Source organism: Nicotiana tabacum, chromosome 3 (assembly GCF_000715075.1).
Source record: "Nicotiana tabacum cultivar K326 chromosome 3, ASM71507v2, whole genome shotgun sequence".
NCBI lineage: Eukaryota > Viridiplantae > Streptophyta > Magnoliopsida > Solanales > Solanaceae > Nicotiana > Nicotiana tabacum.
This window is the reverse complement of record NC_134082.1, coordinates 167454152-167525661: the sequence shown is the minus strand read 5'-3', so window position 1 is coordinate 167525661 and position 71510 is coordinate 167454152. Positions and strand designations below refer to the sequence as shown.

Here is a 71510-nt window from a genome sequence, read left to right as displayed (position 1 = left end):
CATATAACAGAGGAATACATTTCAGTATTTACATGTCAAGTTTTGAAGTTGGGAGCCCGCCCATATAACAGAGGAATACATTTCAGTCTTTACATTTCAAGTTTTGAAGTTGAGAGCCCGCCCATATAATAGAAGAATACATTTCAGTTGTTATATTTCAAGTCTGGAAGTTGGGAGCCCGCCCATATAACAGAGGAATACATTTCAGTCTTTACATTTCAAGTTTTGAAGTTGGGAGCCCGCCCATATAACAGAGGAATACATTTCAGTTGTTATATTCCAAGTCTGGAAGTTGGGAGCCCGCCCATACAACAGAGGAATACATTTCAGTCTTTACATGTCAAGTATTGAAGTTGGGAGCCCGCCCATATAACAGAGGAATACATTTCAGTTGTTATATTTCAAGTCTGGAAGTTGGGAGCCCGCCCATATAACAGAGGAATACATTTCAGTCTTTACATTTCAAGTTTTGAAGTTGGGAGCCCGCTCATATAACAGAGGAATACATTTCAGTCTTTACATTTCAAGTTTTGAAGTTGGGAGCCCGCCCATATAACAGAGGAATACATTTCAGTTGTTATATTCCAAGTCTTAAAGTTGGGAGCCCGCCCATATAACAGAGGAATACATTTTAGTCTTTACATTTCAAGTTTTGAAGTTGGGAGCCCGCCCATATAACAGAGGAATACATTTCAGTTGTTATATTTCAAGTTTTGAAGTTGGGAGCCCGCCTATATAACAGAGGAATACATTTTAGTCTTTACATTTCAAGTTTTGAAGTTGGGAGCCCGCCCATATAACAAAGGAATACATTTCAGCTGTTATATTTCAAGTCTGGAAGTTGGGAGCCCGCCCATATAACAGAGGAATACATTTCAGTCTTTACATCTTAAGTTTTGAAGTTGGGAGCCCGCCCATATAACAGAGGAATACATTTCAGTCTTTACATTTCAAGTTTTGAAGTTGGGAGTCCGCCCATATAATAGAGGAATACATTTCAGTTGTTATATTTCAAGTCTGGAAGTTGGGAGCCCGCCCATATAACAGAGGAATACATTTCAGTCTTTACATTTCAAGTTTTGAAGTTGGGAGCCCGCCCATATAACAGAGGAATACATTTCAGTCTTTACATTTCAAGTTTTGAAGTTGGGAGCCCGCCCATATAACAGAGGAATACATTTCAGTCTTTACATTTCAAGTTTTGAAGTTGGGAGCCCGCCCATATAACAGAGGAATACATTTCAGTTGTTATATTTCAAGTCTGGAAGTTGGGAGCCCACCCATATAACAGAGGAATACATTTCAGTCTTTACATTTCAAGTCCAGAGGTCGGGAGCCCGCCCATATAATAGAGGAATACATTTGAGTCTTTACATTTCAAGTCTGGAAGTTGGGAGCCCGCCCATATAACAGAGGAATACATTTCAGTCTTTACATTTCAAGTCTGAAGATGGGAGCCCGCCCATATAACAGAGGAATACATTTCAGTCTTTACATTTCAAGTCCGGAAGTTGGGAGCCCGCCCATATAACAGAGGAATACATTTCAGTCTTTACATTTCAAGTTTTGAAGTTGGGAGCCCGCCCATATAACAGAGGAATACATTGAAGTTTGAAGTCAGTAAAGTAGAGGGTTACAACAAAAATCCCCAGCAGAAATCAGAAGGAAGACCACAAGTCGAGCCAGAAGTAAAGAAACATTCGATGAAACACAAGGCAACAAGACAGCGAGGCAACAACAGTCCCATGGCCAAGTTTGAGAATAAATCTTTGTAAAGCATATATTATAGCTTAGTCTAGCTTCTTCATTTTTTTCATGGTGTAATAAGGAGGTCAGTAGGCAGTATCAGCAGCAGCAGCAGTAACAGCAAAACCGCAGCTTCATGGTAGTCCCAGCTACCAAAACTTTCTGAACTACACGCGACCTGATTCCCTTATAACCAGGGATATGTAGGTTGTCCAAAACCAGGACTCGGTTGCGCCTTTCCTTTTTACTTTCTTCCTCTTTTGAATAATGATATGATCAAAAATTAGTCGCATTGTTCACTTTATCTTTGCCCGAAAGCTCTTCGTGTTTTCGAGCAAAGAGGGGCAGCTGTGAACACCTAATTTTTGACAACATTTATCTTTTTATCACTTCTTTTATGTAAATATTTTAGGGGGGTTTTAACCTACTATTATTTTAGCTTTATTACACTTTTAATTATAGGATAAAAATACAAAAAAAAATAAAGGTGAATTATCACTATTAATATTTTTTTTATTATTATTTTTTGTTTTTTTATATAAAAAAAATCCGAAAATATAATTTTATTTTTTTTAAAAAAAAAATCGGGAATGATTTAAAAAATAAGAAAAAGGGAAGTATTGAATAAAAAAAATATAAAAGTAAAAATAGGTGGAATTCTCTTTTAAAAAAAGTAAAAGAATGTAGAAAATTAAAAAAAAAGTTTTGTGGAAATTTTAAAAAAATAAAAAGTAAAAGAAGGTTGGAATTAAAAAATAAATATAAAGGTATCTGAAAATTTAAAAAATTTAAAGTAAATGAAAGTAGCATTTTTAAAAGAAAAAGGAAAAGAAAGTGGTTTGTTTTTTTGAAGAAAAGTTAAATAAAGTGAGATTCTCTTTTAAAAAAATAAAAAGTGGGATTTGAAATAAGATAAAAGTAATTAAAGTTGGAATTTTAAAAATAAAAGTAAATAAAGGTGAGATTTCTTTTTCTAAAAAATAAAAGCAATTTGTAAGTGGGATTTCTTTTAATTAAAAAATAAAATAAAAAAAATAAATCTGAAAATTTCGAAAATTTTGCTATAAATAGAAGAGAAAATTTAGGAAGAAGTAAGTTCAAAAAAGAGAAAAAAATAGATAGAGATAAGAAAAAAAAGAGGGGGCGGAAAGAGCGGTATACACTTGATATACACACTGGATATACTGGATATACAGGGACAAAATTCTTTTTGGAGAGAGTAAAAAAAAATAGAACCAAATTTTCTGAAATACTGAGAGCGGAAGAATACCGGAGAGAGTTCAAAGCTAGAAAAAGAAAACAAAGAGAGATTTCCGGACTATTTTTTCTTCTCCATTTTTACTAGTTTTCTCCGTGTTGCTGGGATTTCTGGATTGAGGTGTTGAAGCTACTGTGTTGGGCTTTCTGCTGCTATATTTTGCTGTGTTACTATTGTTGCTGACTGCTCCTTCATCTTCTTGTATTTCAATTATCCAGGTACATGTTCTACATCTCTCAAATTTAAAGGAAAGGAAGTAAAGATTTGTTGGAATGGATTTCTGAAAATAACTATTTCTTTGTGTTTAATTTGATTATAAGCAGTAGCTCACTTGATATTTCATAGTATGTATTGGAATGATTTTGAAATGCATAAACTGGACTGATTGAATCTATTTCTACAAACATGGAACATCAATTGTAATTAATCTGAGTTGGTGATTACTAGTTATGAAATATACCGTATTATATTCTTTTGTTCAGTAGTCGTGAAACAGTTTCAAAAAGTTTATGTCACAAAACAGGTTCAAATAGTTTATGGAAATCAGCATGTTGGTTAAATAGGTCTAATTCTGAAATCGAGAGTTCACTTGAGTAAATAACATCATTTTAAGTAGCAATGTAAATAATATTAGTAACTAATGTTAGTTCTCGAATGTTAGCGATTAATGTTAGCTTGATGTCAGTTTTAAGCATTGATGCATTTTTCAACAAAACCGTAAAAGAAAAAAAATGGTTTTGTATTCCACATAGATTAACTCCAATAATCCAATTCATATAATAAAGCTAAAGTTGAACTGGATCGAAATGGTAGCTGGTTTGTTAATATTTACAACGGTAGGCGGCGGATCTTAAGTTAGGTAGCGGGTTCAAACTAGAAAGTGTTTCCTTTTTGTTTGGACCCGGATTTGAATTTGAAGCCCGAACTATTAATGCTAATTGATTAGAATTTTTCTTTATTCTTAGAGACCAATAAATAGTAAATCATAGTCGCTTTAGGATATCCTTGAATAAAAAATGAGATGAGCCTCGCCGAATAAAAAATACAAAATTGCGGGGCCCTCAATAAATATTTGTTTTAAAATACTTAGACTTAGGGACGGGCCGTTTATCCAATTTCACGGCCTTCCCCAAAAGATAACAACGCGCAAATCACTTCCGGCGCGCTTTAAATAATTTACTCTCTTAAACTCGGGTGCATATTTATGTGACCCAAATCCAAATCTCAACGAAGTCGAAATGTGTCGCTAATCACGGGTACATTGATTGTGACGTGGTTCAAGATGCATTTCCACGACGTTGCAAATTCCTTTTAAAAAATAATGAATGAGACGAGCCTCGACAAACAAAAATACACAAGTTGCGGGGCCCTCTATACGTGTTGGTAAAATTACTTAGACTTCGGGATGGACCGTTTAGCAAAATTTCACGGCCCTACCCAAAATAATGATACGCTAGTCGCTTTAGGCACGTATTTAATAATGTTATCTTCTTAAACTCGGGTGCATATTTATGTGACCCAAATTCAAATCTCAACAGAGTTGAAATGTGTCAATAGCCACGGGTGCATTGATGTGACGTGATGCGAGATGTATTTTCACGATGTTGCAATTCTCGGTAAAAATAATAATAATAATAAAAGTGGTACACAGTTAAAATTTGCACATAGATTCAACATGTATTAAAAATCAGATAAATAAGCCAAATATGATAGTTGAGCGACCGTGCTAGAACCACGGAACTCGGGAATGCCTAACACCTTCTCCCGGGTTAACAGAATTCCTTATCCAGATTTCTGATGCGCAGACTGTTAAACAGAGTCATTCTTTTCCTCGATTCGGGATTCAACCGGTAACTTGGGACACCACAAATCTCCTAAGTGGCAACTCTGAATCTTTAAATAAAATCCCGTTTCGATTGTCCTTTAATTAGAAAAACTCCCTTTACGTCCCTTTCCTTTGCGGGCGCAGGCGAAAAAGGAGGTGTGACAGGTAGAATGACCAAGAGTCCCTCTCCACTCTAAACGACGCAAACCTGACAAGGCTAAGGTCACAATCTTGGCATGACAGTTCAAGATAGCGTGGTAAGGTGATAACTAGTCCATCCCTAATATGACATCGAAATCACCATGTCCAGAAGAAGCAAATCTACACGAGTCTCAAGACCCTCAATCACAACTATACACGGACGATGGATACGATCTACCACAACAGAATCACCCACCGATGTAGACACATATACAGGAGCACCCAAAGAACCACTAGACGTGACCAGATGCGGCGCAAAATAAAACTGAAGCTTCTCTACTACAAACCAGAACAGTACCTGCACCTCCACCTCTAATACATTTACCTCCACCTCTAGCATCTCTACCTCCACCTCTAGCATCTGAGTGGGCTAAACGAGTCCCTCAATGAACCTCCTCACTCTCTCTCACAATGGGAAGTATGATAAGAGCATGACGAGCCAAGTCGGTGAATCTGATCTCGTACTGAGTAACAGTTATAGAACCATGGTGGAGACGCTCGAACTGCCTCCGATAGGCCTCTCTCTGAGTGATGGGGAGAAACTCCTCCAGAAATAGCTGAGTAAATTGCTCCCAAGTCAAAGTTGGTGATCCGACTGGTCTAGCCAAATAGTAATCTCTCCACCAAGTCTTGGTGGATCTAGACAAGCGAAAAATAGCAAAATTGACCCCATTAGAATCAACTATCCCCATGTTCCTGAGAACCTCGTGACGGCTATCCAGAAAATCTTGGGGATCCTCAGAAGATGTACCGCTGAGAGTAGTAGTAAAGAGCTTGGTGGAACCTATCCAACCTCCACAAAGCCTCTGAAGACGTAGCTGATCTATCACCGGTCTGCTGTTGTTCGGCTGAAGAAGCGGTACATGACCTCTCTATTCGCGAAAGAACAAGAGTAGAGGTTTCAACTTAGCATTGAGAGATCAAAATCGCACGACATGAAAGAATAGATGTGAGGTTTTTTTCCTAACTCTGTATCCTCTAGGGATAAATACAGACGTCTCTGTACCGATCCCTCAGACTCTACTAAGCTTGTTTGTGAACTATGAGACCCATGTAACCTAGAGCTCTGATACCAACTTGTCACGACCCGGATTTCCCACCCTCGGGAGTCGTGATGACACCTACTAATATGAGTTAGGCAAGCCAATTATTGAACCATCTACCTTTTTACCAATTTTATTCTCTTTAACCATTACGAAGAAATAATATTTAAACAACGGAATTTAACATAAGCGGAAGAAAACAATAAACCATCTGAACATGAATATCTATTACAACTATTTGATGTCTCGACTACCCAAAACTAGTGTCACAGTTTCGCAGACGGTCTAAGAATACTACAAGTAAAGGTCTGAAAGAATTTAATATAACATTGTCTCTGGAAATACATGTAAGAAACAGGAAGGTAGATAGAAAGGAGACGCCAAGGCCTACGGACGCCTGCAGGGCTACCTCGGGTCGCCTGATGAACAAGAGTCAGCAATCTCACTGCGGTCCGAAGTCTACAACATTGGAGTCTGCACAAAAGAGTGCAAAATGTAGTATCAGCACAACCGACCCCATGTGCTGGTAAGTGCCTAGACTAACCTCGGCGAAGTGGTGACGAGGCTAGGACCAGACTACCAATTAAACCTGTGCAGTTATATAATATACAGTGGAAAGTAAAACAGGAATAAGCAAGTAAAGATAGGAGGGGAAAACATGTTGCGGGGGCATACCAGTATTAACAGTAAATCCAGAGTAACAGTCTAAGGGCATCTTAGAGCCCACAACAAAACAAAAGAAACTAATATCCAAACTAAGCACACTTATATCAATAATTGTTGCGGCGCGCAACCCGACCCCAATATATAACAACACTGTTGCGGCGTGCAACACGATCCATATCATTTGTCACTGTTGCGGCGAGCAACCCGATCATTGTTGCGGCGTGCAACCCGATCCACCCATAACATTGTTGCGGCGTGCAACCCGATCCAATATAACATTGTTGCGGCGTGCAACCCGATCCAATATAACATTGTTGCGGCGTGCGACCCGATCCAATATAACATTGTTGCGGCGTGCGATCCGATCCAATATAACATTATCGCGGCGTGCAACCCGATCCACATATAATATTGTTACGACATGCAACCTGATCCACATATAATATTGTTGCGGCGTGCAACCCGATCCACATATAATATTGTTGCGGCGTGCAACCCAATCCAATATAACATTGTTGCGGCGTGCAACCCGATCTACATATAAAATTAACAACAATCATAACAAGAGTCCCGACGAGGGATCAATAAGGTCTACACTATCCGGCAAGGGATTCGACAGCATAAGTAATTACATCCCGGCAAGGGAGAAACAACTATAACCAAACTTGTTACAACATCTAACTACCTTAGCTATAACCAAACTTGTTCCAACATCTAACTACCTCAGCGATAACCAAACTTGTTCCTCGAGAATAACCATAATCCTTACCCAACACAAAGAGTCATCAACCTAAGCATCTGTAATATCAATTAAGAACACAATGCAAGGGAACCACAACTCAACAATAGCCTGGCAAGGGGGCAACATAATGATCTCTTCTCTTTCTCACTTTTACTTCACAATTCACTTCACAACTCGAGCCAATGCTCTAGAGGTTCAATTATCACTTATACTTTCACAATTCGTTATACAACTGGAGTCAAGGCTCCTCAATGTTCATAGGTCACAATTCTTTCCACAACTTTACACAACAAATGGAAATCCTCACAAAGACATGAATAATACAACGAAGTCATGAAAATCACAATATAAGACTCACGATCATGTTCGACACCAACGTATAGATACTCGTCACCATGCCTATACGTCGTACTCAACAAGAAACTAATAGCAAATAGGACACAACTCCTAATCCCTCAAGCTAAGGTTAGACCAAGCACTTACCTCGAATTTCCACGACCAACTCAAGCCTCAAACACCGCCTTTCCTTTCGAATTCGGCTCCAAATTAATTGTATCTAGACATAATCGACTTAATAACATCAATAAACGCTAAATAGTCCAATTTCAATGCTTAATTATAGCTTTCTAATCATTCTTCCCAAAAAGTCAAAAATTGACCCCAGACCCGCTTGGTCAAAATACGAGGTTTGGACTAAAACCCGATCACACATTCACCCACGAGCCCGAATATATAATTTATTTTGAAATCTGACCCCAAAACGAGGTCAAATTCCCAAATAATCAAAAAGCCCTAACTCTACCCAAATCCCTAATTTTCTACCCTTAATCTCATGTTTTAGGCCTAGAAATCTAATGGGTGTTGATAAAAATGGAAGAAAACGAGCTTAGGATTACATACCTATGCAGCTATGGTGAAGTTTTTTTTTTTCAAAAATCGCCCAAGAGGTGTGGAGAAGAAGAAGTTTGTGAAAAATGGTGGAAATCCTCTAATGTATTCTGTTTTTGGAACTTAAAATAACTGGGCGAATTTAGTCTTCGCATTCGCGATGAGCTAGGCCTGAGAGACCTTCGCGTTCGCATAAACGGGCTCGTGTTTGCGGAGCACTAACTCCTCGAGCCATCGCGTTCGCGGCCAGGAGGTCGTGTTCGCATAGGGTATAGTACCCCTCCCCCTGCCCGGGCTATAAGCCTTCACGTTCACGATACCAGGCTCGGGTTCGCGAAGGGAAGACCCCCCAATGCTTCGCGTTCACAACCTGGGTTACGCGTTCGCGTAGAAGGAATTTTCCTTCAGCACAATTAACACATCGCGTTCGCGAGGGTCCTCCCGCAAACGCAAAGAAGAAAGTATCAGCACACCAGAAACTGGAAAAAAACCTGTAACTTTTGAGTTCCAAAAACCTTCTGAAACGCACCCGAGCCCTCAGGGCTCAAAACCAAACATACGTACTAACTCAATAACGTCATACGAACTTATCTGTGCGATCAAATCGCCAAAATAACCTCAATAACAACGAATTAAACCTCAAAATCAATGAAATATTTCAAAACTTCTTAAAGCATCAAACTTTGCATTTACGGTCCGAATCACGTCAAACGGATTCCGCTTCTTACCAAACTTCGTAGAGTTATCTTAAACCATATATAAAACCTGTACCGGGCGCCGGAACCAAAATACGGGCCCGATACCAACATGTTCTAATCAAAATTCATTTCAAAATCCTTTAAACAATTTTAGAAAATAATTTTCTTTAAAAAAATTTATTTCTCGGGCTTGGGACTTCGGAATTCGATTTCGGGCATACGCCCAAGTCCCATAATTTTTTATGGACCCTCCAGGACCGTCAAATCACGGGTACGGGTCTGTTTACCCAAAACGTTGACCGGAGTCAAATTAATTCATTTTACAGTCAAAACTTATCATTTTTCACAGATTTTCACATTTAGGCTTTCCGGCTATGCGCCCGGACTGCGCACACAAATCGAGGTGACACTAAATGAGGTTTTCAAGGCCTCGGAACACAGAATTAATTTAAAAGCAAGTGATGACCCACAATTTTCGTAAGGAAAATCTGAGGGAATAGTCTGCTATTTATAGCCAATATTGAAAAATAGCCATTGTTTTGCTGAAACATAGAAACTTCCAACATAAAATGCGAGATTATGGAGCTCCTACGTATAAACTTCCAGCATAGTATGTTTGAACTCTAGAACACGGAAAGTTCCAGCATAATATACGGGATTATTAAGCTCATGCACATAAACTTCCAAGATATTATGATGGAACTCCAATACATTATAAAATTTCACCATATTATGCTGGAAGGTCAATGTAAAAATTTCGAACTCCAGCATATTAAGCTGAAATATTTCCTGATTTTTAACAGTGTTTTAGTTCATATTTTATCTTTGCATGAAAAGTGGCTAAATTTTGATTACTTTTGAAATTGTGGCTATTTTTCAATTACTTGTTGTAAATCTGGTTATTTTTGAATTACACCCACTAAAAGGTTATCGGATATAAATTAGTTGGGCCTTCAGCAAGCTCTAAACTGGACCACTGGTTTAGGCCCAAATATTGAATGTGACATAAACAAACAGGAAAGGAAAGAAAATAACAAAGAGAGTAAATGACCTATTTGCCCTTGTAATTTTGGTAGGACTTTCTCCCTCTTGTAAGAGTAAAACTACTTTCCTCAATTTTTTGTTTTGTTTTGTTTTTAACCTTTTATGTTTCTTCCCAAAACGAAATGTAAAAGAAATTCAGAAAAGGTGATGGAAAGGATCAATCCAATGTATCTTATATTTCACACATTTAAATACTTTGCAACTGCCTAAATATATCCGAGAAATTTGAATTAAAAGAGTGACTGAAATCATAGGTCACTTTAATCTGATCATGCTATTTAAATTGGCGAAATACATAAACCGCCCATTCAAGTTATTCTCAACGATCATCCAAACACCTCAATTGGCCCTTTTATCATTTAAACACTTCAAGTGGTTATTAACTATATCAAGTAAACACCTCATAATGACATGACAAGTTACGTGCATTTTAGTTAAAGTTGAGCGCGTGAGGCTTTTATCCGACTTGTTTTCTCTTATTTTTAGAATTAAGTTAAATTTTATACCTGGGTCCCACATCACATTATCATTTTTGCCCACACCTTTGAACAATCAAACCAGTGTTTTTGCACCCAAATTTCATATGAACCTTCCTCACCCCAATATCATTATCTCCACCACCTTAAACCATCACCTTCCACCATAAATTCACCACCTATATTTCAACCTGGATGTAAAAAAAACTATAAAAAAATATCGGAAGCTCGCATCGAGTTCAGCCATGGATAATCTCTAAAGGTCCAGCCGCCGATTTCAGCCGTCGATTTCAGCCATGGACCATCAAGGTTCATCCATGGATGATAAGCTTCAAGACTATTTGATTTGGTGCCACTCTTTTAGCCTTTAGATTTTTAAGTTGCTGCTTATCCTTAAAAACAGAGGAGAAAAGAGAAGAAGTGAGGCAGAACAGAAATCAAGTTGGATTTGCCAACCCATTTTCTTTTCTTTGTGGCTATTACTCTATTATATAAATAAATCGTTAATTATTGGAATAATTTATGTCCTACAATGGCATTGGCTCTATTAAATCAAGGATGAGAGATAGGAGGAAGAAGAAGAAGAAGAAGAAGAAGAATAGGTTTGGGCGTGGGGAAAGGTGCTGGTGTGCTTAAAATTTTAAAATATGTTTTTCTTTCTTGTCTTTAATGTATTTATTTGTTAATAACAAATATCAATTTTTTTTAATTACAAATTGCATATGTCATTATTTAATGGTTCATTTGACACGTCATTGGCAAGTGTAATTCACGCATCTGGTATACTACACTCGGGTGTCTACTTGATACAGTTAATAGTCACTTAAAGTATTTAAATGATAAAAGGGCCAATTGAGGTGTCTGAATAATCGTTAAGGATAACTTGAAGCGGCGGTTTATCCATTTCGCCATTTAAATTTTACAAATATGATGAAATCCTCCTGTACCTTCATCCGTAAGGATTAGAATATCTCACATTAATGATATTTTGTCAAGAATAAAGAAAAGGAAAAGCAACTCAATAATTTGTCTTTCTTTTGTTATCTCAATAATCTCGCTATTTGATGAGTGGCTGCTATTTTCCATGTCGGATCTATCATGGGACCAAGAGCTCAACGCGTGACTGTTTTTCCCTTGCTAAAGTTACCGCGCACGTGCAACCATGCATTAATGCATTTTTTAGTTTGTTAAAAAATACTTAATATTGGAGCAATACCTTTATACTTGAAATTTTTTATAGTTTAAATTTCTTTCATAAATAACATACTTTTATAGTCATAAAAATATATTAAAATATAAAATCACAATCTTTAAATCGCTTTAATATATATAAACAGTTCTTTTGTTTAATTTTATATTAAGTCAAACACCATTTATATATAATAAAATGAGATACAAAAGCACATAGACAAGTGGCATAACCATAAATAGCCAAGTGACATTATTAAAATAAAATAAACTATATTTTTAATTAAAAAAAACCTTTTGAATTTTAAATTTTGAATGAATTGATTACTCTATTTAAATTAAGTAATATAGATATCTTATAATTAGCTATAATAAAAAAATTATTAAATAAAAAAAATCTATCCATTCAAATTGGAGAGTTGTTTCAAGTTGGAGTTTTAATTTATTTTAAAATAAAAATAAGAAAAAAGAAAATTGGTGTAGACAATTAAAATTTACTAAATTAAAATCCATAAGAAATTTGAATTTTATCATAAATTAAATATATATTAGTCCAAATAAATATCATGGGCTAATATAATTGGGTCAATTATTTAAATCTAATTAAATTATTTTAAATAAAGGTCCAATATACCATTGGGCTAGCCTATCATTTGGTCTTCTATCAAATGAACCGGCCTATAAGCCTCAAGCCCAATGATCCACTAGAGTTTTCTTGGAGATTACTCCACCCCACACCCATATAAAGGGGTCAAGGGAGAAGGCTAAGAGACAAGCAAGTAAGCAGAAGGAAAGGCTAAAGAAGCTCTAAAGAATAGCATCAAGGTCTCCATCCATATCCGCAATCATCGTCTGTGGTCAAATTCCAAAGGCGAACCCAAATCATAGGCGGGCGGCTTCAAATCTTCTGTTCATGATAACCCAACACCAAATCATGGTTCGTGACGACCTTCATATTTTTCGTGACGTACTACAAATCTGAAATCTGTCAAGTCCAAGATCAAGCTTTCAAGCTCTTAAACCATCATCTGTGAGGAGAAGAATCAGAGGAAAACATCTCTTTAGATTTATAGATATTTTAGAGATTGTAACCCCATCAACTGAAATCGATTATAATATTTATCGATATATTTCTTGTCTTGATTATTATTTTTCAGGAAAGAAATTTAGTTGTTACAAATTTTGGCACGCCCGATGGGACCATCTCTACCTCTCATCTTTTCTCTTCAAAGTTCAAAGAACACCAAGATGGCTACAAGAAAATCAAACCGAGATCTGACTCCAAAAGCGGATTGGAAGTTACAATGGAGATTGTTGGCCAAATCAAAAGAAGCAAAGCCGAAATACAAGGACAACAAGTGCTTGAAGTTCCGTCTACAAATCATGTTTTCGGTTCATCTTCTCCAAAAGAAGTGAGATCCTCATCGTACATGCTAGAAGAAGGGAACAACATCGTTGAGGTGGTCGAACGAACTTTGGCACGATTTAGCCTTTCAATAGAATTCCACTGCTATTCCCACAATCCCTTCATGCAGAAAGATGATGATGTCTTGAGCAGCGAATTTGCTCCAATATCTCCTCATGTCACTCCAAAATCTGCTTTCTATCCAAGTGATGATCTATATCATTCTTCATCCTTTGCGGCAGTCATGCAAACATTGATGATTGAAGCTTCTACCATAGAAGAACAACTTGCAAATTTGACAAAAGCTGTTGAAGGCGTGACAAAGTACATGAAAGATCAAGATGATAAACTTTCCAAGTTGATGAATAAGGTAGAGAGCATGACAGAGGAAGAATCAAGCCAAGCACCTATGAAGCTTCTAGAAATTCAAGAAAAAGGAGAGTCTTCCACAAAGCTAACAACAATGACCAAAGAGCTCCAAGTCTCTTCTGATGGGCAGATTCATGTTGACCAATTGAAGGACTTCATCATAGGGACCATCAAGGATAAAATTAAGCCTTTGCCTAAATCTTTCCTTACATACGCAAAGTTGTACACCCAAAGGATTGATAACTTGAAGATGCCAAGTGGATATTAACCCCCTAAGCTTCAACGATTTGACGGTAAAGGGAATCCCAAGCAACATGTTGTACACTTCGTCGAGACATGCAATGATGTTGGAACTTATGATGATCAACTTGTCAAGCAGTTTGTTCGATCTCTCAAAGAAAATGCTTTCGATTAGTACACAAATCTTGAAGCTAGTTCATTGATAGTTGGGAGCAACTTGAGCAGAAATTCCTCAATAATTTCTATACCACGATGTGCATTGTGAGTATGGTTGAACTTACAAATGCTCGCTAATGGAATGAGGAGCCAGTTATTGAATTCATCAATCACTGGAGGAGTTTAAGCCTCAACTGCAAAGACCGTCTTAGCGAAACTTCTGACATCGAAATATGCATTCAAGGTATGCATTGGAGCCTTCGCTACATCTTGCAAGGAATCAAGCCTAAAACTTTTGAAGAGTTGGCCACCAGTGCACATGATATGGAATTGAGTATGGCTACAAGTGGAGACCAAAGGTTTCCTAGCTTTGATCCTCATGATGAAATAGAAGCAGACCATGTTGAGAATGGAGGCAAATATTCATCCGAAGATAAAACTGAAGAGTCCATGCATGTTACAACGCTCCTTGACGTATGAGCCTAAACTGAAAGTCTCAATGCTCATTGACGTATGAGCCTAAACTGAATGTCTCAACGCTCTTTTAACTCATGAGCCTAAACTGCAAGTCACCAAGCTCCTTGACTCATGAGCCTAAACTGCAAGCCTCAACACTCCTTGACGTATGAGCCTAAACTGCAAGTCTCAATGCTCTTTGACGAGTCTAAACTGCAAGTTGCAAAATACTCCTCGACGCATGAGTCTAAATTGCATGTTGCACTGCTCCTTGATACACGGGCCTAAATTGTACGTCACAATGTTCCTCAAATTCGAACCAAATCTTCAAGATGTAAAGCTCTTCAAATTCGAGCAAAAGTATTCAAGTTGCAAAGCTCTTCAGATACGAGCTAAGACTTCAAGTCGCAAAGCTCCTCAAATTTGAGCAAGTCTTCAAGATGTAAAGATCTTCAAATTCGAGCAAAAGTCTTCGAGTTGCAAAGCTCTTCAAATCGAGCAAAGACTTCAAGTTGCAAACTCTTCAAATTTGAGAAAGTCTTCATGATGTAAAGCTCTTCAAATTTGAGCAATGTCTTCAAGTTCCTATACTCCTTGTCCGCACGAGTATAAACTGCATACAAAAAAAAACTTATACTTTATATGAACTACGTAATGACTTGATCCTCTTTGCTGGGGTACGTAGGCAACTTAGAGTTCGCTCTAAGTTCAGTCACTTAAGCAACAAAAAAAATCAATTCTTTTTCACGATATCCAAAGAGGAACTAGCTCCATGTATGCACCATGCGCTTCTTTGGGCAAGTGAAGAAGAAGTTACTCCACATCAAAGCTTAAAGGATGATGCGCCATGTTTGCTTTCATTCAGCCGCATGGAAAAAAATGCTTCATGTGCTTCTTTCGATAAGGGTTGGAGGACGAGATGCTTTGCTAGCTCCATAACTCCAAATATGGAGCACTACATGTATCTTTTCATCAAGTCATGAGAAGGACGTTCTAGGCACTTGTTCACCAAGTTGCAAGAAGACGTGTTTTTATGCTAAAGCTTGGAGGTTATGACACTCCATAAACTTCACCAAGTTGCAATAAGGAGTCGTTCTATGCCAAAGATTGAAAGTTAGGACACTTCGCAAACTTCCTCACCAAATTGCAAGAAGATATGGTTCCGCACAAAAGCTTGAAGGTTAAGATACTCCATGCATTTCTCGACAAATTGCAAGAAAATGTGGTTCCATGCCAAAGATTTGCAGGATGACTGCTTCCCATACTTGCTCGCAAAGGATGAAAGAGTAGTACTCCAAGTGTCGATCTTGCTAAGCCGCAAAGGATGGGATGCGTCACATGCTTTCTCACCAAAGATGAAAATGAGTTGCTTCAAATGTCCCCTTCTCTAAGCCGCAAAAGTAGGAACACGCCATGAAATTCTCTCGCCAAGGCGTAATAAAGAGATGAATGGTTCGTTCCCAATCATGTGTACCTCTAGTGAATCTTCTTATGGATATCAAGATTGCTAATATTCTCTCAAAAAAAACTGCAAAAGAGAAGGATTTTAGAGCTTCCCGGTGCCAATATGGCCGAATCTTTTGGTTCTGTTTCTTTGATCGGTGCCAACGACGCAGAGCTTAACAAGTACCGATATCAACGACATGATTCTTCAATACGGATGGTCATCATTGTGACGTGCACTTTTGTGCCGAATCTTGAAGGTAGGAATACTTCACAGATTGTTCCTTCAAAGCTTTTAAAAAAAGGAAGCTTCGTGAACTTCTTCACCAAGTTACAATTAAGAAGGGGTTATTCCATATAAAATCTTGAAGGATAGAACTCTCTGTGAACTTCTTCACCAAGTTGCAAGAAGGGGTTATTCCGCCAAAGCTTGAAAGATAAGACACTCCATGAACTTCTTCACCAAGTTGGAAGAAGGATTTATCCCACGCCAAAGATTGAAGGTGAGGGACGCTCCATGGACTTTCTAGCCAAAGACTAAAAACATAAGTTCTTTATGTAATTTTGTCACCAAAGCCACAAGGATGAGGAGGCACCAACCTTTCTCTCGCCAAACCTGCAAAAAAAAGTATGTTGCTCGAATAATCCTGCCAATTTCGGCCTTTGATTCAAAGATTTATTGTGACTGGATCAAAAAGGGTGGAGCATCGAGCTTTATATATATATTGTATCTCTCAGAGTCTTCTTTTCAACGGCACAAACGACTCGTGATTTTGATGCTCCTATCTCGAGATATGACGTTTTCACCGAGAGAGCACAAAGCTATTAGATCAGCAGGCCAGATGCATTGATCAATTTCAAAAAATTAATTCCATCCGATACAAAAAGTGTTTGGGGGTAAAATTTTGATATATTGTAGTCCTTTGAGTCTAAAATCAGTAAAATCAAGTGGCTTGCGATTTCGACGTTCCTATAGTAAGATACTAATTTTTTGGTGAAGGCGCATAAAGCTGAATGAGTCAGCTGGTCGGAACTCATCTCCTAACTTCTGACAGTAACTGGGAAGATCTGTGGACTGTCTGATTTTGATTTTTATATATATCCTAGTTCTAAAATTCTAGTTTTCAGAACCGTAATCCGCTCATGATTTTGATATTCCTACATCAAGATATGTATTTTTTGGTGAAGGTGCGCAAAGCTGTAAAGTTGAGCGCGGCAGCATCTGAAACGAGAATTCAAAAGAATACATGAGAAGCTACAGAAGGAATTCTGCCCCAAAATTTTGATACGTTGAATTATTTGAAGTGTAGTTTCAAAAGAATCAAATGACTTATATTTATGATTCTCCTACGACAAGATATGGTTGTTTTCTTCACATATGCGCAAAGATGGATACCCAGACAACTTCTACAGCGAAAGAAAAAAAGTTTTGAAGCCCTTGCTGCCAACAACACAAAGCTTTTGGTCCTGTTTAATTGTTCGGTGAAAATGACACGAAGCTTCAAGCTATGTCCAAAGTTTAATGTCAAAATAGTTGCACAAGGTTTGCCAATTTGAACTTTCTTTATTAATGCTATCGGTTTCTTGGAGAAAAAACAACAACGTGAACAAGACCAAAAAAATGAAAAGGATGCAAGAGAAAAGGGATTACAAACACAAAGAGCTTTATGTATCTTCTGCAATGATATAAGAGCTGCAAGTTTGTATTCTTCATGTGTTTGAGATCCACCTCATGCCTTTTTTATAGAACTCATGAGGAGATGATGCCTTCCTTGGTGAAAAAGAATCTTCCTTTAAGAAAAAAAAAGAACAATTCCTAGTGGACTAATAACCAAGTCTTACATGGAAACTTTGAGACGGAATTTAAATGGGAGACGCATCGTGTGATGGAATCCTACATGGAACAGGTTTTGCTTAGTTAAATATGAACTTGATTATTATTTTTTAATTAAGTCCATACTTCATATAGAAGGCTGTCACATTCATTTCCTATTAAAGAAGGGGAAATCAAGTCTAGGAAACCCACCTTACTGTACTAAGTCATATTTCTTTTTGAGTTAAGTTCATTGAAACTATTCTCAAGGGAATGTAAAGAAGAAACATTGATCCTTGATCATTCTCAAGTCCAGCTAAGAGAATGCACGTGGAATAAGTCTTAATGTAGTATTTTCTAAGGGGATAAAATGAAAATGAAAAGGGGGTGTTATTGTTATTGGTACTTCAAGTCTCTTCCCTCATCTCAGCAAGCTTACACCCTGACAAGCCTTGAAGTAGGGGCATCTGTAGACAATTAAAATTTACTAAATTAAAATTCATAAGAAATTTGAATTTAATCATAAATTAAATATACATTAGTCCAAATAAATATCATGGGCTAATATAGTTGGGTCAATTATTTAAATACAATTAAATTATTTTAAATAAAGGTCCAATATACCATTGGGCTAGCCTGTCAGTTGGTCTTCTATCAAATGGACCGGCCCATAAGCCTCAAGCCCAATGATCCACTAGGGTTTTCTTGGAGATTACTCCACCCCACACATATATAAAGGGGTCAAGGGAGAAGGCTAAGAGACAAGCAAGTAAGCAGAAGGAAAGGCTAAAGAAGCTCTGAAGAATAGCATCAAGGTCTCCATCCATATCTGCAATCGTCGTCTGTGGTCAAATTCCAAAGGCGAACTCAAATCATAGGCGAGCGGCTTCAAATCTTCCATTCGTGATAACCCAACACCAAATCCTAGTTCGTGACGACCTTCAAATTGTTCGTGACGTATTACAAATCTAAAATCCATCAAGTTCAAGATCAAGATCAAGCTTTCAAGCTCTTGAACCATCATCCATGAGGAGAAGAATCAGAGGAAAATATCTCTTTAGATTTAGAGATATTTTAGAGATTGTAACTCCATTACTTGAAATCGAATATAATATTTGTCGCTATATTTCTTGTCTTGATTATTATATTTCAGGAACAGAATTTAGTTGTTACAAATAACTATAACAAAAAAAAATGAAAATATAAATAATAAAAATACAAAACAACTACTCATTCAAACTGGGGAGTAGTTTCAAGTTGGAGTTTTAAATTATTTTATAATAAAAAATAAAATAAAAAAATAAAAATCTATCTTTTATTAAAAGTAGAAGAAAAAGCCATCTCATTAAACCAAGTGGCATAACCACAAAAAGCTAAGTGACATTGTTAAGACAAAATAAACTACTTTTTTAACTAAGAAATATTTAGAATTTTAAATTTTAAATTAATTGGTTACTTTATATGAGTCAATAAATATAAATATCTTATAATTATCTATAATAAAAACAAACAAAAAAACTACCCATTCAAATTATGGAGTATTTTCAAGTTGAAATTTTAAAATAAAAATAATAATAAAAAACAAAAAACTAACTACTTAGTAGTCTCAAAATATTAAGTCAATTGACAAGTTAATAAAAAGCCAAATTAGTAAATGTATAGTACTAAGGCCTCATTTGTTTGCACTTAATGAAGGTCTGAATCTTAATCATTCAAATCTCAGACATTAAGTGCGTTTGTTTTTAAAGTCTGAATCTTAATTATTCAGATCTTAATCATTAAGTGTGTTTATTTTTTTTTATTTCACAACCACTTAATGGGTCTGAATAGGTCTGTATGATTAAGATCTGTAACAGAGACTTAATTTCATTAAGATGCTATCACATATTCATTATTAACTGCCGTCACTGCCTAACATTATCAACTACCACCATACCGCCACTACCATCATACTCAACCACCATTCCCACCCCCACTACTACCACCACCTCCACCACCACCACGCCACCATCATCCTCAATCATAGCCGCCACCATTATCGACCATCACCACCCACAATCCCCATCACTCCAACCACCATCATTCTCACCCACAATCAACACTCATCCACCTCAACTACCACACTGACCACCCTATCACCATCAACAACCAAAGACGGCACTGCCCATTATTATAACCTACCACCACCCACCCACCACCTTCCTCAGTCACAACTATTATCATCACTCGCCATTATTAACTATCACCACCACCATCCTCATTCATAATCGCCACCACTATCAATCAATACTAGCTACTAGTATGACACACCATCATCAACTAACACTACCACCAACCACCGCCTCTAGTTGGCATTCACCTGTTAGTCATCACCACCAACAACTATCATGCATATTTTTAAAAACTATATACTTTATAGATGAAATATTAGATTATTTAGTATTTTATTTGAATTTTATGTATATTAATTTTCAAATAAAGATAAATTTTATACATTTAGATGTTAAAAATCAAACAGTCTTAATTATTTGGTATTCAGATTTTAATACACATCTTAATATATTCATATGTGTATTCAGATTCAAATGTCTTAATCTTAATACACATCTTGATATTCAGATGTGTATTCAGATTCAGACGTCTTAATCTTAAAAAAACAAATGAGACCTAAGTATTTGCTAATTTGACAATAAGAATAAATAAGGAACAATAATTTATTTGTTACTATATGATGTGTACCCTTTGAGTTTGTATAGATTTTGTTATATTTCGGCGCACTGTGTTAAATAATAAAATATAAATAATAATTATTAAAATAATATGATATATTAGATCATAATTTTATAAGATTAATATTCTGTCAAATTACGCGCATCGCGCAAGTTCTAACACTAGTTATATAAAATAAATCTAGAGTAGTATTTGTTTGATAAGAACGAGGTCAAGGGAATACTTATGCGTTTTCCCTTACTTTAAAATACAATGTTTGTTTTGATTGTTACTTAAATTTTATTATATTGTATCGTAATATTCATCGTTACGTAACAACGAAAAGTGTCACTTTATGAAACGATGGATTTCGTATGGTGGCGGCGTTTTCTTGTTTTTTTTCTCTCATCTTACCTTTCCTTATTATTTAATAATCATATTTTATCTTTATATTTTATTTTTTCTTAGTAATATTACAAGTTTAGTAATAATTAAACAATATAATATAATAATATAATACAATACGATACATTATAAAACGACGTGTAATAACAGTCCGAAGAAGCATTTTAATCAACGGTGTTGGAATGGCTTAAGCATAAAAAAATATCTCCCACAAAAATTGCCACTTTGCTGGGCAGAATAGCAAAGAACAATCTAAAACTCCAATAATTCAATAATCCAAACGAGGCACTTGTCAAGTATCACCATTTGTCCAACTAAGAAAGCTTCAATTTCTTGTACGTATAAATCACCATCTTTTTTATTTTCACTCCCCACTCCATTTTCCTTTAATCTCCACTTTGTTTCTCTTCATTCGCCGGCGAAAAGCAAAATAAAATGATGAGCCTTTCTCTTTCTCTTTCCCTCTCTACTCCTACACACTGTTTTGCTTCCTATAATAAGCAGCGTTATGCTTTGGGATCTCCTCAATGTCATCAAACGAGGATTTCTCATCACAAGTTGCAGCACCGCTCCAGTTTTCTTGGATATAACCCTCTCAGGTATGTTAATTGTCATTTATTTGAATGATTCAATATGATAAATTCATTTCAAATTTTGGTCTATTTTCCCTCTTTAATCGTTTTGTTTAATTATCTTTCTTTCACAGAGTTTCAATTGATTTGAGTGGAGGGATGATGAGGAAGAGACGTGGAGGAGCTGTTTGTTATGTTGCAGCTCTTACTCCTACAAATCTACAGTGGGTCTGTGCTATCTCCTCTCTGTAAGTTTCCGTTACTTCATTATTATGCTTATTGGACTTGCTGCTAAGTTTGCTGTAAAATTGGAGCTTCTAAAGTTTTGATTTTTTTTAGTTTTAATTTTGACCAAGTGAATTGGAAGTATGGGGAGACAAATTAAATATACTAAAAGACCCCAATCTCATAGTTGTAGGGAGCATATGAAGTCCATTAAAGCATTTACATTATTCAAGCTGTACACCAAACAGCTAGATTCAAAATGTGATTAGCTTCTCAAATTTCATTAGAGCATCTACAGTTCCTCTCCATCCATAAGGGCCAACATGATGCATTATGGGATTGTGTGACCAAGCTTTCTCAGAGAGTTCTGTGATCTTTTCCCTGTTCAACTATGATATGTATCTCTAAGGGATTCGGCATTACCACTGGAACCCAGGTAGAATTAGAAACATATTCTGTATGTCAGTAATCACGTCACAGTGTAAGAAAAAAGGAGATTCTGTCATACATATCCTTCTTTCACATTTTATCACCTACTGCACAAAACAGTCTCTTTCTCTCTTGCTCAGATCTTCATTTTGTGCTGTCCAATTAAAACAAGACACTCTTAGAGGAGCCTTAGTTTTTCAGATTAATCGACGAGGCCAAATCCAAGATTTGTTCCTCCGGTTTGAAACATATGATAATACCCATATCCAGTAAACCTCTTTTGCAGCTCACTAAATCTTCCTTTTCAATAATCCAGGTTTTCAATTCAGTTGTCAACAAGGAGGAAATCCTCTCCAATTTCCAGTCTTGACTCTCCTCTTGAAGTGATACTCCGCCTATTGTTTTCGCTACAATAGGCTATTGTACATTTAGGATGTGGCTGAAGCTGAATAACTTTTTAAACTCCTCCTTACGAGGGATGTGACTAAACTAGTAATCCTGCCAAAATTTGATCTTCATACCATTTCCCAGTTCAACATATAGATGTTGCCTCTGGATTCTTCTCATGGGTTTCACATATGCACCAATGGTCATGTAAAACTTCTCTCTATATGATTGTAAGTCTATTTCGTCTCCTTTTAACCCCTTCAATGATCACATGATGGCACATGCGGACCAATTCTGTACATGGCCAAACTCCAAGCCATCTCGTATAACTTTCTCGCAAGATTGGGTGTCATTCATAGAAAACCATATCCTTTTGTAAGGTTTTTTACTTTTTGGTATACTCCTTTTATACGGGTATGTTTTGCCTTTTTTTTAATGAAATTTATTACTTTATCAAAACAAAAAAAAAAACTTTCTGGCATTTTATCCACCATGTGTGCAACTTAAACTTTCAAAGCTTCCAGGTTACTTGATGATTAAGGGTCATTTACATGCTTATGTTTGTACTTGATATTCCAAGGCTAAGGTGTATCAGGAAAACAGGCTGCTGGTAGCACCACTGGTTAGAAGCATCAACCAGGACAGAGCATTGGCCCTTGGCATTGGCACACTAGCTTTGTTTTCCAAGCGCACTTTCGTTAATGCTTGAATTAACCTGACACTGTGCATGATCAAAAAGATAAAAAGAGAGGGACATGTGCAGAAGTCTTTTGTATAGACTGTACACTTGTTCCCGCCATGTAACATTAGCTAATATCGTTTCCAGGGATTTATTTTTGCGTCTCTTTTTTCTAGAATCTGAGTGCATATTAATTTTCTTCGATTCAAGTCTGTATTCTTAGAAGATTCAAAGTTCATGCCCCTTGATTGATAAGTGTTGTTTGAAAGGAGTTAGCCTGTGTAAAAATTTAGATGCTTGCCAAACTTGTTCTTTTTGGCATAAAGAAAATTTTCCTTTTAGTTTATCTCACTTTTTGGACTCTCTAGGTTCTGTTTTTGGGTAGTGATTGATGGAGTCCAGACTTCTGTAACATTTTCTGTACGTACTTGGTACTGTTTATCAATAAATAGTTTACCTTACCTATCAAAAAAAAAAAACTCTTATGTAATTTATGACGAAGAAACTACTTTTGTTTTCCAAGTAAACCTTGTGCTGCATGCTGCACCATAATTTGGATATTGCAATCTGACTGTCATTGTGATTTTCTAGCGTTCTCATGATTGCAAAGGGCACTGCTATTCACAAGTCCTTTCTTGTTCCTTTATTTGCTTTACAAGCTCCTACGACGGTTGTCTCATGGATCCAGTAAGTTTCTTTTAGCATCTGTGAACTAGGTCGTGCTTACTTCTTTAAGCTGGACGTTCTCGCATTACAGCAAACTTATGAAAAATGACTTTCAGGGGTGAATATGGTATTTGGTCTGCATTTTTGGCACTTATTGCTCGTCTCTTCTTCTCCTTTCCTGGTAGGTCTACTGGTTGGTGCCTTTATTATGCCTATGATTTAAATCTCAACTCTAGAAAATTGATTATCTTTGTTTTTTGCTTTATGTATTTTGTATGCTGTTGAATATCATTATCCAGCCAATATTCCCTCGTGAAGCAGGCTAGTAAATTGTACTCAGTGCTTTTCCTAGTCCTGTTTTAAGGTGAAGGTGTCAGCCATTTTTTTGGGGTAGAAACTAAGGGAATACTGCTGAACTTTTGCATGTTAACAACTCTTAGTGAATTTAACATGATAAGTCAAGGAACTGGATAAAGTTATAGTAGGAAGCAGAATCAGGATCATGTATTCATGCTGTTTAGCAGAAAAATGTTAACAGACATTGTGAATTGAGCCCGTTCTGTTTACCAAAGGTGATAAGTGGATTGTTGTGTTTGGATGCTGTATGTTTTAAGCTACGATCAATCACACAGATGATTTTCTTCGAAATATCTGACTTTGATCTTGACCATTTGTAGGTGAACTGGAATTGCCATTTGTAGCATTGTTGATGGTAATTGTGGCTCCTTATCAAGTTGCAAACCTAAGGTTAGTATATCTTCCTCAATAAATAAATGTTCCTTGTTCTGATGGACTAGAGTTATATCTGGTTCATATTGCTTGGCAGGGGAACAAAGGAAGGTGTTATTCTTTCCTTGGCAATAGCAGCTTATCTGGGTTTCCAGCATTTCACACGTGCTGGCAGCTTGCAGAAGGCATTTGATCAAGGTTCAATAATTGCCACCCTAGCCATCATTTGTATTGTTGCTATGCCATGCTTGCTCTTGATTTGACTTGAAACTACAGTGATTGCTCAACTGAGTCCCATAAATTATTTGAGTCATTTGAGGGATCAAGATCACACTAATTAGTATCTTTCTTTAAATCCCTCTTATGTTAACTTCAAGCTGTATATCTAGTCAAGTATGTGGGACAATTAGGTTAAATGTATTCATGCAGGAATAAGTCAAATGCTCACTGTGAACAAGCTTTCATTTGTATCCTATTAAATTCTGTACTTCGGGTAACATTTTGGATACTTATCGACGAAACAAAATGCTTCTTATTTTGGGTTTTACCATTGACCTAGAAAAAAGAAAAAATGTGTCTTCTTTGGGCTCACATTGCATGGAATGAGTTTGCGAATTCCAATGGTTCCTCCAAGGGACAAAGAACCCTCCTTTCAGATTCTACCCAAAATGTAAAAGCTAAAGTTGTAAAGAGGGACTGACTGCTTCTTGTATAAGCATAGTGTCGGCACCACTGTCATGCAGGTCAGACTTGGACATACATTTTAAACGTTGCAGGGCATGCTTTCTCCGTTGAGGTCTTCCCATTTTAACAAATTGTTGATTTCTAACACGAGTTAACATTCCTCTGAAGTAGTCCAAAATATTCTAACTCAATTTTATTATGTCTCTAATGTAGCTGTATAAGGAGAGGCATCTATATTGCCCCATTTGTTTCTGATAATGTATTTAAAATAAGTAGTAACTGGTGCGAGGAAGAAAAAAGCAAAAAAGAAGGAAGAGATCAGAGTTTCAATTGATTCTTCAAAATTTAGTTGTGCTTTTGCAATTTGGTGGTGTGCTGCTGTGTTCTCTGTATATGAGGAGTAGCACATCATATGCCGTTATTTGGATGACAAATGTTGGATCTTATTAGTCTCCTGTCAATGGGTCGGTTCCCGAATTTTGTACATAACTCTTCATTGAAATGATCCTAAAACGAGATATCGTGTCTAAAATATTTATTAACTGCAGAAATATTTTAATAGAGAATTGGCTACATTAAGATGTTGTTCTTCACTAAGCACTGGCTTCCTACTTGGACTAAAAGCCATAAATGGATGAATTATAGCAAGTTTAATGTTGTTGAAGGCCATGAGGATTTTCACATCTCATGATGATTCGGCCTCTTTAGAATCAATGGAAGTATGGAGACAACCAGTGTCTTCCTGCAGCCCCAGTGAACAATGTCTTGCCCAATCTGTTCAGAAATGAGTTATTGTAATTGCCACCATGAAAGAAGCCATGGAGAAGAGTAACTGGATGTTGCTTGATAAGTTATCTGCTCCATTGGGAGTACCTGTTGGCTCTAAACCATAATCTGTTGGTTCTGAACCAGAACCATTCTGTCCAACTGGGGTGTATGGATTTACCGGCGTCATTGTGCTGCAATTCCAAGGAAACATGCAAACATCTTTACTTTTCTTGCTTAGGAGATAATTTAAAATCTCAAATAATTTCAGATAGTTTATACCTGGGACTTGGAGGTGGCAGGGTAGGAGGTGGCTGTGCAGGGGGTGTAGTAGGGGTTGTTTTTGATGATGCATAGTGACAGCTCCCAGAGCCTGCAGCAATGAAAGGAAAAATTAGAAGCTTTGCCAACTTTTTTTGGATTAGCAGATTGAAAAGTTACTTATATGTGACGTTTAGTAGGTTAGGTGTAGTCTTCCACTTACTTGGGTCAGTATAAGTAAGTTGTGCTGTTCCTCCAAAGTCACAGCTTGTGGGAGCTGGATTCTTTTGGTAGTAGTCATTGAAAGCATAGGAAGCATGGTCTTTAAGTGTGTTTGGCTCATAGCAGCTTGCACCAGACTGAATAGTTGCACAATCTGCACCTCCAAAGCCACAAGCATAGTCCAGTGCTACTTGCAAAGCAGTTGGTGAAGCACTGGGGCTGGCTATACACCAAGATCCAGTAGATGGCCCCGGATTGTTGGTCGGGTTTGGATTTGGATTTGGATTCGTATTCGGAGTTGGATTTGGGTTAGGATTCATGGGCGGGTTTGGGTTTGGATTTGTGTTTGGGCTAGGGTTAGGATTCGTGAATGGGTCAGGGTTCGTGAATGGGTCTGTGGTAGATGGCGGGGGGATATCCATCGTGGGGGGGTTCGGATTAGGATTCGGGTTTGGATTTGTTGTACCGGGGGTTGTTGGATTAATAATGGGAACATCTTGCTGGGCAGAGAACATGGAAGGTGAAATGGTAATGTCCTCTTCTTGGAATGCTAGTTTTTTGCTTTTTCTGATGGCTTTAGTGGAAGGTTTGTCCGCAAAGCTTGTACCTGAAGTAATTAATACCAAATAGGTGTCAGTTTGTTTTGTCTTTCGTTTTTTCTTTAGATTCTGCATGTTGAAAGAATGAGTAGTACATCATAAGGTTGTTTGATTCCAGATTACATTCTTGAACCAAAGAATTTGTGTTATTAGCAGTTGTTATATTATGTTCTTAGGTACATCTTCAGAAACATGGAGTTTCATAAGAACCTACTTTTTGTGTTTTCCCATCAAAAAGACAATTTTGTTATCTAAGAATGAAATTAAAATTTCTTTGATTTAAGTGCTTTTTTTTTTTCTAGGACAAAGGCAAACTCTTTTGACTAAGCTTTTCTGTTTAGAATTTGTCGTTAAAGATTCAAAACTTACAGGTGATGAAATTCGCAAATTGTCATTTAAGTAGCCTATATTTGTGCCAAAACTTGACTCATGAAAATTTTACAATGACTTGTATGTCCAAAATCCGGATTGATTAAATCATAATGCTTCAAATGGATTCATACAAACAGTTTGCTGTAAAGGTGAAAACTTAGAACAGTATATGCATGCAAAAGAATATGTTGATGGTATGCCAATGAATTTCAAATCAATGAAGTCAAATGAGCGGTACAAAATTGTACAATTCAATCAAATAAATTGATATTCCTCTCTTCCCAGCATAATCTCACGCAGTGGGAAAAACTACCTGATTAAGAGTAATTCACTATCAGATGCATAAAAAACTAGCAAGTACTATGAACAAATAAAAAAGAAAATTCAGTATAACATGAAACTTAGTAGGCGTTTGGACATAAAAATTACTAGTATTTGGAGTTAAGTTGAAAAATTATATTTGAAATTTAAATTATGTTTGGACATGCATTTCATTTGAAAAATATTGTAGTTTTGTGAGTAGGGGGGAAAATTCCGATTTTTTTTGAAAAACTCATTTTCGAAAAATCTCCAAAATCTTACAATATTTCATGGACAAACACGTTTTTGAAATAAATTTTCAGGAAAAAGAAAAAATCTATAGAGAAACGGGACCTTAATTTTTGGAATGGAAAAACCGAAAATTAGCTTCGGCAATTCATGATTGCAATTTTTTTTGTATATCGAAATATCTATAGTCCAAATTGTTAACCGAAGACTACAATATAAAAGGATCAAAAGACAACAAGTAGTAGAAGAATCACCTAAAATTTACTACTATCATTTAAAATTATATACCCTGCCAAATTATTTGGTATTGAGGTGTAGTTATTATTGTCGTATATTTCAAAACATGATAAAATAAACGGAAAAGATATTGATATTTACCTGAAAAAATAAGAAGACAAAAGAGAAAGCAGCAAGAAACTCTCATAGCTACTTCTTCAATAGATTTTCTATACTTGTTCTTCCTTCTTGTTTTCTATTGGGATGAGAATAATATAAGTAGTTTCTCAAAGAAGAGAAGTGCTAGAAACATAAGCTGTAAAGAGGAAGCAATCTTTCGTTGTTGCATGGAATGTATATATATAGTATAAGGTATGAAAAAGTTAAGGAGGGAACAGAATCCTAGCTTTCTTGCATTAGAGTACAGGTTTTTAAGTTTTTCATTGAGAGGAATATAACAAGACTTGAGAAAGGAGGCATTCGGTAGCTAGAAACTGCAAGCAATTGGAGGTGCCTAAATAGCAAAAGGTTGTCCCATTAAGGCAAAAGCCAACAAAGATAATCTTGTTTTGGATACAAATCTCAATTTGAAAACCATATAGTAATTATTGCGGTAGCAATTATATATAGAGGCGGATTCAGAATTTTAACGTGACGGGGACTTCATATTTTCCTCAATCAGTGCCCCTAAAGGCTTTTAGCATCCATGGTGCCAAGTTATTTGAAATCTCATTTTTAAGGTATATACATATACACATACAAGATTTCTGCCAATGTTTATGGGTCCGGTAATTCCTCAATACTACACATAGCTCCGCTTCTGATTGTATAGCTTAATAATTACACATCATAGTAATTTTAAAGACGTGTATACCTTAGTTATAGTTTAATTCTTAATATCATATCTGGTTATGCAAGTGATAATAATATAGTTAAGTTTTTAAAATTTTAGAAAATAAATATTAATAATCCTATAGCATTTCTATGCGAACTTTTTTCAGATGTTCTATAAAAGTGAATTCCTCAGTTCGAAATTTCAAATTTTTTGTTTCTCTCAGATATTCTTTGTTTATACTATGATTTAAATTAAGGTGGGTTGAGTTTGTGAGAATTTTCGTCCCTATTTTCTGCCCAACTTTTCCACTGTTACTAACGACTACCTCAAGAGGTAAAGCAAGAAGGAGAAGGAAAAATGGCAGATTTTTGTTATTACTACTTGCTTTACATTTTATGCTAAAAGTTCTGGGATATCTTGTCAAATTTCCCTTTGCAAATTCGACAATCTTATGAAGTGTATAGATTCAAACTGTCTAAAGAAAAGCCTATAGAAATCCCTGTGAAACAATATTACCTTTCTACCTTTTATAGTACTTAAGTGAAAACATTCTTATAATAATAATTACATTTTGATACCATACTTCATATTAGCAGCCTAATCAAGATTCCTAACACATAATAGAATCATATTTACACTTTACATAATCAAAATATTGTTGTCCACATGGCCAAAGAAAAAAGAAATACCAGAAAGGAAAAATTAAGGTAACTTCTCGACTTTATCTTTTCTGGCCCCTGCTCCTTTTCTCAGGTGTTACAAATCTTTTGGAATTTAATCATTACTTTGCTCCAAAGTATCCTTGGCCTGGAGATTCACTATTTCCGACTACAATGTAAAATAGATATAAAATCAAGGATTTAAATACACTGATAATATACAATACATGTTCAATTAACCGGCTATATGGCTATAGCAGATTACTATAAACATCTCAGGCAATGAAGTTATTTGTGGTATCACCATTTTACCAATAATCTGACCATTTTCTTTGCCATTACTCTCCACTCTCCCCTAAATGCAAGTAGTAGTCAATTCCAGAGACTAAAGATGGAGGAATCTAACACTTTATAATGCTTCATTATTTCTGCTGCAAACTTCATTTTTTGCATCTCTCCTCAATGAGTAGTAATATGTACGCCTCATTTGGTAACATGTAAGACATAGTTGTATTTTTTTATTCCAAAAACATTTACCATTTATTCAAAAAGTTCATCATAGAATCTCTCAATCCACTTTGTTACCAACTGGTGTAACACTAGTTTCATTGTTAAGACAGATAAGTGAAAAACTTTAACCCCCTTTAAGTGTCCAACTCCACCTAGGGGCATCGATGTCCTCAGTCATTCATTTAGTTCAATATGAGGCACACATTCCTTCACAAGATTTTGATTTACTCAAAAATATATATATACAATATTGCATTGTTGTACATCAGGCAAAATGCTAGTTATCTATGTACACACCTTGTGCTACTAGCATTCACTGGCTCCTGCCATCAGTAAGATTAAATACAATAACACACCTCAGCTGGTTCTTGCTGCTAATTTCATCATCCAGTGGCCGGTTCTGTACTTGATCTGATTAAAGTTGCTGATATTGATTTGATGTGTGCTTCAATATTAATGCCCAAAAATAGGAGAGTTTGCAATATGTATCCAATCTTGGTTTTTTCCTGGTGGTGCCCAGGCAAAGGGGGAAGCTAAACGGCTGTGAAGGTGAACATCTGTTAAACGCATATCAACCAAGTGTTGCACAATCATAGGACTAGCCCAAGTTCATCCATCATGGTGAGGAATCAGAATGGCACAGAAAGGAAAACGAGCAAGCTGTATGTAAACGGAAGTGCAATTATAAGAGACCATAAGCTAATAAAGAAACAAGAAGAAGAAGAAAATACGAAACTTTACCTTATCCTCCTTGTGGCTTATGACACTTTGACAGCCGATTGGTGACTTCACTCCAAGCTGCAAATATTATATAGTTTTAGGTTCAGAGAAACAATATGCTGTTAACACATGTAAATATCTTACCAGGAAAATTCCTGAAATCTGGGTCAACTCCATTTCCATTAATATCCAAGTTATTTGGTGTGACATACTTCCCGATTGTTACAACCACACCCGAGCCATCAGGCAGCTCGAACACAGACTGAATCAGCCCCTGCAATGATGCGAAGAATACAGTGATGTTGTAACTCAGAAAGAAGAACCAGAAAATCTACCCTCCCATACACCAGAACTTTGTAGCTATGGTAAAAATATATAGTTGGGTTTCAAGCTACTTCAACCTCACAGTGAAAGGCCATATACAGTGCCAACTGCACAGATCTCCTCCCAACAACTAAAATGACAAAAAGCAAATATACTTAATTCACGGTCTGAGAAATTAACTGATTACAGAGCAATATCCTTAAAATAGTCCCCTTGGGATCTGGTTACCCAAATAATGGTTTTTCTCCGTACAGTTCCTTCCCCTGACTTACTTAGGCCGTTAAATGAGCTTGTGTAATTGTATTCATCTCAGCACAACTCTTCTCCAGACAGTTGCAGCAATTTCCAGGAGCACGTCTTCCCAAATAGAGTACTGTTAAAGGAACTGCAACACAAACGCCTCAGATAGGGAACAGGAAGGAGCTGAGATCCCCGACTCAGCCACTCTCTGTTCTTAAGTAAGTGTTCCCCTCTTCAAATCAAATGAATATGTTAATTACCACCAATGCTAGTTGTTTTTCCTTTGGCTGCTAATATGCGCCAATGTGGAGGTCTATTAGTCCTGGCAACAACAAATAGTGGCACCAGACTAGCTAAGGATTCAATTAGACCCCCTTTACATAAGCAGGACTATAGAACGGGGAAACCATAAAGAAGATAGATTTTTAAGGTTGATAGTTAATGGAAAAGGCTTCAACTGGTAGACATAATTGGTTCTATCAGATGATTCAGAAAGCATTGATTATTATTCAATTGAAATGAATGATTTGATATTCTAATCTCTATAATGACTGAAATGTCAACGATCATATAATGTGAAAAGAGACAACTTCATTAGGGCTGTAGTTCGCTCATTCTAGATGAAGAACCTTTTATCTTCATCTTAGTCAGGTAAAAAATCATAACCAACGAGAGTATGCCACAGTTGACGATGAATTGTAGAGGTCGCAGAGTGGGTATGTGGGTCTTAAATGGATTGCACTAAAGGTCCTCAGAGCCCCATGCACATTAGTTATCCAACTATAATTTTGGCCTCAGGCCTATATATGTTAGCCTCATCCCCTTTCACAAATTCCCCAAGTCCGATGCATATTCGATTTATTTCTATCGTGCTTATTTTTCCAATGATAGATAATTCATAAAAGAGGAGACAAATCATGTCATGACGAGGATAAGATGCAGCAGACAGGGTAATCATGAGTCTATATCAAGCTTTTTGTACTTGTTTGAGAACTGACGAATGGGATGACCAAAATGCAAGAGGGGAAATTAGGGTAAGAAAGGAGTGATGGTAAAGGTTCAGATTCAGTCAGGTCATCATACATGAGTATACACTGCACAGCATTTTGATCTTGGAAAGTTAATATACAAGAAATTCCTAAGTTATGCCTAATCATGTATCTGATTGGAAACACTTTCTTGGGGAAACAAAGAAGTCTTGTTTAGTTAATAAATGTAGCGTACCGTTGACAGAAGTTACTTTACAATTTATAAAGATGTACTTATACCATCTAGTATGCCCATAAAGAAGTTCAAATATTGAAGAGAGAGACTACGTCAATATGGATTCACGGAAGGCAAAGACAATAACTATAAATTCAGACCTTCCCATATGTCTTGTCTCCCACGAGAACAGCTCTACAGTTATCTTGAAGTGCAGTTGCAACCTGAAGAGAAATTCAGAAATTAGAACACAAATATTTCAAAATTCAAGAACTGGTGCAACAATATAGTGTGAGTAGCTCACAATTTCACTGGCACTTGCAGTTTTTTTGTTAACCAATACCTGCATTGGAAGTCACTAAGACCATCAGAGTGGTAAAGACAAATAGTAACATTTGCGAACTAGACAGAGAAAAGGCAATATTCCTAAATTTGCAACATTACCCACAGCCACTCCACGATTCTATAGTCAAGAAACCAGAAGCCATAAGCTTAAAATCAAATTGTTAGATCAGTATCAGTTGTGTATTTCATTTATCCACTTCTTTTAGCAACTTCAGCAAATTTAAGGAATCTACTCTAAGTTTGTGCAATGCAGCCACTTATGATTTCATATAATCAGGAAAACATTAGTACAAATCACCAAACTGTTACATATGAATAGCTGCTTTTCATTTATCCACTGCTCTTACCAACTTCACCAAATTTAAGGCATCAAATGTTAAATTTTGAGACAGCTTAAAGCAAAGACCCAAGCTAATGCTGAGGCATGAGATATAAGAGGATTAGAAGTCGATATCTAACACTTCTTTAGACTTATATGGTAAAACTGCAAACTTTGAATATTTAAGTGGTCAATTTACTTTAAAGAAAATTAGAAACAAACTTCTACTTGCATCTACAATCCACTTTACCTTAAAAGCTCAAAGGTTTTCGTGCAAAGTCTGCTTCATATTTGACAGTGAATGGTAGGTTCCAAGTTTCTCATTCAGGACAATACTAATGCAATTGTTCATTTCAAAAATAACAAAGAGAAAAACCTGCAATTTAAGAAAGTTTTGAAGGATTCTTCTATTTTACAGATGATGTCATTGATGTGGCTCTTATATAATGAAAATTGCAAATTTCATTCATGAAGAGTATCTTACAATTACTGGAGCTGTAATAAGAGGTGGAGCTTCTGCAACAATATTCCTTCTATACTGTGGATCCCTTCCAACAGTGGAAATCACCTGCAAATACATATATATCGTAGAATAAAAGCTTCTTACTGAACGGTAAGTATTTAAAGCTGATAATTCAAGCATATCCATATCGCACAACAGCTAATGTTCCATATAGAAGACGAGAACTATGGTGTACCGTGTCTCCTTCATTCAGAAAAAGTTTCGCAATTTCAATGCCAGCCTGAAAGGAGAAACGTTGCCACTTTATATGCAAATAAACTGTCAAACTCATAGACCAAATCAAACAAGGGGTAAAGGAAAACCTGCACTAGTCCACCTAGGTTATCTCTGAGATCAAGAACAAAAGATGAGGCACCCATGCCTTCAAGTCGCTTAATTGCTGCAGAAAAAGATGCTTTTTTTCAATTGCTGAAACTGAAAGAGTTCAGACCATGTCTCAGGTGCGAGATATCCAGAATGGACAAAACTTTTCTGGATAATACTTTCAATTCTTAACAAGTTAGGCCATACAGTCTAAATGCCAACAACACAAACTTTATTCCAGAATACAATAGCACACAATCTCCTGTCATTTCATCAGCTATTCAGGTCTTGACGAATCAAGGATTTATGATTCTAACATGTAATGCAGTTCAAACAAAGATGCCCAATGATTGGAAGATGCTGAAAGCTCCACAATGCAATTATAGTCATCACAGAGTTCTTTCAACTTGTTCTTCAAGACATGCAAAACCCTCTTACTGAGATATGTATGTATTAAATTTTGTGCTTAAACTTGACTTCTGCTTTACTAGCTTTCAGCTTATCTGACAGAGCCATTAGGTACATAAAACCCTCTAGTGAAACAAAGCTGGACTTCATTTCATATTTATATCCTCCATTTTAATGTTTACTTCTGGCATCAGCATCTTCGCATCTGCCATCCCCCGTTATTCAAGTGATAGTTGTCCACTTACTGTTACACTCTTAACAAGAAAGTTTTGGTAAAAAGCAGAAAACCTTTAATTTCTTACATGAAGTTCTTTAGTAGCGCTTAAACTAGTAACATTCTCTTTCAGTTATTGTGCTCAACAGAGGGTTGCATATAGAACAGATATTTACCAGTAACCAAATCTTTTCTGGCCAATGCATTGAACTCCTTTAGGCGCACATAACCAACAGAAACAGAACCACTTTCAATCTGCTCCAGACGATAAAAAACCGGCGTCTTAGCAATGGACTGCCTCTCCACATCAATGGATTGAACAGGTCCACAATTCCCATGCTTGACCTGCAATTATATCATGAGAACCAGCATGAAGATATCATCGAACAGTAGACCTATTGAGGTCCGGCAATGTATGGAAACACAACCATGATGTTCACAAATGTCCCACTTGGACCAAGTAACAGCGAAGATGCTTCAAAGGCAGATTTATCCCGCATATTCACCCCATTCACTGACACTAGTTCATCTCCCTGCCACGAGGTCACATGAAAGATACACGTTAACTTTTGTCAACTGAATGGTAAATCAAACTAGAGAAGGGAAAATTGTAGAGAGAATGTAACGAAGTAGGGATACATTCAATGACTAGATCAAATGGAATAAACAAAATAAATTACAGAGGGATGAGTCTGATTCTGATTCTAGCTAGAGTCTCATACATGGGCATTATCTTTCTTATAAACATGAAAGACAAAATCAAACTCATTAGACCTGTAACTAACTCTTAATATGTGCAAAATCGATACGAATAACCGAAGAGCTTCCAACCAACTCTTCAGTAGGTGAGATATAGTATTTTTATAGGCCAAATAGAACACTTCTTATTAACTCTTTGAAAGACCATTGCGAAGGGAAAGGTCCACTAGATTAGGGAACTTCCATCTCTTTGCATGCTAGCTTTTTTAGAACATTAACGATTTAAAGAACTAAAAGAGATTATCAACAGCATGAAAGAATTCATTGAGCACTGCAATAGCAGAGCAGGAGATTTTCCTTCCTCGCAAGGGCCAAATTCACTATTCCTCATCTGCCATGGTTTAGTCGATAGCAAAAGATAATCTGGTGATTAAGAAGGGATAATACAAAGAGGAGGTGCTGCCCTCAACCCCCAAGATCATATGAAAAGGATACATAAGAAAGTTTCTTTTCTCACAAAAAAAGATAAAGATACATGAGAAAGCATAAGGATATATAACAAAGTATTAAACTTCACAAATCTCAAGCAAATAATTGAAAACAAATGACATTAAAGCCTGATAGCCATCAGAAGCTCGAAAAGGCACCTTACCCACGACAACCTCCGGATAGGTATAGGTCTAGTAAATTTCTAGAATTATGTGCTAATTTTTTATTTTTTATTTTATTTTTTGCAAGGTAAAACTTAGTATTATGTGCTATTGACTATACCTATTGCAGCCAGAATAGCACATCTTCACGCACTTAAAAATCACGAGGCATCATGCAGTACAAGACACCAAATAAACTAACAAGCAAGGCCCCAAGCACATGTTGTGAGAAGGACTGAAGACCTTGAAGGAAAGCATATTGAATCAGAGGCTACTAGTTTGGCAGTTCAAAGCTTCTCTCTCCTTATTCAATTGTTTTAATAAATAAACTATGAAAAATTCGTTGCAGTGAGTGGCATCATCAAGTAATCATGACTATAATTCAGAGAGATTTAGCATTTCATCAACTACTTGTCCAATGGGGGGAAAAAGAACATCAGCGCAAAAGTTGCAAATGCTTTTGTAGTAAGCAGACCGTATACGACATACCTGTCGTACACCAGCGCTATGGGCAGGGCCATCCAATAGGAGCCCTAAAACCTTCAGTTTTGAACCTCCATTGCCATCGGGAACATCCCTGAGGTTAACTCCAATCCCAGTCATATCATATCTAGCCATCTTGGAGAACTTTCAATGACAAGCAGTACATGTCATGGAACAAGGACACTGAAAGGTTTGTGAGTAAAAGGTTTTATTTGAATAAGGAAAATGCAAGGCAGATTTAGAAAGAAGGAATGGAGAGAAATCATCTATCTCATGATTTACCATACGATAACCACGCTTGACTGAGAAGATGATTGAAAGCCGAAAAATACTAAAAATCGTATCTAACATACGGTTTCCTCCAATAAAATGGAAGGACGACATAAGGAAGGAAAACTAACAAAATGAACTATGCGTACACAATCAGGACAATTATACTAACATATATTGGTATCACAAAAAAAAAGCGTGGACAGAATGTAAAGGAACTTAAAATAGTTTGATGCCCTAATGCTAACAATGAAGTGTCAAACCTCTTCCAAACTTCACTGATAAATACCTTTCAACCTCTAAACGGAAGTATATATCCAGTGTACTTAAAGCTTTGTAATAGCGAACTCGGAAATATGATTTTTGTGCCATATAACTATCCAAACCAAAAAAGTTATTGTATTCCCATGTGTTAGTCTTCCATCCTTCCACAACAAATTGAATGCCAGTTTTAACATACAGGTCAAAAAGTCGATCATCAACTAACACAGATGCAAATATAGGTGTAAAGAGGACTTGTTATATACCTCTTCAGGAGAAAGAAAACGTGTATAGGGGTCACCCAAGCTAGCCAACATCCGCTTGATAATATCATGAGCTTTCGACCTTGTCTGAATTGATGAACTTAAGATGTCATCTTTCTTTTTCTGGAAGTAACAAAATATTTAGTCATGGATTGATATGCAAGAGAAACCCTTTATCTCAAAAGGATAGATAGAGAGAAAAAAGTATACTTACAAGCCAAGATTCAGGAGACCAAGAACGAGGGCTGGTGTTAAGAAAGCTGTCGTTCACAATCTGCCAAGCCTCTTCCACAATCCTTTCATTGCTCACCGCTTTTGATACTTCAGTAGTGTACACCTCCTCCACCTCGTTCTCGGGGCAATTTACTGAGTTAGAAGATTCAAGTACTGAAGGAGATTCCAAGGCAAAGATGGAATTAGGAGCAGAAACAAGAAGCCCCAAAGATAGAACTAATGAGATCCCAGTTGATAGAGCTTGTTGAAGGGGTTTCTGTGCATAGTTGACAGAAGCTTTTTTGGGAAGAATTGAGGTTTTGCGCGGTGCAGAGGAGGTTAACAGTGGTGGAGGTAAGGGGCTGTGGAGGAGCCTCATCTTCAGACTGAAGAAGTGATCTTTTCTTTACACGAACTATCGCAGTTTTGACACTTCTTGTAATAGTACACTTATTAACCAACTTGGGGCGTTGTTACAGTTACGTTTACTATGAATACCACCCTTAAATCTTAAGTAATAGTCTTTAGTCTATATCTAACCTTTAAGGGTTCGTTTGGTTGGAATACATCTAACGTCGGTATAAGTTATGTTGGGATAAGTTATGCTGGGATTAGTTATGCTAGGATTATTGTTTATTCACTGTTTGGTATGTTGTATTAAGAATGACAATTACATAATTTCTAAGAAAGTATAAGTTATACCGGTGCTAATTACCTCATCCTCTATAAGATATAAGTTATCCTGGTGTTAAAATTAACATCGGGATAACTTATATCTGGTCTGCTAACCAAACAGAATATTAAGGTGGTATTAAATTTTTAAATCACCCATATACCTTCTTATACCTTATAACAAAAGATCCCTAAAAGTTATCCGGTATTAACTAATAATGCAAATCAAACATAAACATAAGATAAGGTTAATCCCAAACTTTATCCCGAAATTATTATCCTTATCGGATACTTAGAGAGGGAGCTCCTGTGAAGAGTTAGGGGTCGTTTGGTAGGAGATATTAGAAAAAATAATGCAAGCATTAGCTCTATGCATTACTAATATCTTGTTTAGTACCTTTTTCAACTTGTATTAGTTATACATCATACTTGGCACTATCCTATGCATAAGTAATGTATAGAAAACCATGGCATTAGTAATACCAAGGCTTTAATGCATGCATTAGCATGGTTAAAGGCAAAATTGTCCTTAAAGTCTCTTAAAGCTAAAGAATATGGAGGACATTTTTGTAAGCAACTATTTTTAAAAAAAATTATGCAATGCATTATAATTTTAATACACTACACCAAACAATAGATAAGAAATAATATTTGCATAACTAATATTTGCTTTACTAATACATGCATTACTAATACACATTATTCCGCAATATTCTTATACACCCTACCAAACGACCTCTTAAAGACTATGGAGAGTACGTTGTATTTGATAATTTGATGGTCACTAAACGAATCTTAAAGTTCTATTCCAAATTTAAGGACGGCTATTAAACTATAGTTTAGTGACTTGTGATGCCCAAGAAACAATAAAACACACTATAACCCATGCATAATTTATGTTTTAAAAGGTTGAATTGGGACTCGTCCAGGTCTCGTCTTGGGGCAGAGCACTCGTAAAACGTCCCTGGGCTTATATCTGGGGTTTAGTTCCGTGAAACTTATGTCTTGATCTTCGGGGCTTATGCCCCGGACATGCCCAACGCCAGTGTACTGGGTTCGCCTAATAGAACTTTATGCAATTGAGCGTAACTAATCTTGTAAATGCTCAAGTTTTCTTAATAAACCATTGACTATTCAAAATTACTTTTTTCTTAATTATACATCATTAAGTTGAGAGTATTTTATATCATAATTAAAATAAAAATAATTGCACGTTATCCACAAAGACTGCCATGATAGTAAATTTTAAATAAATCTTTCATTTAAAAAGTTTTTATTTATTAAATTTTATTATGTCTTTATTATATATATATATATATAATAGTCCATATTTTTTATCTTATAATTATTTTCCTAAATACTTTTTTCACGTTTACGAGATACAATACTTATTAATTTAATATATCAGTATCAGCTAATAACTATTTACAAATAATTAGTTATCATAGTATAGTATGGTGAATTATGTGTCACTTTATTAACTTGTTGAAACTTAAAAATAAATGATGCTAGAGAATCATATTTTTAAATTGAGAATCATGTTTTATATAAATTTTCTTTCAAATAGAAAGAATATTAAATAAAAGGAGTATTTTAAAAAAATATATCAAATTATAATATCGAAATTCTTTCAATATCCATTACTCCTTAAGAGATACATATAAAATTTCGCATCCAATACATTACTTTTGATGTTTGAGTTGTAACGACATTGCAGCTAATTTGCATATTATGATATATGTCATACTTTTTGTACTATTCATAGTTGAATTATAATTTATAAATATTATAAATAGATTGTTTGTTATAATTTTGCGATTTTAATATAATTATTTTTTATTTTATACTATCTTAAAATTCTTGAAATTAGTAAAATTAAAGATCCGTGGGACTTACGCCCCATGTCTCATGGCTTACGCCTTGCCTCGTAGAGATAAAACGCCCCGCCTTTTAAAATATTGTGCATAATATGTGTACAACTATATCTAATCAGTATGTAATTAATATAAGCCAACTAGAAATTAAGGGATTGTTAACCGACCATATTTATTGTTTGCCTTTTCTAGCCGATGTATATATATATATATATATATATATATTAGACATTGATTATACATAGTTATACACATAGTATACATGAATTTTATATATATTATACATTCGCCGGCTATTTTTAGTTTAAAAGATTAGGTGAACGCTTATTTAGGTTAATTCTTCAGAAAAAATAAATAGTAAACTCGATCGACTTGTCCCTCGTTTAGTAGAGTAGAAGCCTTATCAAATTGGGCGAGTTACGCGTTTGGCAAGTCAACAAAAGATAATTATACTCACTAGTCAATATATATATATATATATATGAAAGCTTAGTGCACCGGGATGCCCTGATTACTCCATATTTTTTTTGTGTGTGTATATTATCCGTTAATATATAAAAAGCATAGTATCTTTTTTCACTAGAGCGGCTATACTGTAACATTGTGATAGGCCCATTGTAGATTTTAGACTCTGGTCAAATCTTAGAGCCCAAAACGGAAAGTTTTCTTACTAATGGCCCATTAAAGAAAAGCCTTTTTCCCAGCACGTCATCTGCTGTAAGGAAAGCTGCGTGCGAAGTTGGAAATTTGGACCAACCAATCAATGACTTTTATTATTAAAAGTTTTTATGGATAAACATCTTTTGGTAATTGAATTCCGATACTTTCATCGTTGAGCGAGTGAACTACACACAATGTAATCGAACGTGCTCAAAACTCATAAGTGGGCCCACTTCCAATAATCTTTCTATCACTTGCTCCACCGGCGCGTGATGTCTCTTTTGCAGGAATCGGAATTTAGTTAAATATCCATTACGCGGCTATATTGTTGCACCTGTAATCTATGAAGTTATTCATAAATTTTCATGTAAATTGTAGTTCTCACCAAATTATTTTCTTCTTTTTTAGTTTTTGAGTATCTCCTTTCCTAGAAATATTTAAAGAAAAAGATTCTGTATTTGTCCTACTTTAGGTATTAATTAGTAATAATTTGATCTAATATATATTTAAAGTAAGCACCACAAAATATCGTTTTGCTAATAAATATTAAAAGACGTGAAAAAATCTTCGTATAAATTATGAAATAATATAAAAGCATTTAATTTGGGAACGAATGAATACTAATTTATTTCTTGTTTCTTTTCGGATTTATGAATGTTAATTATTTTATTTTCTATTTTTCATTAAAAAAATTGCACAAAAAAATTCATAAGGCCAACACAAAAAGAGTAAAATTTTGAGGAATCTTTTGTAGTGCATTGGTTGGCTATCTAAAATTTCACTTTACATGTGAGGGTTAATTATACAGCATGTAATACCCTTCTCCTTTTTTTTTCTTCTTCTAAAAGAGTAAATTTTAAACTATACTATTAAGATGAGACAAGAGAGCTTGTAATTTCTTTTCACATTATACTAATTATAAAAGGGCACAAATTTTTATTTTAAATTTTGTGGCCTTCTTGTACATAATAGATTTTGCACGATAATAAGATGATTTCACAATTTTAAAAATTATATTTAATTAGTTGTTCATATTTACTCAAATGTAATAAAAGCTCACATATTCAATATAACTTGATTAATTATATATTCATCCCTACATCGTAAAAAGTATAAGAAATAGAAAAGACGGACTATGTTTTAACATAAGAGGCTTTATGAATTTCAATTTCAAGCCTAGTCCTTTCCCTCAAACAAAACTTTGTACTTGAATCATGTAAAAAAATAAAAATACTACGCACTAGTAAAAAAAATTCTCCAAAAAAGTTAAAAAAAGAAATCCTCCCACTCAGTACAAAGTCAAACAAGAATATTTTTCTGAAGCAGTTATAAAAGTACTGATTATTCTATCGTAGTAAAACTTCCAAAACCACAATCTCGAAGACAAACAAAAAAAGAAAAAGAGGAAAGGAAGCAAAAATTAGAAGAAGCATAGACAGATACAAAAAAGAGATAACTTTTATTTATTAGGGCAGGGAGAAAAGAAAGAAAAAGGTAAAGAGAGGGTTTTCCCAAAAAAAAAAAAAGAAGAAGAGGATTTTAGGAAAAACACATTTATTTACAACTATATTAGTATTAAAGGAGTAAGAAGCCCACAATAGAGAAATCCCAAACCCACAGAGAGAAGAGAGAAAGCAGCAAAAACCCCTTCACTGTGTGTGTGCGTGTTTTTTCGAAGATACATATCTCTATAGTCTATACACAAAGTGAGAGAGACCCAAAAACCTAACTTTAATAGATCTGAAAGAGGAATATACAGTGGGTGTTTGTTGTTTTCTTCTCTCTTTTTTCACAGAAAAAGAGTTGTAACTCTTAGAAAAGATGAGTAGCAGAGGAGGCAATGGTGGAGTTGGGGTACAAGCGATACCAGCAGGGTCAAGGAAGGTGGTACAAAGCTTAAAGGAGATAGTTAACTGTCCTGAGCCTGAGATCTATGCTATGCTCAAAGAATGTAATATGGACCCTAATGAAGCCGTCAATAGGCTTCTTACTCAAGGTCTTTACCGTAAACCCTAAAAAGATCTTTCTTTTCTTATTTAAAAGAAGAATCTTTTTCTGGGTGTTGTTAGTTTTAGATATTATTGCTGGGGTTTTAGGGTTTTTGTGTTTCTCAAAAGTTTGGGAAGATTTTGGATTTCTTAATTTTGTGATAAGGTTACTTCCTTTATTGGTAAGACCTAAGATAATAGGTTTTTTTTTCCCGCTGATGTTTTGTTTCTTTACTTTTTTGCTGATACTGGGTGTTAGAAATTGTGAGTTTTTTAGGAGTAGGAACAAGAAAAGAATAATTGGCTTTTGTGTTTGTGTGTGTTTTTTTTGGCCTTTCATGCTGTTCTGAGCATTATTCTCTTAATTTGTGATGCTTTGTTTAAGAAAGAAGAATGACACAGTGGGATTGTGTGCGTGGAGCATCTGTAGCTGCAGTGTATGATTTATACGTTTCATCATGTAGAACACCCTTTTCTTAAGTGCAAGATTTGAATTTTATGCTATATACCTGGTAGCTGGTTCCATATTTGTTAATAGCTATATTAACCGGCTGAGCATGCCACTTGCGATTCGGGTAGTTATATGCGCAAAGCAATCAGATGGAGAGGTGATTTTCATTGACGCTGATTTTAAAATATAAAGGAAAGAGAAAAATACAGTATTAGGGGCTTTTAAAACTGCCTGCTTTACTTGAATTGCTTCTGGTTTCTCTCTTAAAGCCCCAAGAACTTATTACTTTTTGTGCATCACTTTTAGAACATTGGTTACTGCAGTTGAAATTCCTTATTCAGACTTCAGAGTTTGATATATTTTGCAGAGTCCCAATAAATCATGTTTGCCTTCCTTTATGCTGTTTATGCTTTAATTTTTACTTTAGGTGACCATAGTTTGTTATTAATTTTGATCACCTTCTAATTGGAGTTCGTTGACTGCCCAGATACTTTTCATGAGGTGAAGAGCAAACGTGAAAAGAGAAAAGAGGTTCGTAAACTTTATTGAAGCAGGAATTCTAGAGACAATTGGTTATGGAGCTGATTTAACATTTGTCCTTGATATCTGCATGTTCCTCTTATGATTTTTATATGATACGAGTGAAGGGGAAGTAGTCTACTCAGATCTCTTACTACCCTGGTTTGATAATTAACTTCTGAGCTCTCTTTTTTGTTTTGTTGTCTTGAGTGGTGCATGACACTTTCCTCTTGATATGTTTTATGTCTATCTGATGGGTTGCATGCTCTAGCAGAATATTATAAGGTGCTATTACATTGCTTTCTTAAATGGGTTGTTGATTTCTTTATACTTCACTTATATTCATCTTTGGTTCAGAGTAAGGATACGACTGAATCTAGGCCGCGTGGTTCAGTTAACAATTCAGGCCGTGGAAGCAGGGGTGGTGCAGAACGGTATGTTGGGCGTGGTGGGTCAGGTATATGCATGATAATGCACAATCTTTTCAAACAGAATTAGGTCTGACTTTCTCATAGTTTGTCATGTTATCTCGTGAGGGTATAATTTTGTTTCTGACCTCCTTTTTCCAGAGCCTACCAAGCCTACTCCTGGATACAAAAAGGAGAATGGATCTTATACAAGTAATCTGGCCTCTACTCCTGGAGTTTCCGGAAGTAATATAAGCAGGAGGGCTGCTACCATCAGGTTAGTAGTTTCGAGGTCTTAAATGGTTCAGTTTCTTTCAAAAGGACATCAGTTGTTTTTTAGATGCTCGTGTTGGTTCCAGTATGGTATTCCTTAACCCACAGTATGTTTCTTTCTGTTGAAGTGTCTTTGGCATTAATTTAACTACTTAATAGCTACGATCAGTAATCACCGCATTGACTTAATGAAGTTGCAAATTCTTTTCATTCACTTCAATAATCGTGCAATGTACAAATGCATGTGACTAAGCACACTTTCAGCGTTCTTTTAAGAGATGCATAATGCTGCTTTGAATTTTCTTTGAATGCTTTTCCAATACGTGTTACAGTGATGCTGCTGCAAATGAAACTAAAAGGCCAGCATCAGCAGCAGTTGATGGTGTTTCATCAGTCTCACAGCATTCTTCTGGATATCAGCATACTTGGGGCGGGGTGCCAGGTCAAGTTTCCATGGCTGATATTGTGAAGATGGGTAAGCCGCAGAGCAAAGTGCCGAGTATACCTAATGTATCTCATCGCAATGTCAATGCCAACCAAAACCATATTCAAGGGATCCCTTCTGGTGCATCACATCAAAATATTCAGTTTTCTGACGATCATACATCCAATGTTTCTGATGTATATCGAGAGTCTGGGGATTATCGAGTGCAACATCATTCAACCGATGAGGAATGGCCTCTAATCGAGCAGCCATCAGTTGCTAGCCAGCCCTCTATCTCAGAGCCTCCTGCAGATTCTGAGCTGCATCCTGATCCAGCTAACATATCATATGACAGAATTAATCATCAAACTGAGATTGATGAGGTACAGGGGACTGATGACAGCACTGCTGAAAATCTTGGTAGTCCTCCAAGCAGAAATTTGCAGGAGAGGGTCTGATTTGCATCTATTTATGAGAATGACCTCTACAGATTTCAGAACCAGAATCATACTTTTGACCATCAAGATGGTTAGTATATCATAGTTTTGAGTTGGTATTGTGATATGCCTTTCATTGTTGAAAATATGTATTATTTTGTTGTCAAATAGCTTATGTAATAGCTTGTCTGACATAGTATTGCTTATTGTTTGTTTTTCATTATTCTCTCTGAGGTTTCCGGGCTTGGCAGGTCTTTAGTCCAGTAAACTAAAGATTCTCTCTGTTCCCCCTTTGACATTAGTATAATGTTATCGTTGTGTGTTCTTAGAGCAACTACACCGGACCTTCCTTTTTTAGGAATACAGTCCCGGTGTTTGATCTCATCCTATCAATTTAGCTTGAATAAGCTGGATTTTTTTGACATATCACCTTATGAGGGAAGTGTAGCATAAAGAACCTGTTTGGTTTAAACAATATACTTTTTCTCCCAGCTTTTTGTTTCTTTTAGATCTTAAATAGGAATTTAAAATATCACTTTTTTCTTGCAGTAAGTGCATTTTGGTATTAGTAATGTATTATAACCGTGATGTCCTACATTATCTCTTTGATTTACTGGGGCATCTGATACATGTATAAAGGACAAAAGGCTGAAGTGCCAATCATTTGCTGTTCATAGGTTGCCCCATGCAGAGTTGAATTTATCCCGTACAGTTGAAGCTTGGTGTTATTTTGATAAGTAATTTGATGTTTGGGATCCTTAAAAATTCAAAGATGCCTTAAAATTCATACTTTTCAGCTGGCCCTATATTTGAAATGGAAGAAAAGTCTAACTAATCTCAAGCCACCTAGAAACTTCTCTTTTTGGGGGGAGGGAGCAGCATACATGGAGATGCTTGCTAGGAGGCATGTACACCTGCTTTCCATGTCACTATTAGTTTCAACGTAAAGTGAAAAGCAGTGTGGTTTATCTGTGAAATCAAATTGTTTGTTCCATCATATGAAATTCTGCTACATAGAATCTATTGAAATGTCTATTTTTTGTTTAATAATTCTCTGCCATCTGCTTGCAGCTGAAGACGTTAACGTCTCTGTTTCATCAGTTGCTGCAAACTTGCAACAGTTAAATGTACATGATGATCGAGGGTTGTCACCTGAGGGAGATGGTCCTTCTGTTGTAATCCCAGACCATCTTCAAGTTCAAACTGCAGACTGCTCACACCTGAGCTTTGGTAGCTTTGGTGCTGGTATTGGTGGATCCTTTTCTGGGCCTTTGGCATCTGCTCCAGTGAAAACTAGCTTGGAAGATGCACCTAAGGATGTGGAGGGTTCATCAGTTGGGCACTTGGGATCCAGGTATACCTCCTTCTTAACTGTGGGTTTTCTTTAATTCATTGATGCACCGCCAAATCTCTGCTGGTCGCTTCTTCCACTTAGATGATGTGGAAAGTTTCAGTCATTTGTTTTGCCTCATAGGTTAATTTTGCCTCTTCCACTTACATGATGTGGATATACGGTTAATTTTGCTTCTGATTTACTAAATTCAACTTCATATATCCTTGCACTTTCTCTTAGTATTTTTGTAGTTGGCTTTTTTTAAATGTTCATCATATTAGTCAGTCAAATCAATCATTACTATTCTCCAAACCCACGTAGGTGAGGTTAGCTGCATCTGTATGGATCCTCTATACCAGCTTCTTCTATTCAGACTCATTTCATTCCAGTCAAATAATTTATCATTTAGGACAATGGGTGCAGTTTTCTCTGCGCTCTCCAACCAAAAATTTATCATTTAAGACAAATTTGTCCTTAAAGCTAGCCCAACAGTGCATTTTTAAACTTTTGTATAAACATATTCATATCGTTCAAGTATAAAATATCAATCTTACAAGATAGCATAAATATCTTATTATTGAGGTATTTATAAATTAATCTCCCATGCAAAGCATGGGAGCTGAAAGTATTCCTCTTAATTGTTGGTGTATCTTTATATTGCAGAGCTCCCGAATACTATGGTGATGAGTCTCTTGGACATGCATCTGAGAGTAACTTGTACCATAGAACTAATGCAAGTTCTGGAAATTATGATTCACCTTCTGCTTCACAACCAGAGCAGTTGAAAACAGAATTAAGTGAACATGGAAATCAATACTCGTATCCCTCCTCTGCTGGTGGCTACACATATGAAACTGCACAACAATTGACTGCAGCATTTAGTCAGCCACAGACAAGTTCCCAGATGCAAAATCTTGCTTCTTTCTCTAATGTAATGGTAAGAGCTTCCTCTGTCAAGGATATAAATAATTTCTCTGCTCTTCATTGGATGTTTGCCTGCATATAATTTTGCGTTTTGAAGTTTGAAGCTAATTGTACTGAAAGTTTATCGGGTGAATTATAATGCTCAAGAAAAGTACATTATTCTAGTAGTTTTTTTGGGGCAGGGGTGTGTATTATAGTTGAACTTGTCATAAGTCAGCCCCTGAGGGGAACATACACAATAAATAATTGGCTCTGTATGTTTTACTTTTGACTTTCACTTTTAATTGGGTTGCATAGAGTTTGCTTACTATTGGCTCGCTATTCTGTTAGGTTTAAAATGACATATGGAATGACATGGTAGAGTTGCGGGGTTGGTAGCTTTATTCCATTATCTTAGCAGGGAGGGGGGTTTCTAAATGTGGAGTGTAGTTTGGGTTCACACTATACATTGCGCATGGATAGATGTTTGCCTAATAGTGTACTGAAAGATGTGAATGCATTCGTATCTTTTGTAAGTCTCTTGTTTTTTATCGGTGCAATGAGAGGTGGGGGTTGGTGTAGAAGTTTGTGACATGTTCTTGAGATGATTATTCTCGAAAATTTACATCTGCAAAGAATCATGATCTATTCACAATCTAGTAATGATTTGACCATTTTTATTCTCTCGAGTCTTATAGTTACTCTTTTGAAAGTTAATTTTTGGTGGATATCATAAGTACAGCATGATTATTTGTGAACTTGTTATTATTCACTATATGGGCACTGGTCTGTGGTTACATATTATAACTTTTGAATAGCTCTTGCACAATCGAAGCAAATCTGTTGTTAGTTATAGACAATAGTTTTATCGAACTTTACTTGAGACAATCAAATTAACTAAATTGAGTAATCGCTGAGGTCTGTTAGAGTGAAAGATGACCGTGGATAGTCTTTTTCTTGTAACTCTTTTGGACTGCCCTTTTCTTGTGGTCCTTTAATCTTTTCCTAGAATATTTTGAGGAAAAAGCTATTGCTGGAGTTTCCTTCTGTATAATCTGTATTTGAAGTTGATAAATATAAAATAATAGTGGCAAACGTGTGAAGAATCTAATTCTGCGGCACTATTGTGGGGGCACTTAGTATAAGTGGTAATTTACTATTTTTCCTAATGTATCTATGCTCTTTCAGGAATTGTTTTCAGTTTTACAAACTCTAGAAAGATAAAACCTATAATGCCTGCTTTTCCCATGTGAGGAGGGGGCGGTAGGTCAATGGAGTACAAGAGAATCAAAAGAGGAACATTTAAGTTTCCACCAGAATTTTCTACGGCGAGGTACTCATTTTGCTATTTTGTTTGAGCAGGCCTTCACAAATTCATTGCCAAGTACCTTGTTGGCTGCTAATGTTCATGCTGGTCGTGAATCTGATCCTTCATACTCACCATTTTCTGCAACACAAGCAATGCCCACAAAATATGGCAACTCTGTTTCTTCAATTGGAGGTTCAACAATTTCCATGCCTGAGGTAATGCTATCTTGATGAAGTCAATTCATTTTTCAAAGTGAATTTCTTTTTCTTCATGTGCACTTGGTGTATTGCTCATCACTTGTTGCTTGTCAAAATTTTCATGTACCGTAAAACGCAAAATATGTTATTTTCTTACCCTTTTTAGAAGTAGTTTTAATGGTTTTTATAGTTTGTTTGTGCATAATGAGAATGTTGTACATAATGGATCTAATTGCATCTAACACTGGTGGGATCTCTTAACAATTGAGGATGAAATTTCAAAGATAGCTTCTGCCTTCTGCTGCTTGAAACTAAAATTTGAAGGTCATCTCTCTGAAGTCTTAATGTCCATCCAATGTTTTAGGGCAGACAGCTTTTGATGTTTTGTTAAACTCATGTTGTGTGGGTTGGTGTTTTTACTCTGTATACAAAAAAATGTATACAAAGAGAATAGTTACTCGTCATGGATCTTCAAAATATCTCAAAGGCTAATTTGTTTATTTGTGTGGTACAGTTCAGAGGGTCTAGCTCATTAAGAGAAAAGAAAATGACCCTTTGATTTAGGAAAAGGTGGCCGAGGTTGTGTATAATATTCTTATGATAATGTTACCTTTTGGTGTTCCTGGTCAAAAGAACTGTTAACTTTTGATTTTCTCATTTAGGATTTTCTTTTGGGTTGTTGCAAAAGAAAAGAAAGGGCAATAAGTTAATAATAATCTGAAATTTAAAAGATTCACAAAAGAAGTTGTGAAATGTGATTCCTTTAAATGACGTATAGAAACAATCCATTCCTCTAAGAGGAATGGGTTGAATTTTAATTGGCAATGCATATGAAAAGGTGGTGTAACCATATGGATAGAGATTTTCTATCTTATGTCTTCTTCCTTTCTAGAATAATAAGTTTACAGATATCTTCCTTATCTTATGTCATGGCGTACATCATTGATATTGTTTCTGTTGACTTGCAGTCTTTGAGGACTGTTGGTTTTCAATCAGCACAACCTACACAGCAGACACTTTCTGGAACTAGTGTCACCACCGGACCTGCTGTGCCACAACATCTTGCTGTACATCCATACTCCCAACCAACACTTCCTCTGGGACCGTTTGCTAACATGATTAGTTATCCCTTTATGCCTCAGAGCTATACGTATATGCCATCTGCATTCCAGCAACCATTTGCTGGTAACAGTACTTATCATCAGTCGCTAGCGGCAGTGCTCCCCCAATATAAGAACAGTGTTTCCGTCAGCAGCTTACCTCAGTCGGCCAGTGTTGCTTCTGGATATGGTGGTTTTGGAAATACAACAACTATCCCTGGTAACTTCCCGATGAACCCGCCTGCTGCTCCCTCTGGTACTAACTTGAGTTACGATGATATGTTGAGCTCTCAGTACAAGGATACTAATCATTTGATGTCTCTTCAACAGGTAAGCAATTCACTTGCTATAAACGCTGTTCGATTATTTAAAGTCAATAGGACAAATTGCTGTCGACTCGCTTTCTCTAATATAATAGGTTTTGATGTTTTTCTCATTTGGACTAATAGTTTTGATATCAACTGCTTTTGTCGATCACCGTTCTTCCTTTCCATGATTTGAAGCTCATGTATATGCTCACTCTCCCTGCCTTTCAGGGTGAGAACTCAGCTATGTGGCTTCATGGACCTGGCTCAAGAACAATGTCAGCTGTTCCTGCCAACACATACTATGGTTTCCAAGGTCAAAACCAGCAAAGTGGTGGATTTAGGCAAGCTCAACAGCCAATGCAGAATCATGGATCCTTGGGCTACCCAAATTTCTACCATTCTCAGGCTGGGATCTCATTAGAACATCAACAGCAAAATCCAAGGGATGGGTCGTTGGGTGCCTCTCAAGGCCAGCCTAAGCAGTCCCAACAGCAGCTATGGCAGAACAGCTACTAATAATCTCTTGATGCCTCCTGCTTTTTCGGAGTCTTGTAGTGAGTTTGACAGTGGCCTTTCCAGGGTGTTGCTTTGGAAATGGCTTAAATTCACATGTCCCGAGGGGAATCGACTTGCTGCTGCCCTGTGCCTCGAGGTTGTACTTCACGTATTTGTCATCAGTCAAATGTAACGTAGGAATGTGAGCTAACGTCGTGCTAGTGGACTTTTCTTGTTTTGTTAACTCTTTGTTTCACAATTAACCCCTTCTTTATCTATAGTGATAAGTGATGTTCTGTTTCCACTAAGCAATGTGTTGCAATCCTTCTTAGTTTCCTAACCAGTTTAGCCCTGCTTGCTGCACAAGTGATTTGCATGTGGTATTTTTATTATCAGGTTTTACTTATTTCTTACTTCCATTGAGCCTAAAATTCCTGGCACAGTAGGGTGGAATGTACAAAGATCTCCCTTTATTTGAAAATATTGTTGATGTCCTTGGTAGTATTTTAGAGAAGACAAGTTTTGTGGTTCAGTCCTGTACGACTCACCTAAAAAATGCTCTTTGATTATGTGAGCTATTTTATATGATGTTTGCAGGGGTAATTGACGAATGTGGTATAGAGGAAAACCTTTAATCTCATCTATCCTATTTGGTATCGAATGTGGTCAAGTTTCACTTGAGAAATTAGACATGCAGGTTAACTTACTTCATGCTTTGATTCTATAGCAAAACCGAGTGGCTTATTTCATGAATAATTGTGGACTCATTTCTTTTGGAACTAAGCCTATAAGGTGAAAGGAACTACATCTAATGGTATTGACTGTTGAGGTTACTAATCGTTTATAAAGAAATGATACATCTAATTGGAGCATTTGGTAATTTATGCTTAAGTTTTAGTTTAGAGTACGAAACCTGGCAAGCTCGATTTGGATCATTACCATTGGATCATAGCGAGCTTTATACGCATTAATTAATTTACATCTTTTGCTTTTTAGTTGCACAATGAATTGTGACTAATTTGTCCTAGTAAATACATCATTATTATTTCGATTCAGCTACTATTTTAAGTTATGAAAGTTTATCATTTTCTTCTTACATTGACATGTAGTGACTCCATTATGGCATCAACATTGCCATAATTTGTCAACACCTGTGGAACTGACCAACATCACAATAATAAGATAATTGCAAGCTTGGAAGATGACAACTTTGAGTAAATTATAGGGAACAATAAATAGGCGATGCACCATCTCTTTTGGTACATATATTTCCTTGGCTTAATTGATTCCATTAAACCCAAACTCAACGGAAGACCATAAGCTCGGGGCTCGACGAAACCGAAAGTTTCAGCTTGTTGAAAGGTAGTAGGATTCGATCTAGTGGGATCGATTGATTGTCACACAAGCCCATCGGAGTTGATGTGTTATAACATGATTTTTCACGTGACAGAAAAGATGACCCAAAATAATTAACTACATTAAAGGCACATAATACGGGACCAAGAAAAGGAAATCAGGAAAAGACACTATGTGAGGCCACAATCCATATTGCAACTGAGTTCTTCCCCCCTCTCTACACAAGAATCAAGTTTGCATTATATCTTAACGTGTTCAACTAAGTCCAAACATGTAGAAACAAGAGACTGGGCATAAGTTAGAACTATAAGAGCTAAAACAATGCAACTTGATGCTCATCAATTAGTTCATTCAGGAGGAAATCAATACTCGTGAGGCCTTGGTTTCTCTTTTTTTGTTGACCCAACAAATCATTTGAGAAGAGATCTTGCTAAATGCTCTCGTGCAGTTGCCAATGCTTGACTTATTGTCTGTAGAAAACAGAAAGAACACATAGTGAAAAGATGAGTTAATTGCACGGGGATGCTAATTAATGAAACAAATATCGATCAGTTTGAAGGAACACATCAGGAAATAGAGCAATATTTACCTGCTCTGACAAAGGTGCCCCAGAATCCGCGCTATTGCTTGCCACTTTCCCGGCAATAACATTTGCATCCGTTTCAAGAACAATTCTACAAGAGATAAGAAAGTAAAATGGAGGATATTCAAAATATAAGTTAATCAGAAGTAATTCAAATTCTTCATCAGCTTAGTTTCCTGTAACTGAAATTGAGAGCAAGATTGAATGTTCGACTCTTTTCCATTTTCCTACTTCAATTCTCAAGGTCAACACTCTAAAAAGTACTACACAGGGCATGTAGAAAAGAAATAACTACAATTCTATATAACTACAAAGAAAAGAAAATAAACGATTCTGACTTGTAGTATTTGTATGGAATGAGTAAAAGTTGCAAAGCAAGTTAAGACAAAGATTTTAATTACTTAAAACTTGAAATAAATAAACTAAACATGGTACAATACTCTTACCCGCCGTCAACAATTTCATCAAGACACAAAAGAATAAGGTCCAAATTTTCAAGTGCCTCCTTCTTCTCTACGTTGCCCCTAAAACAAAAGGCATTTGCAGCAAGATAAGTACATGAAGACGAACATATTAAGGGATGCATATCGGAAAGGAAAACGTTGCTCTCGTATACAACCTAAGAAGAATACCAACAGCATCAGAGAATCCCTGGAGCACACTGGCAAGGATTATTTCATTTTCATTGTCACTCCCAGTAACAAAGAAATGAAGATCTTGGGAAAACTTGTAAACAACAATATAATTATCAAACATTGTTATCTCCGCTGCAGAAGAAGTAAGACGAGTGGTCAGACAGATCAAGGTTCTCTTTCTTTCCCATCACAAGGGCATTCTTTAGTAACTAGCAGAAAGACAATTCTCAATATATATAGAGTAATTACTGAGCAAGACTTCAAATTCATATGGCCTGGAGACAACCAACTCCTAGAAGAGGACATGCAAGCAAACAAAAGAAAACCAACTCTTGTAAGATTATAATGGTCAACTTACCACTACTAAAAGAGTTCCTATTTGATAAATTAACAAAACTTCTAATAGCTTGTCTTTGTTTTTGGCACTTGATTTAAGACTACCACAATAGTTCTATAATAATATTCTATGTTTGCAGAGACTGGTAATATCTACTGCATAAGATAGTCCCACAGACAACTCGTGCAGAATGGAACCTAAACAACAGGCAGGATGACTTTTGCTTCCTTTGAATGTTGACAGGGAGACTGAAATGTGCAGCCAGTAATACTTGAAAACATGAAACAAAATAAAGGAGATAATTTTGAAAGAGCACGACCAAAACAAATAAATAAATCAACATTAAAAGAGAGATCATACCTTCTGCCCTGGCATTAGTCTTTTGTGTCTTGGCAAACACAGCCTTCTCAAAAGCTTCCCTTGCAACATTTGTTGGCCAATCATCCGAGTAGTACTTTACAGCAACACGCTTTCCTTCGGAATCTAGAAGCAGAATGTTCTTAACTGCAGGGCAAGTCTCCTACAAAGAGGATGTGAAGGATATTAAAGCAGGATCTTTTGTCTAGATATCCAGATATGAAAAGAATAAGGGATGAATTTCTTTTCATACTTTGTAGAAAAATAGGTTAATGCCATATCTGACAGAGATGGAAGTCATGCATAAACTGCTTCTGGTTCTATCTATCAGAGTTTCAAGTTTAACCATCGTTCCAAAAATTCCACGATACTCACTTTTGCATATTTCTCCTTTCACTTTTTCTATCCAAGCACGTGTAACATAAAATCATATTCCAAACCGAAGCATAACTGTAGCACAAATAAAGCTGTCTTCCCTTTTTCATGGCCTCCTGCACAGCTATAGATGTCAACCAGAAACTACTTTCTCTCCGATTATATCCAACTCAACATCAACTCATCAACTCTCCAAGTCATGTGGAAAAACTAAAATATCCAAACACCTAAATCAGATTTCCGCTCAGTGGCTTTTACCTTTATTCTCTTGATGGAAAATCCTCACTATTTGATAAAATAACTTTGCCTCACATCATATGCCCCTGTTATAAAGCACGATATTTCCTCCTTCATGAGCAAGACTTTCCATTCTAAAGAGATGAATGCAGCATCCCATTTCAAGAAACATGAATCTAAGATTTAACCCAGATTAGCCTTAAATGTGTGGGTTGGTGTCAGAGGTGGATCCAAGATTTGAACTTTATAGGTTCAGGATGCCACTGAACCCTCTGATCATTCGAGTTACTGGGTTCAAAATTTAATATTTGTAACTATTTGGTTAGATTTCTGAATACATATACACGGTATGAGCTAAAGCTATTGGGTCCGGCTGAATCCATAGCTTATTACGATACATACGTTCCCAGTTGGTGTCCAACTTAAATTTTGGTGTTCTTCCTATTAGGGTGTTGCAAAAGAATTAACTGGTGGGATATATAGTGTAAATAATCCTACTAGTTCATAACAAAAAAGTTTTTTCTTCCTTCTGTTAATTCTTACGTTTTTTTTCTTCCTTTTGTTAATTCTTTTCATTTTTTCCATTGTTGGAGACTTAAAAATGCTAGATCTGATAGATATACCTTCCCAATTTTACCTCCATATAACAAACGCGGAAAACGGATCAATAATCAAAGAGATCAAAAGAAAAACACTTTAAGCCAACTGTTCCAGTTCTACTAAAATTAAAACCCCAAATGCACAAAATTCATTTTCTACCAGCGCTGACCGCTAAATTCAACCATACAACACATAAGATAAGTGATCAACGCGAATGCGCTTGTTTTGGGCAAAAAAGATAAAAACATATTAAAAAAAAGATTGGATCTTTTTCCATTTGGAAAAATAATAGCAAAAGGGTTTGAGAGAAAGAGAGAAAAAGCTGACCATTGTGAGTGGGAATTGAGGAGAAAGAGCTCAGAATTGACGTTGAAGAAGGCTGATCGCTCGACCTACGAAAACACCGTAGAGAAAGGAGGGAGGGAACCTATTTGCTGGGGCGTGATACTCGCTTCTTACTTTTTTTTATTTATTTACTTTTTATATGTATGATTTTCAATAAGGGGTTAGAAGTTGTGAAAGTTGTTTGCTTGTTTTTGAAGTTTCCTGAAAGGAAAAAGGTTTTTATTTTTTATTTTCTATTTTCTATTTTATGGTTCTTTTGGGGTATTCATGCAGTTAAAAAATATTTGAATCAAATTAAACTAATACTATATAAATTTTGTTTCGGACTGGCGGTTTGGTTCAATTTATGCAGTTATTTTCTATTTCTACGAATGTAGTAAAGAATGCAAATTGTCATTGCTGATCCATTCTGACGAGCACCGTCAGGCTTTAATGAAGATCTTGAATGAGGCACACGTTCCTGATAAAATCTCCGTGAATCACTTGGAAAAAATAGCCAACAAAATCTTTGAGGCAAACAAAATTACATTTTCTGATGACGAATTGCCTGTGGAAGGTACTGAGCACAACAGAGCTCTTTACCTCACCTTAAAATGTGAAAACTCCGTAGTGACCCGGGTGTTGGTTGACAACGGGTCAAGCGCAAACATCTGCCCTCTCTCCACTCTGAGCAAGTTGAAAATAAAAGAGGAGAGGATCCAAAAGAATAATATTTGCGTACAGGGATTTGACGGTGGAAGCAGAGATTCATTTGGCGACATAGTGCTGGAACTGACAATAGGGCCAGTTGAATTCACAATGGAGTTTCAGGTGTTGGATATAGCTGTTTCTTATAATTTACTGTTGGGTCGACCATGGATACATGCTGCTAAAGCAGTCCCATCAACACTACACCAGGTGGTCAAGTTTGAATGGGATAAGCAAGAAATAGTTGTGCATGGGGAAGACAGTTTAAATGCTCACAGCAGTGCCATTATACCGGTCGAAGGAATAGAAAATGACCAGGGACCATGGATTTACCAGGTTTCTGACACAATGTTGGTAGAGAAAATTCCAGAGGGGAAATACATTCCGAATTCAAAGATAACCGCTGCATCAGTCATGGTAGCCTATGAAATGTTAAAGAATGGTTTTGTACCCGGCAAAGGTTTGGGCTCATCTTTGCAAGGCATTATACAACCAGTATCTCTCCCCGAGAACTGAGGAACATGTGGTTTGGGATTCATACCCACTGTCACAGACGTGAGAAAGGCCAGAAAGCCAAAACAGAAGGCATGGGTCCTTCCAAAGCCAGTCCCACATCTATCAAAATCTTTTGTAAAGTCCGGTACTAGAAATCACCCGATAACAACAATTCCTAAATCCATGATTAATCCTGAGGAGGAATTAATTGAAAGATTTGAAAAGCTGTTTGACGATGTGAACATGGTGGAAAATGGTGAAGGTTCTAGCAACGCGGAAGTTCAATTCGTTGGGCCAGAGACAAAGCTTAATAACTGGAAAGCCACTCCTCTCCCCATTCGAAAGGAGTCTTGGTAGTTTATTTTGATTTTCCTTCAGTTTGTTTGGGTTACTTCAGGGTTGTAATCCAAATGTTTACAGTTTGTTTGAAGTGTGCAAACCTTTTTATCTTTCATCATCCAATAAAATACAGTTTCCTTTTCATTATCATTCCTGATAGTTTTCTTTTCTTTTTCTTCTTCTTTCTGTACAGTCCTTTTTACGCTGGCTCTAGTGATATGGCATGCATAAGGAATCTTCAGCCCAGTCTTAAAAATCAATCTGGTTCCGAAATAATAATTCAAGAAGTATATTGTGATTATGAATCGGAATATGATGAGGATGAGGCTTTCGAAGAGATTAGTAAAGAGTTAATTCATTTTGAAGAAAAAAACAAACCTAACCTGAGTGATACCGAAGACATCAATCTAGGAGATACAAATAATATCTGAGAAACTAAAATAAGTGTCCACCTCGAACTAAAGATCCGGGAGGAGTTAATTAAAACACTCATCGAATTCAAAGATATTTTTGCATGGTCATATGACGACATGCCAGGCTTGAGCACCGATTTAGTGGTTCACAAATTGCCCACTGATCCAATGGTGCCTTCTGTCAAGCAAAAGCTGAGGAAGTTCAAGACTGATATGAGTGTGAAAATTAAAGAAGAAATCACCAAACAGTTGGATGCAAAGGTCATTCGAGTCACTCGGTATCCTGTTTGGTTGGCTAATATCGTTCCTGTGCCAAAGAAAGACGGCAATATTAGAGTATGCGTTGATTACCGCAATCTCAACAAAGCAAGTCCAAAGGATAACTTCCCATTACCCAATATCCATATTTTAATCGATAATTGTGCCAAACATGAGATAGGATCTTTTGTGGATTGTTATGCCGGGTATCATCAAATTCTAATGGATGAAGAAGATGCAGAAAAAATGGCATTCATCACACCATGGGGAACTTATTGCTACCGGGTAATGCCATTTGGTTTGAAGAACGCCGGGACAACTTACATGAGAGCAATGACCACGGTGTTTCATGATATGATACATAAGGAGATTGAGGTATACGTGGACGATGTGATCATAAAATCAAAGCATCAGGCCAACCACGTTGGGGATTTGAGGAAATTCTTCCTCAGACTTCGCAGGTACAACCTCAAGCTTAACCCTGCCAAGTGCGCATTTGGCGTTCCATCTGGAAAGCAGTTGGGATTTATAGTCAGTCGGCGAGGCATCGAGCTAGATCCATCAAAGATCAAAGCCATCCAAGAATTGCCACCTCCAAGGAACAAGACTGAAGTAATGAGTTTGTTAGGGAGGTTGAATTACATCAGCAGGTTTATTGCTCAGCTCACAACAACCTGTGAGCCTATTTTCAAATTGTTGAAGAAGGATGTTGCGGCCAAGTGGACGGATGAGTGTCAAGAAGCATTTGATAAGATAAAAGGATACTTATCAAACCCACCCGTGCTGGTTCCGCCAGAGCCAGGAAGACCTTTGATTCTTTACTTGACAGTCTTGGAAAATTCATTTGGTTGTGTACTGGGGCAACACGACATCACCGGCAGAAAGGAACAGGCCATTTACTACCTTAGCAAGAAGTTCACAGCTTATGAGGTTAAGTACACTCATCTGGAAAGGACATGTTGCGCCCTAACTTGGGTAGCTCAGAAATTGAAACACTATTTGTCATCCTACACTACTTACCTCATTTCGCATCTGGATCCGTTGAAATATATTTTTCAAAAGCCTATGCCAACAGGGAGACTTGCAAAGTGGCAGATATTGCTCACAAAATTTGATATCATCTATGTGACTCGGACTGCAATAAAAGCCCAAGCATTGGCCGATCATTTAGCCGAAAACCCGGTCGACGAAGAGTACGAGCCATTGAGAACTTATTTTCCCGATGAAGAAGTAATGCATATCTGTGAGATGGAGCAAATTGAAAAACCTGGTTGGAAACTTTTCTTTGATGGAGCTGCTAACATGAAAGGAGTCGGGATAGGAGCTGTGATTATTTCTGAAACCGGGCATCACTATCCTGTTACGGCTCAACTGCAGTTTTATTGCACCAAAAATATGGCTGAGTATGAAGCTTGTATTTTGGGGTTAAGGCTAGCTGCAGATATGAGAATCCAGGAAATCTTGGTCTTGGGAGATTCGGATCTTCTGGTACATCAAATTCAAGGAGAATGGGAAACACGAGACTTAAAGCTCATACCCTACCGACAATGTTTACATGATCTTTGCCAACTGTTTCGATCAGTGGAGTTCAGGCATATTCCAAGGATCCATAATGAGGTTGCCGATGCATTGGCTACCCTGGCATCAATGTTGCACCATCCGGACAAAGCTTATGTGGATCCACTGCATATTCAAGTCCACGATCAACACGCTTACTGCAACATGGTTGAAGAAGAATTTGATGGTGAACCATGGTTCCACGACATCAAGGAGTATATCAGAATGGGGATATATCCAGCGCAAGCCACAGGGGATCAAAAGAGAACCATTAGGCGGTTGGCAAATGGATTCTTCTTAAGTGGAGGAGTTTTGTATAAAAGAACACCAGACCTTGGATTATTAAGATGCATAGATTCTAGACAAGCTACGGTTGTCATGTCTGAAGTACATTCGGGAGTTTGCGGACCCCACATGAGCGGATATGTGTTGGAAAAGAAAATTCTCCGAGCCGGTTACTATTGGCTTACCATGGAGCAAGATTGTATCAGTTTTGTGCGCAAATGTCATCAATGCCAGATACACGGAGATTTGATTCATTCTCCACCATCTGAGTTGCACACAATGTCGGCACCATGGCCCTTCGTCACTTGGGGCATGGATATTATTGGACCAATTGAGCCGGCAGCATCCAATGGGCACAGGTTCATTCTGGTAGCCATTGATTATTTCACCAAATGGGTTGAGGCCAAAACATTCAAATCAGTGACCAAGAAAGCTGTGGTCGATTTTGTTCACTCAAATATCATATGTCGATTCGGAATCCCAAAGGTGATCATCACAGATAACGGTGCTAATCTTAACAATAACTTAATGAGAGAAGTATGTCAACAGTTTAAGATTATACATCGTAATTCTACCCCATATCGGCCCAAGGCGAATGGAGCAGTCGAGGCAGCCAACAAAAACATAAAGAAGATACTTCGGAAAATGGTAGAAGGTTCAAGACAATGGCACAAAAAATTACCATTTGTGTTGTTGGGGTATCGCACTACTGTTCGCACTTCGGTAGGAGCAACTCCTTATTTGTTGGTGTATGGCACTGAGGCAGTAATTCCTGCAGAAGTTGAGATTCCTTCCCTTCGGATCATCGCCGAAGCTAAGATTGATGATGATGAATGGGTCAAAACCCATTTGGAACAGTTAAACTTGATTGATGAAAAACGATTGGCATCAGTATGTCATGGCCAATTGTATCAAAGAAGAATAGCAAGAGCATACAACAAAAAGGTGCATCCCCGAAAGTTTGAAGTGGGTCAACATGTGCTGAAACGTATTCTTCCACATCAGGTTGAAGCAAAGGGCAAATTTGCCCCGAATTGGCAAGGACCGTTCATTGTGACCAGAGTATTGTCCAATGGTGCATTATGTTTAACAGATATTGAAAGAAAATGCATAGACATGGCTATCAATTCTTATGCGGTAAAGAGATATTATGCATGATTTTTCTTTGGTATAATTATTGAATGTTTGTATTTGACATTATTTCGAAGATTGGAATGACAAAGACAATTTATTCTGCTATCCAAACACTGTATCCTTTGTTCCCCATTTTGAGCCATATTTTGTTTCTTTCCTACCCTCTTTTGGAATCAATAATAAAAAATAAAAAAGAGAAAAGAAAATTATAGAAGTGAACTACGTTTGACCTGATTCCTCAAAGAGGATACGTAGGCGCCTCACGGCTCGGTCATAGGGTGCATAATATGCATAATATGCATAAAATGAAACATCAAGAGATCCCCAATCAAGAAACTGGGGCAGGAATTGTATTGGCAATAAGTTAAATGATTCCAAGAGTTGTAACTTTAAACCCATATCAAAATTGTTTAACTTTTGATACCCTTTCATTCCAACCACATACCAAAAGACCTTTCGATCAATCTTAGAAAAATGTGAAGTCAAGCAAATGGAGATGGTTCATAATACTCTGGTCCAAACAAGAAAAAGCGATGAAAATGAGAGAGTCTTATAGGTGAAAACCCGCACGGGCACCATGAGACGACGAAAGCTGAGAGAAAGTAAAATGAGAGAGTCTTATTGGTGAAAACCTTCGCAGGCACCATAAGGCGAAAAGGAATTAAGAAATAAACAAATGAGGGAAGTTGGTCGATGAAAACTCATTAAGACACTGCAAGTCAAACAAGGTCCGTAAGTTGGCAAAAAAAGAAAATTGGGTTATGGAAATTTTGGAAAAATTGAAAAAATAGACTGGGCTGATTAATCCGAAATGCATACCCTGATTATTGGTGCCAGTAACTCCAATCAGATAAGTTCCTTATTCTTATCTCCAACAGTCATCCAAATTTGGACTTTTCTTTTCATTCTATATTGTCGAAATTGTCATGTTTCCTCACTAATAATCTTACTCTTCTAAAGTTTTGAGGTAAGTTTCGTTCCAAGCAAATAAAAAGGAATGTCAAGGTATACTACCAAGATTCAAGATTGCACAACGCAAAATACGGCCATGATAGGCGGGAAGTAATAGGACGAAAATAAGATATGGGTGTGAGAAAAGTTGAATCAGAAAAGTGGTTCAGTAATGTCAGAAGAGACATATGATTACGATTGAAGGGGTTTGAAGTGAAAACAACAGTTGGGGATCCTACGGTGAAGGATCAATTATGAGGATAAAATAGTCTTTTTAACCGCTCCAAGGCAGTAAAACAGGACAAAGAGAAACTCCACCCCCAGCAAGAATGCCACAACTAACCACATGCCTTAAACTAACAAAATTTTCTTTGATTTGAAACAGGGGCAAAAACAATATTTGTTTCAGGAAACACCCAGTGAGGGAAGAAGTCAGGCGTCCACCTGGAGAACAAGGAAGAACAATGGAAGTATTAGCAGTCAGGCGTCCACCTGGAGAACAAGGAAGAACAATGGAAGTGTTAGCAATCAGGCGTCCACCTGGAGAACAAGGAAGAGCAATGGAAGTATTAGCAATCAGGCGTCCACCTGGAGAACAAGGAAGAACAATGGAAGTATTAGCAATCAGGTGTCCACCTGGAGAACAAGGAAGAGCAATGGAAGTATTAGCAATCAGGCGTCCACCTGGAGAACAAGGAAGAGTAATGGAAGAAATAGCAATCAGGCGTCCACCTGGAGAACAAGGAAGAACAGTTGAAGTATTAGCAATCAGGCGTCCACCTGGAGAACAAGGAAGAGCAATGGAAGTATTAGCAATCAGGCGTCCACCTGGAGAACAAGGAAGAGCAATGGAAATATTAGCAATCAGGCGTCCACCTGGAGAACAAGGAAGAGCAATGGAAATATTAGCAATCAGGCGTCCACCTGGAGAACAAGGAAGAGCAATGGAAGTATTAGCAATCAGGCGTCCACCTGGAGAACAAGGAAGAGCAATGGAAGTATTAGCAATCAGGCGTCCACCTGGAGAACAAGGAAGAGCAATGGAAGTATTAGCAATCAGGCGTCCACCTGGAGAACAAGGAAGAGCAATGGAAGTATTAGCAATCAGGCGTCCACCTGGAGAACAAGGAAGAGCAATGGAAATATTAGCAATCAGGCGTCCACCTGGAGAACAAGGAAGAACAGTTGAAGTATCAGCAATCAGGAGCCCCCCTGAAGAACAGAATGACAATTTATTTTTGACATTGTTGGTTGAAGTCAAGAGCCCGCCCATATAATAGAGGAGTACACCTAGAGTCAATAAAGCAGAGGAATCCAACCAAATCCCCAGCGGGAAACAACAAGAATCCCAAATAGATGAAGGAAGTACAAGACACAATGAAAAACAATGCGAAAAGAAATAAGCAGTTCGAGATCGGTGGTCAAAGGAGAATACGAGACAAATCGGAAGCAAAGGATACCAAAGAGTCACCAAGACATCAAAGCAACAAGAAACGCAAGGGCATGATCTAGATAAGATTTTGTAATTCATATACCATGGTCTAGTCTAGCTTTTTGTTTTCTTCAAGCAGGGTGTAATAAGGAGGTCAGCAAGCAGTAAAAGTAGCATGCAACAGCAGTAACATCACAGTCCCATGGTAGTCCCAGCTACCAAAACTTTCCGAACTACATTGACCTGATTCCTTTATAGCCAAGGATATGTAGGAAACCTTTGAAGCAGAGGTTCGGTCAAATCTTTCAAAAAATGCTTCCCACGGAGTATTCAAACAGGCAAAAATCGCTCGTATCCGCTCACTTTATCTTTGCACAAAAACTCTTCGAGTTTCCGCACAAAGAGGGGCAGCTGTGAGCACGTGATTTTTGCCTCATACAAATTATTCCAAAATAATTCCTTAAATTAGGTCTTTTCTTTAATTATGTGTTATTTTTAGGAAATATTGTACGGATTTCCTGTTTGTTTGCATAGGTATATGTGCGTGAGTAATTTTATTAATGAATTTAAAAATACAAAAAAATAAATAAATAATATAATATGTGCATTTAAGATTTAGTTTTTCAACTTAGGAATTAACAGGTTTGTTTTACAGGAAGAAAATCACAAAAATATGCATATGTGTTTTTTGCCTTTGTGTTGATTTTATTTAAATTTTTAATTTGAGTATTAATTTTTATAGGTGTTAAATAATATGGGTGTAATTTTATTTTTTGATTTTTACAATTTATTTAGAATTTTTGTAATTAAGGAAAAATGGAAATGGGTAAATATAAAGGAAACTCGGATTGGGCCAGGAGAAATTCAAGCCCAAAACTCATCCCTGACCCAATCCAAACCAGCTGGTCTCAAATGCAAACGAAACGACGTAGTAGGATGATGAAACTACCCCGTTTCGTCATCCTTCAATCTGAGCCGTTGATCAAACAAATCAAACGGTTCAGTGCAACCCTGGTTTGATTTGAAACGGCACTGTTTCAGGTGCTCAATCTGAGCCGCCCATTTTCTTTGATCCAATGGCCCCAGAGCTTGGACCAAACCCGATCCCACAACCCGGTCCACCTTTACCCGGTCTCTCAAAGAGACCAAACGACACCGTTTGTTTGAGTGGTTTAATCCAGGCCATTGCTCTCAGTTGATCCAACGACCATGGTCCATCCACCCCACCCCGTATATAAATCCTAAACCATACCCCACCCCCAAACCAAACACCCCCCCTGTCTTGTTCATTGTCTCTTTCAAGAGACCAGATGAACCCCCACCGTTAACCACCGTCAACCACCCACCGGAAATCGCCTCACGGCGGTTCCGGTGGTCCAAATGACTCCATTTTAACACCCTTAACTCCTCTCAACCTCCCCTTTCCAACTATCATCATGGCTTACCTCGAATCAGAACCCAACACCTCGAATCTTCGACCAAAGTTTGGTCGAAAAACCTAACTTTCTCCGATAGCTTCCAAATCAACACCCCAGCTTATCCCAACTACCCTTATCATAGATCCGGTAATGGCTTAGGTCGAATCTTCCTAGAACTGCTCGAATCTTCATTTGAAGATTTGAGCCAAACAGGAATTGCCCAGATCCTTTTCAAATTCATACCAGGTGACCCCTAGGCCTCCTTTACCCCTAAACCACCTTTGATTCCCTTCGAATCTGCCCAGAAATGTTCGAACCCTAAATCTGAAAAAAAATGGAACCCTAAAATTCCAAATCATGGAATCTGACCAAATTAATTGAAGGGTTAGGGCCTAATAGACTTTAATCGAGTTGTTCTCAGTTGAGAACACTTCAATTAAAGTCTGTTCGACCTCAAAATGCTTAGGTCTGACTTTGAGCCTATGTCCGTATGAGTTATGAAGGTTGGAGGTATTTTTCCTTTTTCTTTTTCTGTGTTTATGGTTGTTGTTTATCCGTGTATTTGTGTAGTTTAGTTTTGATTAATTTTCCACACTCTTTCAATTCATCTTTTCATTCCCAGTATCCTTTTTATTTGGTCGAATTTATTTCTGTTCTTTGTTGTGAATAATTATAGGATATGTAATCGATTCGGATAAGTTCGTCGATTAGTTGTTAAAACCTCTGTCCTTGTCAATGCCGATTGAAATTGCCTGATTATTTATAGACTGATTGTTGACAATTATTGTAGGTAATCAGTTGATTAGTACTCGTCATTTAAATCATTCTTGTTTGTAAATCAATAAGTTTGTCAAATGGATGTTGTGTATGTTGATCTCTGGGCAATCAGTTTCAGGGCATTGTCAATATACTGACAATGCTCCTGCATTCATGTTGATCTTAGTTCGATTTTCAATTTCAGTTTAAATGGTTCTGCTGAGTTCTGGGTGGTGTTAATATGTTTTTATTCATGTTCAGTCTGTTAGTTCCAGTTTGAATTCAGCCTTTGTCAATTAGTTATTATAAATTTGGTATGATGGATCGATCATAGCTATTGCAGTTCCCTGTTTGGCACAATCTCTGAGGATAGAATGGTTGTTTGATTTATTTTAGGAATTGGTTGTTAGCTGTTAGGCAGATTAGTTTAGATAATTGTTAAGTGTGGGCAGTTTGGTCTAGGGCAGTAATAGTAAAGGAATTTCAGGGGTGTTTGGGGAATAAAACAGTTAGTATGATACTTTATTGCTAGTGCTTTATCAATGAGGCATTAATTAATCCTAATGGGAAACCAAAGAAAGTGGAAGGGGCTGAAATTAAGGGAAAAAGGTATCCTTAGTGGTTTGATTTATAGAAAAGCAGCCTTAGTGGCAATTTTAGTGGAAAACATCTGTTTTGAATAACAGAAAGGGGTCGGGCAGCACTTAAGGGAAGGGGCAGACTAGTATAAAGAGGGGGTGTTGAGACTGATTTCAGAGAGATAGACATAGAGAGAGATATACATACAGAAAGGATCTAAAAAGAGCTGAAAAATCAGTAGAGAGAACAGATAGAGAACAGATAGAGGGCAGAACAGATAGAGAAAAAGAGGGGAAGAGAGACAGAAGATACAGACATAGAAAAAAAAACGTAAAAAGAAAAACAGAAAAACAAAGAGCATACACACACACACACACAGAAAAGAGAAACAGAACAGAAAAAATAAGAGAAGAAAGAAAGAAAAATCAGAAATATTGTTTTCCTCATATCAGTCCGGACTTGTTTGGTGATACTGTTCGTTTGAATCTGAAATTTTCCTAAGATTTCTGCTACTGTGCGTCTGGTTTTCACGGGTCTTGCTGTTTTTACTCAAATCTGCTGAATCATTGGCATTTTTCTGCTGTTGGATTTTCTGTTGCTGCTATTGCTGAAGTATTACCTCTTTTACCCTCATTTCCAGGTACATATTTGTAGACTCATGTCATGAAAAGCCTCAATATTGCAAGTAAATGAAATCTGGAATTTCAAATATGTCTGCTGTTCATCTGAAGGCATTAGTTGATTTTAATTTTTTTAATTAACTATTAGCTTGCGCTTGACATGAGAACTATTAGTTAATCATCCTCTTTTGGAGTTCGTATAAGCTTTGTAATAATGTTATCTATTTCAGAATTTCATTAAGTATAGTTATATTCGAATTGTCAAGACATGGAATTTGGTAGAAAGTTGATTATTCTTTAAACTTTGTATTTAGGCCATGTTAACTAAGCGCTTGGTAACATGAAATTATCGGGGAACTAGCTATTAAACTTCGTCAAGTCCGATATTGTTTAATTCTAGTTGACATAAGTATTCTCGTTTATACAAAAATAGGGCCTAATAATGCGGATAACTCTAAGTGAGAGGTGAATCGATATAATTCGTTACGATTAAGATATTGGATTATTACGGATGGTTCAGATGTATATTTACGTTACATTTAATGTCATTTTATTAAATCAACTGGTAGATTAGTTCTCTTTCTTAACAACAAATGGTCCATTTATTTTAAGAATGCGTTTAACTCATTTCTTAAAAATAGTATATAAAAAATAATGTCAATAATTTATACAAAAATATAGATTTAATATTTGTAAATAGCTCGCATAAGCCGAGATAAAAATTGGTTTGATTTTATCTATCCTAAAAGTAAATCCTTGAAAGCAAATTAACCAAATAATTAGGCCTTTTAGATTAAAAACAAGTTGTGTAGAAAAAGGTCGGATTTATAAATACGAAATTGCAATATTTTAAGTCAAAGATGTACAAAATAGAGTTCGCTCCGAATAGAATAATGAAAATTCTTCGAAAACTATTAGTTTACTTATCAATTAAATTTTTCCTAGTTTTTACACAATTCGCTTTTTGTAAGTCTTCAAACGTATACTTTTAGTCTTAAGCTGATGAAAGTAATAAATAACTTGTGCATATAATTATCAAGTACTGAAAATACATATACCGTATTCACGATAAAAATGGTAGTTTTAGTTGCACGTTATTTATTTATTTTCATCTCATTAATTCTTTTAATTTGAATAGTTCTGAGGTATATAATTCACCCGTTTAAAATATAACATGTGGTCAATACCTAATGAATTTTGATTTTTTTAGAAATCTCGAGACATTCCATTCGGTGATTTTCCTTGGCTTTTCATATTTAAAAGTAGATGGACATAATAAACATTTGTAAAAAAATTATATTACCATCAAAAGTATTTTGTAATTGGGGACACGTTCGCGTGACGTGATTACATTTTCTAAAGACAATTCGGAGTATGCGTTCGCGCAACTTCGAGCAAACTTTCTTAATAAAAGGGGGTTTTCCGGAGGATATTAAATTAATTTATTTCGTATAACCCGAGATGTGCAGTTCACTATTTAATCATACAAGAATGACGAATGCTTGTAATTTTATTTAAGCACGCGAAATTTCGACCATAAATTCTTTTATAAAAAAAATATAAAATAACATTATCAATCTCATTGTGTACACGTAGGCGTGACACGATTCTTTACATTAAAAATATATACAATGTGAATATACGTACGCGTGATTCATTTCAAGAAGGGTCTGTAACTCTAAACAATCTAACCAAAAGCGGTAATAAAATCATGCAACAAGAAGTAATGTATTTAGTAAATCAAGATAATTAGGCCAAATATAAAAAATGGTTAAGCAACCGTGCTAGAACCACGGAATTCGGGAATGCCTAACACCTTCTCCCGGATTAACAGAATTCCTTACCCAGATTTCTGGTTCGCAGAATAACAAACAGAGTCATATTTTCCTCGATTCGGGATTAAAACCGGTGACCTGGGACGCCATAAAATTCCCAGGTGGCGACTCTGAAATTAATAAGGAATCCCATTTCGATTGTCCTTTAATTGGAAAAACTCTCTTATACCCTTTACGGGGTATAGGAAAAAAGGAGGTGTGACACTCAAAAGTACAAAACTAAAAACGTTTGTTAATAAAAGTTTTATCCAAAATCAGTAAATACCAACCTAGAAAGAGAAAACTTAGAGAAATATCTTGTTACTTGCTTAGAATTAATTGATGAACATAGAAAATAAAGAAAAGTAAAATTTTAAATTTCTTATATTTACGTTATAATTAATAAATTGTGTATTTTGTAATATCATATATATTTCAGTACGGTATTTCAGTATTTTATTTTAAAATACCAAATACCATACCTAATACCAATTTTTTTTTAAAAACTTAAATCAAATACCATACCAAATACCAAAATATCGAATATCAAAATTTTTGGTTTCGGTACAGTAATTAGGTATTTACCAAATTACGCACAGCCCTACTCACCAACATTATCAAGACGAATTGTCTTAATTGCATAGTTTGGAAATAGTGCTCTTAGTTTTATTATTTGAGCCAACAATCTCGCAAATGCTATATTGCGAGTTGATAATAAGCACGCATGTGACTATCTTGTAGATGCATCTACCAAAACCATATAATATCTGAATGGTCCACATGGAGGGTGAATGAGCTCACATATATCACCATGTATGCGTTCAGGAAATGTAGGGGATTCCATCCTAACTTTAATCGTTTATGGTATAATAATTAATTCGCCTTGAGAACATGCAACACAAGAGAATTCCTTAATAGAAGAATATTTTGGTTTTTCATTGAATGTCCATGTGAATTCTCAATTATTTTACGCATCATAATAGAACCAGGATGACCCAACCAGTCATGCCAAATAATAAAATTATCTTGATAGTAAACTTCTCGTTTACTAGGGCATGTGTTTCAATCCTACTAATACTTGTGTAATATAAGCCGGAGGAAATAGCCGTTAATATTTCAAGCATATATTTCTTACCAGACATTATTGTAGTAATATAAAGATATTCAATCTTTTCATCATTTGTAGTCTCAATATTGTATCCATTTTGGCGAATATCTTTGAAATATAATAAGTTTCTTTGAGATTTACTATAATATAGTGCTTCATCAATAGCCAAATATGTTCCTCCTGGTAGTAATAAATTAGCTCTTCCAGAACCTTCAATTAATCTTGTACTACCAGATATTGTATTAGCATTGGCTTCTTTCATTACCAAATAAGAGAAATATCTTTTATCTCTTAAAATAGTGTGCGTTATAGCACTATTCAGAAGACATATCATCTTTATTAATCTTGAGTCCAAATGAAGACTGGAGAATTTTCATATTCTTCATAAAAAATTAAAAAGTACACATAAGAAATATAAAAGAATTAAAAAAATATATTAATAAATACACTAGGAATGTAGAAACTAGCAACACATGATGCATTAGAAAATACTCAAGAAAAATAAGCTAGTTGCAAACATAAATGAAAAACGACAACTTTTATTATAGCTTCATTCCCAGTAAGATGATTAGTTCCTTAGTCAATATTCTCAAAAAAGTCTCCAGCTTCTAAATGAGTAATATTTGTAAGGCCTCCAAAATCATCATTATTATATGCAAGATGTGCCTTAGAACCATATTTGTTTGAGAGACCTGCTTCATCATCATTATTTTGCAAGATTAAGTGTGCCTCCACATTATTTTATTTCTTTTTTAGGGAGGCTTGATAAAGTTTGACGAAATGATCTGGCGTACGACAAATGCGTGCCCAATGACCTTTCATACTACATTGGCGACATGTATTAATTTTACCTTTTAAAGGATTAATTTGAGAACCCTTATTGTTCTCATGTTTATTTCTACTATAATGACGATAATTGTTTCGTCCAATGCCACGTTCACGTTTATGGCCATGTCCACGACCACGGTAATTATTTTATTTTCTTTCAGACTTATCATATGTTGCTGCAACATTCACTTTCGAAAATGGAGCTGACCCGGTGGAATGAGCTTCATGATTTTTCATTAATAGAGTATTATTATGCTCTGCCACAAGTAGGCATGTGATTAACTCAGAATATTTTTTATGGTATTGCTGTTGTTCCACCACATTTGAAGCATGAAAAGTAGAAAATGTTTTCTCCAATAAATCCTCATATGTGATAGTGTCTCCACATAATTTTAATAGAGAACTTACTTTAAAGATAACAAAATTATACTCACTTATGATTTTAAAATCTTGCAACTTTAAATGTATCCACTCATATTGAGCTTTTGGTAATACCGTAAGTTTTTAGGTGATCATATCGATCTTTCAAATTAATCCATAATTCAAGTAGATTCTTTACAGTTAAATATTTAGTTTTTAATCATTCCTGTAGATGATGGCGAAGGAAAATTATGGCCTTCGTTTATCCTGATTTGATGCTTCGTTTCCTGCTATAATAATATTCCCAAGACCTTTAGCGTCAAGGTGAATTTCAGCATCAAGGACCCATGATAAATATTTTTTTCGGTAATGTCTAGTGCCACGAATTCAAGCTTTTACAAATTTGACATGTTGAAACTAATCACAAAAGTAAATGGGTTAGAAAGAATAAAAATAATTTTCAATGAAAATATACTTAAAAAATCTAACAACTAATTAAGAAGTTGATCACTTTAAACATGTAGTATAAAAAAAGAGGTGTAAGTAACATAATAATATATATGTTAAATAAACGAGAATTATGAAGTATATGAATAAACACAAAGAGATATATTCAGTATAGTAAAAGAAAAATAATTTATTATAAATGGGGATTTGAGGAATAACCATATGGTGATAAGAGTGAATGTATCCAAATATTACTTTCTACTAGGAGTGACAAACGAGCGGGTCG

General features: G+C 36.3%; 4 protein-coding genes and 1 non-coding gene across 11 annotated transcripts; 2 read left to right on the top strand and 3 right to left on the bottom strand.

Moving 5' to 3' along the window:
• The first annotated feature begins 20998 nt into the window (after nt 1-20998).
• Nucleotides 20999-24993, top strand: LOC107805169 (cold-regulated 413 inner membrane protein 1, chloroplastic). The gene is made up of 6 exons (XM_016629162.2): nt 20999-21370; nt 21478-21591; nt 23655-23750; nt 23846-23910; nt 24407-24476; nt 24556-24993. Exons 1-6 carry the CDS (start codon nt 21207-21209, stop codon nt 24719-24721), a joined length of 675 nt encoding a protein of 224 aa, XP_016484648.1. The 5' UTR covers nt 20999-21206; the 3' UTR covers nt 24722-24993.
• A 657-nt stretch (nt 24994-25650) lies between these two features.
• LOC107805168 (uncharacterized) lies at nt 25651-28442 on the bottom strand. Of its 2 annotated transcripts, XM_016629161.2 has the most exons (4): nt 28289-28442; nt 26392-26997; nt 26190-26280; nt 25651-26101 (listed from the first exon to the last, which is right to left on the bottom strand). In XM_016629161.2, exons 1-4 carry the CDS (start codon nt 28332-28334, stop codon nt 25921-25923), a joined length of 924 nt encoding a protein of 307 aa, XP_016484647.2. In that variant the 5' UTR covers nt 28335-28442; the 3' UTR covers nt 25651-25920. The 2 variants fall into 2 exon arrangements, with proteins under 2 accessions (XP_016484647.2, XP_016484646.2); XM_016629160.2 differs by lacking the exon at nt 28289-28442 and having other exon boundaries at nt 26392-27182.
• A 1911-nt stretch (nt 28443-30353) lies between these two features.
• Nucleotides 30354-38026, bottom strand: LOC107805170 (carboxyl-terminal-processing peptidase 1, chloroplastic). 5 transcript variants are annotated; one of them, XR_012708009.1, is made up of 14 exons: nt 37570-38026; nt 37359-37478; nt 36568-36705; nt 35158-35262; nt 34906-35074; nt 34107-34183; nt 33980-34024; nt 33766-33849; nt 33532-33657; nt 32922-32960; nt 32779-32841; nt 30995-31124; nt 30872-30928; nt 30354-30790 (listed from the first exon to the last, which is right to left on the bottom strand). XR_012708009.1 is itself a non-coding variant. In XM_016629163.2 (13 exons), the coding sequence occupies exons 1-12, from the start codon at nt 37945-37947 to the stop codon at nt 30873-30875; spliced, it is 1404 nt and encodes a 467-aa protein (XP_016484649.1). In that variant the 5' UTR covers nt 37948-38023; the 3' UTR covers nt 30354-30790; nt 30872. The 5 variants fall into 5 exon arrangements, 4 of the variants coding, with proteins under 4 accessions (XP_016484649.1, XP_075106264.1, XP_075106262.1 ...); XM_016629163.2 differs by lacking the exon at nt 33532-33657 and having other exon boundaries at nt 37570-38023; XM_075250163.1 differs by lacking the exon at nt 33532-33657 and having other exon boundaries at nt 36568-36744; nt 37570-37991.
• Nucleotides 38027-42303: 4277 nt separating this feature from the next.
• LOC107770296 (uncharacterized) lies at nt 42304-51226 on the top strand. The gene is made up of 10 exons (XR_012708008.1): nt 42304-42770; nt 43701-43744; nt 44090-44189; nt 44302-44416; nt 44745-45364; nt 46345-46627; nt 47270-47543; nt 48872-49033; nt 49984-50445; nt 50652-51226. It is a non-coding gene; the product is annotated as an uncharacterized LOC107770296 (transcript).
• A 1225-nt stretch (nt 51227-52451) lies between these two features.
• On the bottom strand, nt 52452-55884 carry LOC107770297 (coatomer subunit zeta-2-like). Of its 2 annotated transcripts, XM_016589590.2 has the most exons (7): nt 55726-55876; nt 54440-54588; nt 54190-54349; nt 53477-53624; nt 53304-53381; nt 52864-52948; nt 52452-52744 (listed from the first exon to the last, which is right to left on the bottom strand). In XM_016589590.2, exons 2-7 carry the CDS (start codon nt 54533-54535, stop codon nt 52685-52687), a joined length of 627 nt encoding a protein of 208 aa, XP_016445076.1. In that variant the 5' UTR covers nt 54536-54588; nt 55726-55876; the 3' UTR covers nt 52452-52684. The 2 variants fall into 2 exon arrangements, with proteins under 2 accessions (XP_016445076.1, XP_016445077.1); XM_016589591.2 differs by lacking the exon at nt 54440-54588 and having other exon boundaries at nt 55726-55884.
• Nucleotides 55885-71510: the final 15626 nt, after the last annotated feature.

Bases quoted from the DNA above. Each gene is read 5' to 3' on its own strand.
- LOC107805169 (XM_016629162.2), top strand. From the start codon at position 21,207: ATGATGAGCCTTTCTCTTTCTCTTTCCCTCTCTACTCCTACACACTGT. The intron at 23,751-23,845 runs GTAAGTTTCTTT...AATGACTTTCAG, and splicing joins ACGGTTGTCTCATGGATCCA to GGGTGAATATGGTATTTGGT. The intron at 23,911-24,406 runs GTAGGTCTACTG...GACCATTTGTAG, and splicing joins TCTCTTCTTCTCCTTTCCTG to GTGAACTGGAATTGCCATTT.
- LOC107805168 (XM_016629160.2), bottom strand. From the start codon at position 27,064: ATGCAGAATCTAAAGAAAAAACGAAAGACAAAACAAACTGACACCTAT. The intron at 26,281-26,391 runs GTAAGTGGAAGA...TCATTGCTGCAG, and splicing joins ACTTACTTATACTGACCCAA to GCTCTGGGAGCTGTCACTAT. The intron at 26,102-26,189 runs GTATAAACTATC...TTGGAATTGCAG, and splicing joins CTGCCACCTCCAAGTCCCAG to CACAATGACGCCGGTAAATC.
- LOC107805170 (XM_016629163.2), bottom strand. From the start codon at position 37,947: ATGAGGCTCCTCCACAGCCCCTTACCTCCACCACTGTTAACCTCCTCT. The intron at 35,263-36,567 runs GTATGTCGTATA...ACCTCGTGGCAG, and splicing joins ATAGCGCTGGTGTACGACAG to GGAGATGAACTAGTGTCAGT. The intron at 32,961-33,765 runs GTAAGATACTCT...CTTCCAATGCAG, and splicing joins TTATTACAGCTCCAGTAATT to GTATTGGTTAACAAAAAAAC.
- LOC107770297 (XM_016589590.2), bottom strand. From the start codon at position 54,535: ATGGTTAAACTTGAAACTCTGATAGATAGAACCAGAAGCAGTTTATGC. The intron at 53,625-54,189 runs GTATGATCTCTC...CTTCTTCTGCAG, and splicing joins GACTAATGCCAGGGCAGAAG to CGGAGATAACAATGTTTGAT. The intron at 53,382-53,476 runs GTTGTATACGAG...CTTTTGTTTTAG, and splicing joins GCTGTTGGTATTCTTCTTAG to GGGCAACGTAGAGAAGAAGG.